The sequence below is a fragment of the Cygnus olor genome, chromosome 3 (assembly GCF_009769625.2).
Source record: "Cygnus olor isolate bCygOlo1 chromosome 3, bCygOlo1.pri.v2, whole genome shotgun sequence".
In the NCBI taxonomy this organism is placed as follows: Eukaryota; Metazoa; Chordata; class Aves; order Anseriformes; family Anatidae; genus Cygnus; species Cygnus olor.
The window spans coordinates 18463920-18536008 of NC_049171.1; the positions used below are offsets into that span (position 1 = coordinate 18463920).

At 37.3% G+C, this 72089-nt stretch overlaps 1 long non-coding RNA gene across 1 annotated transcript; it reads right to left on the reverse strand.

Moving 5' to 3' along the window:
- Nucleotides 1-15017: 15017 nt before the first annotated feature.
- LOC121067857 lies at nucleotides 15018-55828 on the reverse strand. The gene is made up of 3 exons (XR_005818488.1): nucleotides 55691-55828; nucleotides 52772-52852; nucleotides 15018-15156 (listed from the first exon to the last, which is right to left on the reverse strand). It is a non-coding gene; the product is annotated as an uncharacterized LOC121067857 (long non-coding RNA).
- Between the last annotated feature and the right edge of the window lie 16261 nt (nucleotides 55829-72089).

The following is a 72089-nucleotide window of genomic DNA, read 5'->3' on the forward strand; positions in this document are numbered from 1 at the left end:
AACCTGAATAGACACATTTGTCAATCAAATTAGGTGTCCAAGATGAAATGAGTGAATAAATGAAAGCCATTTTTCTAGTGAGCAGCTGCCCTCATTACTAAAGATCCTGCTAAGATTAAAGATGAGCTGCCAGCTTCTTTTTTTCAGTTACAGAAAATAGAAATAAATTAATACTAAGAACACTAAATTTTAAATAAGATAATTGAAAATATTTTATATGAATCAAATACTTTAAAAACATTCTTTTGCTTGACCTGAACTGAAATGTTTGCCTTGAATATGAGAATGAGGTATTGGATTTTTTTAAATAAAGTGAAAGAAAGTCTTAAATAAATAAATAAATAAATAATGTTTTCAAATACAAAAAAAAAATCTATGACTTTATCACACTTTTTCCTTTTTTTTCCTTCAGTTCACATTTAAGCAACTGAAGAAGATGAAGAAATCTTTCTGAAACAGCTTGACCTAGACGAGCCCAGAGAACTCACTGAAAATGGTGCCAATCCAGAACCCAGACCCAAAGTATTTGAACAGTGTTGTTTCTGTGAATGCGCTTGCTTCAAAGTGATGGCATCTGCTGAGCTTAAAGATTATATTTAAAGGTAAAATGGTAAAATGCTCTTGCAGTGTAAACATTTCTCATTTCAGTGAGGACTCAAATGAGAAAGAAATGCGTGAGGGCAGAACAGGACAGAGCAGATGAAATTTTCAAGGACAGCTATAAAGCCAACAACAGAAATACCAATGTAGCTAATGAGGAAACACACCTAAATGATGGATGACGTCTTTCCATGCTGGCTTGCTATGAACCTTACAGAAAGCTGACCTTGCTCTGAAGAGATGAGAGCAAAAAGAAAGTAATATATTTGTCCTCTTTTAAATGTAACAGCAAGCACAGAAAATTCCTATGTTAAACATTAATGAGGGCTGGATTTTTAGCATGAGTTAACTGGTGGTTTAATAATGTTATAAACAAAATTGTTCTAATGCATGTCTAGTACTGCGTTTTGGGTTGCTACAAATAATGACTGCACAGTGACAAAAGGCAATATATGTTTACTTACCTAGTTCATATAAAACACCTACATTTTTATTGCAGACAGTCCTCTGTATGCAGTATTTCTGCATCTTTTTCATGCATAGATACCTTCACTTATTTACATTTCAGAAAGAGATTACATGTTAATGAGGAGATTATTCTCTGCCCACAGAAAGTACCAAGAAGTACCACTGTGATTAAGGGCTGGATTCTTTCACAAAAATGAGCCAGAAGTTGTTACCTGCCTGGAAATCCTTGGCCATGGCATGGCACAGCATGGGGCCAGTACTCTTGCAGTGCTAATGACAGCCAGGGACCAGTTAGCTCCCCTCATTTATCTGGTAAATCAGTGCCTGCACTAGTCACTATGCTTTCATGCTCATTTTTCACCCTGAGAAATCTCACCTGGTCTTTCAGGGCCACCTTTAAGCTTCAGATCCCACATTCTGTGTGCAGGAAGATGGGAAGCCCATTTAAATTAAGTTCAATTGCTTATGAAGCTGTTCAGAAATACCTCTCTATGATACCCACTTGGCTTGCTTTCTGCCTGTGCGTGTGGTTCTCTTTCATCTTAACATTCATATTGCAAATTTGTTGAAGCAGAAGCCTTTCCTTTCATGTTCTCCCTCTTTAACATTTTCATTGATTTCATAAAGTATTTTTTTTTCAGTGTAGCTGCTGTTATACCAGCCTAGCCCTGAAAACCTCTGTGGGATTAATGGCTTTGACTAAGAAGCAGAGAAAACATTGTAATTTTCCTTAATCTTCCTTTGAATTTGGAGTCTGCTGAAACCTGAAGCTCAGGGCTTCAAGCTGAAAAAGAAATTCATAGTGTGTGGTATCAAAACTACTGGATCTCTCTAAGGTTCAGGACAATTTTCCAACATTTTGGGTGTAATTTACCTTTTAACACGGGCAATTTAAAACACAACATTGGTATGTGTCATCCCAAGGACAATATCACATAGATTTTGGAGCCAGTAAAATGCTAATTAAAGATCATTTAATCGAGTTATGTTTATATCTGGATAATTTATAGAAATTATGGAGACGTAGAAATATTAAACACCAAGGCATGGATTTTTTGGTTCTAAATGAAGTACAGATAGAATTTACCTTAAATAAAGTGGATTTGAAAATTATAGTTTCTTTCAACTTAATTATTTAATTTCCTTTTGATAAATTTCTATAATACGTTAAAATCATAGTATAATTTAGGTTTTGGGGGATCTCTGGAAGTTCAAACTCCTGCTCAAAACCAGCCAACTTCAAAGTTAGATGAAGAGAGCACTGACCTGTCAAGTTTTAAAAGTCTAAAAGGGCAGAGACTGGACTGCCTCTCTGATCATTCTGTTCCTTTTTCATACACATCCAGTTGGAATTTCACTAATTTCAATGTGCGATCAAAGACTATGGTCCTTTTGTTGTGCTCCTCAGAGAAGAATCTATCTTTGTCTACCTATGAAGAATTGCTGTGGGTAATGACTTCTCCAGCACTGGGGAAGCTGGAACTGCTCAACCTGTCCTAGCAATAGCTTTAAGAGACATCAAACTGGTCTGTGTCATGGATTTGGAGCTAACAGCCATTGCTAACTGCAGGCTTTTTGGCTGTCATTCCTTCCAAAACCACTAAGCACTCACTATGTCAAAAGCTGTTGAATGGCTTTGAAGATTTTCTACTGGAGCAGCTCTCTGAAAATCGTATGACTAGAACTGCAGCCATTTTAAATAGAAAAGGTCCTGACCAGAGATGTGCACACTGCCCCTTTTCACCCATCTCATAAGACATCAGCTTCATTTTTTTTTTTTTTTCTGGCAAAAAAAGAAATACAAGGTACTCAGTCCACCAGAATTACTGTAGATACAGACCAATTTGTCTCTTCTTATTTCTAAAAATAAATTAAACTGCCATATATTTTTTCTAGAGAAGACAGTCACAAATGTACTATATCCATTAGGTCATGGCTGCTTTTGCAGTCAAAAGCAAAACCATGTTCAAGTCAAACAAAATTCAGATGAAGCTGCAAACACAAAACGTTCTAGCCAATGAATACCGAGGAAGCTACATTTTCAGACAAATGTTTTGGCTGCTTGCCTCCTCCACTGTTTTGAATTGCTTTTCCATTTCACTCTTGTTCACATTTGTAGCTCAATGTTTTAAAATAAATCATCCGGCATAATCATCTCCTTTCTATTACCCTAGCGTCTCTATCTTTTCTTCTCAGGAGACTTTTTCTTGCTTCTTGCACAATGCCTTGTTCAGGAAATCACTGAGTATCTGATTCATACCATAAGATGCAAACATGTTGAACACTTAGCATGTGCTAAGCACTTTCCTGAATTGAAGACAATGGACACTGCCCTTGAAGCTGCCTTACTCTCTTGAATGGGATGTGCATTGCACCTCTCTCAGTGCCTGGCACCTTGCTCACCTCAATAGCGTGAGGAAAGAGGGCTTTGCCTCACCTTCATCCCTTGACAATTCAGTGTTCCATGACTCAGCCTTGCAAGATAATATGACTGCTGGTTATTACCAATGAGAAAGTTGCTTCTTTCTTTGAAGTGATGGGTGAGGGAGGAATGATTTGTGTCTTCCACAGGGTGCATCTGCACTGCACAGTTCACCACAGAGCAGAAACACCTTAGCTAGCTCTCAGCAAACTCATCTCAGCATGAGCTCCATGCAGTTTCATTTGCCTCTTTTATTGCTTCTCTTCTTGTTTAAGGTTTAAAGTGTAATGAAAGGTGAGCTGCATTTAGAAGCCCAACTTAAATTTCAGAGTCCTTTAAGAGTGCTTAGAATATTAAAATAAAGGTATTTCAAGTAAAGTTAGAGTTCTGTGGGTTTTAATTTCTGGTTGTTTTTAGCAATCTTTTGAAGGCAACTCATCTTTCAGCTTCAGGACATGAATTCTCTCCTTTCTTCAAAGAGATGCATTAAACCCAGGAAATATTTTATTTTGAATATCTGTGTTTGAACTCATCACTTTTTATTCTAAAATGGATTAAAAGTCTCGGTAGCAAGCTGGAATTTGAACAAATGCCATGAGCAGTTACCACAACTCTTGATCACCAACTGTGCTGCAAGATCAGTTTTCTGTAGAAATAAGTCCATGACCATAGTATTAAGCAACAGAGTCTGTGCAAGGACACAAAAGCATCCACACTTAGCACAGCTCTTGGCAGACTTCTCGATGTAAACTAATTAAGCGTCCCAAGAAGTCTGGAGATAATTTGGGGAGAGCATGCTCTAAGGATTGCTTCCAATAGGAAGTTTGGATGTGGCTACCTGGCTTGGAGAGTTAAGAGAGTTTAGCTGTATATACATGGGTTTGTGCTCAGGGACAGAGAATAGTCTCTGGCCCATTTTATTTACTAGCATAGACCTAACTTTTAGGAAAACACCAAACTTGGCAATAATCTTTTTATTTTTATTGTGGTTCCAATAAATCTCTTTTTCTCTCCACTGCATTGTTATTTTTAACCGCAAAGCCATTAAGCTGAACAGTATTTTAATAATGATTATCAAAACCAGGATCGCAAAGGGAATAATAACAATAAATAAATAAATAAATAAATAAATAAAACACACAACAAACATTGAATTTTCTCATAAATCGCCTCTATGACATGCTTAAAGAAATAAAAGTCACTAATCTCAGGAGAAGGAATGTATGGATTTTTTGTTAAATACTTTTTAAAGCAACATTTAATTAAAAAGTGATATAGTGCAATTATTAAAAATTTAAGTCACATGGGTATAATAAGTAATTAAGAAACTTCCTAACTTATACCTAAATACTCAACTCTCATATTTTCATGTTGAACAAATGGTCTTATTTGGAGAAAAAAAAATATCTTTATATATATATATACATATATATACACATAAAGAAAAAACACACACACAAAACAAACAAACACAAAAAAACAAAGACAGGTAGTTTTAACATGAGCTTCATGCACTCTCATCATCTTGTGCTTTATCGCAGGAGGAGGCCTCAAGGAAATTTCCTACACCTCTACACCTCTGCTCCAGAGAGGTCTGCTAGCCTGGGTAGCAAATTATTTCTCTTCCTGTTCATCCTAGCAGAAAATTGCTTCTTCTTCTGTTATCTCTATTGGACAGGGTAGGATGGAGGGGGTGCAGGAAAACTACACTTTTCAGGATTAAAACTACCTCTACCCTAGCACATAAAGGAGGAGCAAACCCTGAGGCAAAAGCGGTATGGGAAATTATCTTTTCCTACACCCACCAGAAAAGATTTACCTTGTCCATAGTGCCTCCTTGGAGTAGTATCCTTATTTCAGGTCTGTTTATGACCTAGGAAAATGTCATTTGCTATGAGTCAAAAGCCTGCCGGTGACCATGCTAATAAAAAAGCAGTGTTTAAAATTGTAGGCATCGGTGAGGTTCAGACCATGCTTTCCCTGGCCCTATGTAGTTTATTAATATGGATAGACCTTCAATAGCAATGTGAGGACTTGACTCTAAATCAGCTGTCTTTTCTGATGTCTTTCAGATGTGCACAGTCTGACCTCAAATGCAGCTGCTGAACTTTGGTGCCTGATTAGGACACACTGCAGGGGCAGTAACTTAATCTGTAGGCAGAGGTTATCACCTGTGAGAGAATTGCTTATGCAGCCAGGAAGAAGTCAGAACTGGTGAGACAGGATGCCAACCTGAAGACTGAAATGATAAATTAAAAGAAATGGGAAGGAGGCAGTGGATGGTGGATATATGATCTGACAAAGATCATAACACTATAAATTATGTCAGATAAAGATATTGCTTGTTAGTTCAGTTTAGGATAATATACAAGGAAGTCTGTTCTGAATAAGAAGACACCATTTAGTCCTAGCATGATTTATGTGGTTAATGCTGTCATTCTGTCCTTTGAGCAATTTATATTAGGTTTCCAAAACTCTTTGGATTATCAGTTTTAAAACTTATTGTTAAGTATTGAGGAAAGGATTACTAAGGGGGGATTTAAATGCATTTGAAATTTAGATTTGGAAAGGGCTTAAAGAAATCTTCTGAATCACAGTTAAAAAGATGAAACTCTACCAATTTTCTGGGACTAAATTATTATTTCTTTTTATTTCTTAACATTTATTTTTAATCCGTAAATACAAAATGTTTGTGAAAGATTTTTTTAATGTTCTGAGAAGTGTTGCAACAAAACATTTCAAATTTCACAGTAGCTCTTTAGCTAAAACGATAACATTTATTGAGATAGCAAATAGAATTGTATCCTTTCAATCTCTTTGGTCTACAACTGTAATGTTTAGGAAAAATACTGTATAACCAAAAGTGAGACCACTTTGGACAGTGACCAGACAGGAGAATTATCACCCTAGTGCTTAGGGGAGAAAGAGCATTAAGAAAGCCACTCTTGATCTGTGTAAAAATCAATCAGGTCACAGATTTCAGTTACACACTTAAAGGAGCATGGAGGGTGAGGAACAACATGGCATCCTGACAGCAAGACCATTAGCTTCTCCTTCATTTTTATCAGAGGTGTTCAAAATAAGAGCACACCCCACTTCAACAAGGATAGGAAAGAAGTCCTTGAGCTTTCACAGAGGTGAGAGCAAGTTCCTGTGCAGGCATAAATCAACATATTTTCCTGATGATCTCTGTAATTTGAACTCCTGGTCTTAGAAGTAGGAGAGGAATTTGTGCCCCGTAAAATTGAGGAGACAAGGATGTCACTTACCCCTGAGGCAAACACGACCCCCAACCTGCAGGATACAGAGAGCCTGGAGACATTGCTCTCTGCACAAGGGAGATGACTTAGCAGAAAAGTTGTAAATCTCTGCATTATGATAAAGTAGCTGATAAAGTTAAGTACAGAGCATACTTTATAACTTATCTGGTCTTGATGATATAACTAGTTTTCTGTGGCTCTGTGGAGTCAGTGGAGATCAGGTCCCTCCATCCTATTGAGGAAATTGGTCCAGTAAGGATTGCTATGAGAGGTGAGGACACTCTTTCCTTATGGAAGGCCAAAGAACAGGGTTTGCTATGGGAACTACCAAACATGAATACTTAAAATTAGACCTGCAAACCTACATTAAGAAAACAAATATCAGTTGCATGATTTTCAGAGATGATATGTACTGCAAGTCTTTCTGAGGGAAGAGCTCTGACAACAGATAATTAAACATAGAATCATAGAAAGGTTAGGATTGCAAAAGACCTATGAAGATCATCTAGTCCAACCCCCTGCCACGGGCAGGGATATCTTTCAGGTAGCCCAAAGCCTCATCCAACCTGACTTTGAACACTTCCAATGACGGGGCATTCACAACTTCTCTGGGCAGCCTGTTCTGGTGTTCTAATACCCTCATCATGAAAGATTCCTTCCTTGTATCCAATCTAAATCTACCCTTTTCAGTTTTAAATCCTTGCCCTGTAGGCCCTGGTAATCTTTCCCAGTGCTCCATGTTTTTCATAAAACTTCAAAGAGGGATGCAGAAATGACAACATGCACTTTCTGTAATTCTGTTTTCCTTACAGAGAGGTTTCTCATTGGGCACCTGAGTTTCTGGAGTCACACTGATAGGCTTTCTTTAAATGCCACCAGCTCAACCAGTGGTAGCTGGCAGCAGACATGTTATGGAAGGAATAGCTGCCAACACAGTTTAATTGGCCCAAGAGAATCTCCCCAGGGTGATCCTAGGTGTGAAAACCCCAGTGTTTTTCTCTATCAACCCCAAAGAGATAACAGAGTTTATTTTAGCTGCTGTGGTAGTAACATCACAGCTAGTTCTGTGCTTCATATTTTGCTTCAGTATAGGTAAAAAGCCACAAACCACTGTAAGCCAATACCATACACACTAATCTAGAAAATATTAATTTAATGTTATGTATGGGGAACTTCATCAGAAAAGAATGGATGCTTAATTTTATAAAACCATTCTGCATATGTCATTTTCAATAAAATATATGGCTTGACTTATTATGAACATAGATTTTCCTTCTCCCTGTCAAAAATCAGGAAAGGTATTAATCCCTTAGCATTAGCCTTGTGTCAGTACATTTCTATTCAATCTGAACTTTCAAAGTGCACATTTACGAAGCATTGCAATAACTCCTGAGATATAGATGTATGTCTGTATGCACACATAGATACAAAGAAACGCATGTGTTCATTTATGTGAATGTGTTTTGTCTGTGCAGAAGCATATCACATCTCCAATCCATACAACAGCACTGAGCAGAAGAATGAATTCAGTAAGCTCATTTGAATGTTACAGTTTTTCCCTTACATAGGGATGTTGCAGTTTTCTATGGTTAAACAAAAAGTGATTCTTTTTGGAAAATGGTCATCAAAATTAATATTTCTTGAGATGTTAGTTGTAGGTGCTGAATACTAGGACTAATTACATTAATTTAGATTTTTTTTTTGACAGTTCAGAAGGCCCAATTTAAATTATGATGATTTTCACAAACAATAGTTTGTTATCTATTTTTTTCTTTTTAAGATGGGAAAACTCTTTAATAACAATATTTGGTATGAATCTTCTGGCATCGGTTAAGCAACATCTAAAAAAAGAGTGGGAAAAAAAAATGTCTTGAAGACTTGTCTTTGAACAACTCCATACCCTCTGAGGTATGGTCTTGGAGCAGGCAGATTAGTCTGGTCAGAAGGGTCACCGCTGACATCCCACTTTCAATAGTATGAACCTAGACTGATTTTTCACTGTACTACACGGGCTTGCTATCCAGGTCAGCTCTACTACCCTGAATGATGTCAAGTCTTACTCCACAGACTATCCATTTGAAATCAGTGACATTGTGGAATATGATATAATCTACTGTCTGTAGAGATGCTACAATCTTAAGCCCGGGAAAAAAATCTCATTTTGAAAAACGCTACATGCATCCACAGACACCTAAATTCATGTCCTGTACCCACACAGAGATATGTTGAAGGGAACATAAATGGAAATGTGACTTTTTTTGCCTTTGGTCACACAGAATTACTCCCCAGGGATGGAATATATGGCAAAGAACAGTTCTTCCATGTCCACTGTATAATCCATTTGCATTTTGGGGGGGACATACAAATTCTTAAAATTAAAAAAAATTTCTTTGACAATCAGCCCCACAGACCTACTGTCCATGCTTTTAAAACAACTTCCTTCCTGTTTGTTTCAAGCCTGCTTCCCCTTAGCACCATATGATGGTCCATCGAGTGACTTGATGTTAAAAAGACTGAGCCTGTAATCCATCAATCACCACACGCATCAGAGTTAAGTTACTTTGTAGAAAAGAAAAATAGAATTTAAGCAGCGTCTGCTTGTGGTTTTGTTGTTGTTGTTTGTTTGTTTTTATGGGAGGCGGTCACACCCTGGTTCAAAAGTACTCTATCCCTGTGTTTGTACTAAGCCCCTAGAATAGTACCAGAAAGCAGTGTTTCTTCTGTCAACAGGGATCTAGCAGATTACCTAAAGAAAATGTGCAGCTTCTTCAAGGTTTGCCAGACTTTCAAGAAATAGCCCTATCATGGAAGAAAAGATGCTGAACAGAATGAAGCCCCTGTTCATTGGACAAAAAAAAAAAAAAAAAAAAAAAAAAAGGATTTAAGAGATTTAAGACAAGGATATACTACTTGCTCACCTCATGTCAGCCTACAAGGTAACAAGACAGGATTTCTTCCCTTACAGGAAAATAATTTGTTCAATTAAAGCGGATTTCTGATCCAGTGCTGTACCAGTTCCTCCATGGCATTCTCAGTGCCTCTGCAGTGACCTTTACAACCCTAAAGTAATATTCATACGACAGGATTGTGTTTAAAGATGTCATCCCAACAACTCTTAAGTTATAGCCTACCGATTACTATAAATGGTCTTGTCACCAAACAGGAATCATTTGCAAATCTGAACTCTGCAGCTACCACACTGTGTAACAACGAGCACTGTTGGCTGGCAGTGCTGTTCCCTGAGCCTATGGCCACTGTGTCAGTCTGTTGAGCAAATCATCGGAAAAGATTTGTTTCCATTACATTTATAGTTTATTAGTCAAATGCCTGGCCATTTCTTGAGTTGATAAGTGTATCCTAAAAAATAAAGATGCTTATCAGAAAGATATTTTCTTCCCTTTTTTCTTTTTTTTTCTTCTTTTCTTATTTTTTTTCTTTTTTCATATTTTTAAGTTAAATATATATTTTTCTATCAGAGATGAAGCCATATGGGTGTCTCAGTTCTTCTTGTTGGATGTCTCAGGCTCATTTCAAATGGCAGAGCATGATGCTATGCAGTCATTCTATCCCTGAGTGTGTGAGTGCTGCCTAAGTTCTGAGTAAGACCCCCAGGAACACGCAGCATGAAGTCACATGCTGGACTTACATGTAGCCATTGCTTGTGCACACCACGCACAGTTTTGATGATTTCTTAACCCACCCCTGAAAGAACACTGTGTTAGATAACAGATGATCACAAAACTAAAAAGCAGTGGTATCTGCAGTACAGTGTTTCTGCCACAATCACATGAAAGACTGAAGTCTTTATCAGTAATACTTACATTTGCCACTTTAAATGAAAGATATTATACAGTCTTAACATAGATATGAGCAACATCATAAGGAAAGTTAGAATGTAACCGAAAATGCATGACCGATAACTGGAACTACCTCTTATATGCATATATATATATATATATACTATTAATAACGCAGCAAAGGGCAAATAAATAAATAAATAAATAAATAATTTAGAGAGGATTGCCAATGGCTTTACAATTTAACAAAATAGAAGAGAAAGAAAACTACTTTTCTGCTATAAAACTACTGTATTATTTATAAATATAAATCAGAAAACTGGATTTATAAGAAATCAGTAAAGGAACCAAAATGCCCCTTGGAAAAATCTATAGTCAACAGAGATAAGAGCAAGAGAATGAAGGAGGCTTTTTAGAAACAAAAGAATCCAAACGGTGTCTTTGTTCATTGTTAAACCAGGTAGAGTTCTCATTAATAATGAATGGTAAGTCCTTAGAAAGACTTTTGAAAGTCTTGTGCCTCTTGGAAAAGCTTGTTATTTGAATGGTGATTTTTATTTCAGTCATCAGTAAAGAAATATGGAACAGCATTAAAAAATAATAATAATAATGTGTGGGATCAGCAGGTCTGGAAAACTTGTGTAAAATGACTCTTAAAAAATGTCACAGAAAGGAGCTACTTGGACAATTACCATTCATTTCCACTACATCTTAGGACACCAGGAAATCTCCAAAAGATCTGCAGAAGAAAAAGTTGGCCACTATTTAAACAGCATAATCTAAATAATTACAGGGTTATCAGACTGGCATAAGCAGGCAAAAATAATCTGAGTGATAGGGACTTGATTAATAAATAATTAAAGATATGGAAGGCAATTAATGCCAGGCAACAAGAGCCTCAAAAAGCAACTCTTGTCAAACTAATTTTCCATTTTTGTGTAAAAGATTATAAGTTTAGTTTAGAAATGCACCATTACTGATATTTCTGCCAGCATCAGGCTTGGTAATACAGGACATTCTAATTAAATTATTGGAATATAAACTGGACATGGCACACCAAAGAAAGGATTAAGTTTTTACTTAAGTGTTTTACTAAGTTTTTTTGTTTTTACTAAGCTTTTATTATTTTTTTTTACTTAGGTTCTGTTACATTTTGAGATTTACCAGCTGCTCAGTATATATATGGTTTTAGATACAAGTTTACACTTATGAAATTTTATAAATGATCCAAACTAAAACACAAAATTACTGTTGATAAAAGGTGACATAGCATGAAAATAAATAATGCTGAGGAGAGAACCTTGATTTTGTTTAAGCAGTAGTAAGCAGTTCAGGCGTTACATTGGACTGAAATAATGTAGGAGGTAACCCCAGGAAGAAATTACTTAGATTAGATCTAATTCCAGGAGTGTTTCTTGAATTCCCAGGTGCAGGTGCCACATCCTGCCATCCCATGAGCATGCTGTATAGATATGCACCAGCCGTATCCCACATTCCTGTCTCCATGTAGGTGAAATCTAAGCACATGATCTCGTTATCCAAGAAGCAGGATCCAGAATGTCTCCTGGTGTTCTCTTGCAGGTTAGCAGGAGATACAGCCTTTGAAAAGGAATTGCAGATGGTAGAGACAATTGCAATGATAGGGTCAAAAAGGTGAGTCTTGGGTGTATAATTGTGGAAGGTGAAGCAGCAGCAGGGAGGTCAGATTGCATCTGCATTTGGCAACAGTGCAGCCTCTGCAGGAATGTTAACTTCTTTCATATGAGCACATTTCAGGGATATTATGGATTGCAAAATTCTCACAGGAAGGCTTTGAGAACACACAAAAAATGGAAATGTTTTACTGTAAAAGCCAAAAGATGATCAATTTGACTCAAAGAACTGAAGGATTACACATTATTTGATCATATTCTATGTATCATATTACATTTCTTTTGCCGAGTAGAAGTTTAAAAAGAAGTCTTCCGAATTTATAAAACCAATTTATAATTAGATTAACAGGCAGATGTTGAAGTTAGACTTGTTCGGCTAGTTTTTGAAAGATAGTCCTCTGACAGAAGGGAAATTAATTCAGGGATTCTTTATTACAAATGATAGTGGCCATATAAATTAATCTGTACTGAAACAGATTTAAACCAGTTTTGAAACAAACGTTTGCTAAAAAAGCCCCTCCCTTCACCTGCATATAATTTTGCATATATTATAACCTAACAACACACCTATACAAAATAATTTGTATATGTAGACATCAGCACTAGATCTGTGCTTTCAGATAAGAATAAATCCTTTCAATGTCATTTTTTGAAAATTCTTGAAGATGCAGACAAAGCAATCTACATTCATATCTATATATCAGCTTCGTCGATATTACTATTTTTTTCTGTCTACTTAACAATAACTAAATTAAATAATATTTTCCCATAAAAATATTTAGAATATGGATAGCTCTCATACAATATGTATTGTATAATTAAATCATATTCTATGGAAAAGCAAATGTGCTAAGACTTTTAATGTGAGAATGATAGACAAGATGGTCATTTGCATGATACTTTCTCTACAGACTTTTAAGATTGTGTTATTCTTAGATCAATTTTATAGAAGAAAAAGATTATGGATAGAATGCTCACATAGTGAAATCACCAAATTATCTGGGGAATCAGGAAAAGCAAAAGGCTTTTTCAAAACCAGGGAAGAAAATATTGTTCTAAATGTCATGCCAAAAAAAATAGATTTAGCATTTTCTGTATATTCCCACAAAAATACTAACACCAGGAGCAAAATACATAAACTTAAATAAAATGTGGTGTCATGGGAATCAAAAAAAAAAAAAAGATTCAAACTCACTTTCACAGAGAAGATGAAACTATCCTGTACTCTACCTACTGGACAAGCAATTTCCAGTTACATATCCGTCTACAGTATGGCTGTGCTTTACAACTCCAGCTTTTAGGCACCTAGAAAGGCTGCTGCTATTTAATATATTCATATTAAATATATATATTAAATAAATAGTAATAATAACAACAACACATAATAATAATATATTATAATAATATATTAAATAAATAAATATATATATTAATATATTCATATTAAATAGCAGCAACAGGAGAGGCCATTTTTGAGTATATGTGTATTCCTACGTCCTTAATTATAAGATCCAAGGAAACAGCCATGTCTTCCTTCTTCTGCCAGACAAGGGTTAAAATACATCCTTAGCTAAAAAGTCCATAAAGAGAAGTCCATACTCCTGGCACTATCCCTGCACACACCTCATCCCCATTCACAAAAAAACACTGTTAGGTAAATCCTGCATTAACTATACAGCAATTTCCTTAAAATGAAAATGAAAAAGCACGTAAGGATGAAACCATTTGAACTAGCACCTTTAGGTCAGACAAGCTCTGTGCCTCAATTACCCATCAATATTGTGTGTCATAACAACCCTTCTAAAGCAGTCAAAAATTCAGTGCAAAAGAACACACTGAGACCATTTACGTTATTAGGAGGCAGATTTTTGGATACGGTAGTGATTCTCTCTGTACATCATTGAGCAATGCTTACAGTCAGATGAACTGCATTAATTTTCAACAAACAGCATATAAGGGTAATCAATTGTGCATAACACTGTGCAGTGACACTTTTGTGATCTGAATGTCCCTATCAATGAAAAAAAGTTGGATGCAGGAACAAAATAACCTGAAATGTACTTCTGAATCTTGCTAAATATCATATATTCTTGTATTCCATTAATTGTTTTTCAAATGAAGACTTACAATGGTGCTTATTTATTTACTTTAAAGCAAGTCTCTGAGACAGGAATATCCTACGGGAAGTCAGGGTAAGAGGAACAGGAAAGAACAAGAGCTTGGACTAAGACAATCTTTTGAGCAAAGCTGTTTTCATGGGTGAATTTTCTACTCTCATCTATCTGACAGCTTCCAAATTTTTGCCATAATCAGTGGAGAAAAAAAAAAATCCAACTCAATTAGAGCACATTTTCCTAAGGAAGCTGAACATGAGGAGGAAAAAACAGTCTAAACATGCTGCCACTGCTGTTGTTGTATATAAAATACTTAATCACAACAATAATATTTAAAATATCTAATTACAAATGGAAGAGATTGCCTAATTCTTTATGTTTATACAAGCATTTGGAAGTGAAGCAAAATAACTGATAGGGGAAAAGTATTCTTGTTTGTTTGTTTCAATGTGGACATTTTTTCCCATAATACCTATCTCCTCTGTACTTATCATGAAAGCTATAAATAAAAAATCATTCAGCTTTTCAAAGTTTTCCATATGTTTTCCCACATGTAGGGAAAAAGACCACGGTACCTGAGGTTCAATATTTTATTCTAAAATTGAAATATTTTCAGCAAATTAGTCAACACAGCCTTATTTACAGAGAGTCCAGGCAATGCCACATCCTGATCCAATTACTGAGAAACATTGCTGGTATCCATACCTGGGAGAAAATCTTGCTTCTGAGCTCTTATGCTAGAACTGCCTTGTGTCCATATTCACTGTGTCTTTTTGTTGACTTTACAAAAGATCTTCGGAACTGAGTAATTTGCAAGCTTGAAGCAATCAAGAAAACAGTGGCCTAGAGTGAAAAGAAAAACAAAACAAACTGACAGTAGAGTCCAAAGCAATGAATTGTATGATCAAAGCATATATAGGAATCATCGTTCACCACTAAAAATTCAGTCACTTTCCTGCTGTGCTGGGGAAAGTGTACAATAACATTACAAACCATTCTTGGAGGGAAAAAAAAAAAAAAAGCATCATCATGTACAGATGCACTTACGGAGTGTGAGGAAAGACAAGAACTTTAAAAACAACATAAAAGTAGTAATACCGTGGAACTATTGTCTAAAGGAATAAAAGTGTCATGGAATCTGCTGATAGCAAGATAGTAACTTTTATTTTTCTACCAGCTCTAGAGCACTGCTCAGATATATAATGCTCTGACAAGTTACTCTAAATATAAGAAACAGTCTTACTCTGAAGCATGGAAGTGTATAGAGAAGCTCTGGAACAGGAGAGGAAAGAACTAAATTGTATTTTATTCTCATCTTTCCCATGTACATTAGGCAACCACTAAATGTAATCAAATACACCATGTTATATCTTCAAGTTGCACAATGAAACCACATGCCTATCCAACAGTCATGGTCCCTTGAGCTCCAAAGGATCTATTTGAGCCCATATTCCTTCCCACATAATCCTGCCCTTTGTTTTGTCTACCTCAGTTTAAATACAGATCTGGATTTTTTGCTACTATAGCAAAACATCATCAGACATATGTTACAAGTCTACTTCCACGGAAAACAATATGCCAGCTCCTCTGACAGAAAATACTGTGACATTTGAAGGGACATACCTCGAGGCACATGACCTGAGGTTTGTCACAGAATCACTGTGCTGTCAACAAAGCAAACCACTTAGAAGTGTACCAGACTAGAGGTAGTAGAGAACAGACAGTGACGTTCCCAGTTAATGGGCCATTCGGATTTGCCACTGGCAGGCACAGAAAGGAGGTATGCTAATGATGGAAATACTTTTACAAAACAATGAAAGGAATAAGGAAAGGCAGGTCACTGCCTTTTATTAGATAATGCTTTATATTAGAAAAATGTATCACTGGGAATATAGGATAATCCCTGTTAAAATTCTTAATTTTGTAACTGTTGAGCTTTGTCCACTTACTCCATTTACTCAAGGATGAAAGGAGTATGACCAAGTTAAAACAGTAGCATTTTACACTCCCTTCATGTTGACGTAAATACCTTTGTAGTGGGAACTCACGTGTCTGGCATTCGATAGAATAACACATGCAAGAACAAACTAAACAGCAGGAGTTCATCCACCCACAGAAGAAAGGCTGGGAGCATGCCTGATATGAGTGGAAGGGAAAAAGTCATAAGTAGAACAAAAGGGTAGGCAGGTAGACCCAGACAAGTCTCTTTGATGGTGAAAAGCCCCTTCAAAGAGCTCTAAATGTCCTGCAGTCACTGCTGCTCTCCAAGACCTGCCTATACAAGAGAAAGTAGTTTTATGCTTCCTTTTTGTACAGTACTGACTAATACTTAATGTGCTTTGTAGAAGGCAGTTTTGCTTTTCTTTTTTTTTAAAAGATCTTTTCCTGTATTTTATGATGCTTTTCACATTAGTGGAATGAAGTGCTTTTGTCATTTATTACATCTTGTACAGCAATAGTCAATAATCTCTTTAATGAATAATTTTGAAAAATGTGCTGTTATAAAAGTAAGCCACTGGCCTTTAGTCACAGCTCAGCAACATCTGATCAGGCCAGATAGCAGCGCCTGAATGGCTGTCAGATTCCAGATATCTGAGATTTCCGATCTAAACTGTGATCAGCATGCAGCTCCATTAATCTACTCCTTTCCATTCTTTTCATATGTCACATAATAGTGGCAATGAACCAGGAAGTGCATATTTGTAGACTGCACAATAGACCTAAACAATTTATCATTTTCTGTTTAATTAAAGAACAACAATAAAAAGAAAATTATCCATAACAGTCCAGAGTCTGCTGAAGGATTCAAGATTAGCATACAGCTAGATACTGCGAGACCCACAGTGACCTGGACAGATGAGCACCAGGAGAATAAAGCAACCCTGGTACAAGACAATGAAGATTCTGTGAGTGATGCTGGTGCAAATCTGAGTTATGACAGTGATATTAAGCAAGTATAGGTTATGGTTTGAGTACTGATAGTCAAAGACAAAAAGGAAATAGCTAAAGGAAAAAAAAAAAAAAGAAAAGAAAAAAAAAGCATTTTTAGAGCAGTATTTCGTCTGTACAAACAAAGCACTCACACGTGCACACAGCATTCTGTGGAACAAATTAACCATTCAAAAGAAAAAAAGTCCTACCAGATAATTAGCAGCTAGTTTAATTGCGGGCACTAACCTGCTCTTTCTGGCAACACCCTCCAGTCATGTTTTTAATTGGGCTTGACTGTGTCTCATAAGCACAGCCAGGAGTGAGGTGTGGAGCACAGTGAGACACTCTCCAGGAGCATTGTGCCAGTGCCCACATGCCACACATTGGCATGGGATTGTCTCAAATGGCCAGCAAAGCTCTAAACTGCATTTCTTTCTGAACCCCACAAAAGGCTAAGAACTTTATTCATAGCTTGCACCAAGTAATAAGACTACAAACTCATGCTGCATGTGAATGCACAGCACGGCAGGCATGCTTGAAAGGAAAGAAGCCCCAGGAAATCTAACTTCTACTTGAATTATATTTACCTTTTAAAAAGCCTTCTTTCTATTAAGCTAGAAAATGCAGAGGAAGCGATGGAACAAGCTGAGGAAGCAAGGCAAGAGTGCATTACTTCCCCAGGCATCCCTCAGCTTGCAGCCTGCCCCTGGCACTCAGGGGCAGTGACGTGCTTCTTCACAGAGAGACAGGGAAGTCCAGGCAGGCAGCTTCTCAGAGGGAAGTTTGTTGTTTTTATTGTTGTTGTTTCATTTCACTCTGAATATTTGTTCCTAATTCTGCAAAGGAGTGTTTTTTTAACATTTAAGAGTTGTTTCCTACGAGTGCCAGAATTGCTTCATGTCACAGTGTCCTTATCTGTAAAATGGGAATGAAATGACAAAATGAGTTTCAAAGTCAAAATTATTCAGTGAATGTCTACAATAAACCAAACAGGGAGCCTACCATAGACATTCCTTGTCCTTGTCTCCATATAATGTAGAAATAACCATTTTTCAAGCATATAAACTTGCAGCTTGTCCTGCTGCAAGTAAGAATTACTAGTTTCTCCAACTTTAATTATTGATTTACTTTTTCATCATGTTTTGACTGAAATCTCATTAACTATATCTGTAGCCTATCATTCAGAACTGTTCCTAGTTTTCCCGTATTACTTTTCTGCAACCCTTCAATAATTTTGTAGACTGGATTCACCTCACCTAAGAACAGCTGTCGGGAAGTTATTTGTCTGTTGTAAGTTCATAGTCTAGACTTATCTATAGGCAATGAAGTGAGACAGCTACATCCAAATAAGTGACTTGTTTACATGTTTGGGATACCTACCTTTGAATGGAAGAATCGCCTTTCAAAGATGTTTTGCCCTCTCCAGTGACTATAGAAGTGTAAATATCAAATTTAGATGATGTGCCTTGCTTGAGGCAGTTGAAATTAGTCTGTGATCCAACTCTCCAGTGTGACCAATTTCTAAATTAAAGATCATTTGATTGCTGTTCTCCTTTGGGATTTGTATCTGTGGTCATCAGGTGATCATCTGAGTTTATACCTCAAGCACATTCACAGAATGAAAAGCTGTTCAGAAGATTTCCACCTGTGTGAAACACTATGGAAGCATGATTTTCTTTAGCACATAGACCTTTGCTTCCCAAACTTTTACACAGACAAGAGACTGGTAGTGAGAGTAGTAGGGGCAAATAAATGATCATCCTCAGAATCTTCCTCCTCTGGAAGTCTTTTCTGCAGAATGGTAAAATTGCAATGTGAAATAGTATTGTTTTGGTATTACCAGATTTCCCAAATATCTCTCCACTTAAAAATAAAATAAAATAAAAATCCAGTAAAAATATATCAGTACACTGTATTTTTAATATAAACTCCTGTTATTAGCATAACATTCCTTTATTATAATGATAATACTAATTTTATATTTTCAAAGAATGGAAACTTTAAGTTTTTCTTCTCTGTTCTGTGGATTACTGTCTTTAATTCTTATAAAGATAGGAAATGGAAAGCTGTGTGCTTTATATACATGAAAAAAAAAAGTTTTAGCAAAGCATAAATATGCAAATAAATTGGTATTCAATAGTATTCAATGGTATAGTCGATACAGTGCCTTCAGTGCCCTTTCCTAGTTTCTAAACTCCAGGAACATTCTGCAAGCTGAAGCAATATCTTTCTCCAGCATGCTGGTGTTTGTATTACGTAAACAGTACTTGGCTGCTTTCTTCCATAGGAGCATCTGCTCAGCTGACAGTCCCCAGCGTACCAGCTTTGTTTTGTCCAAGGTACCAGTGATGAGTAATGGATCTGGCTAATTCTGATAATGTATGATGTAATTGTCAGAGGGGTTTAATTATCAGAACATTACATGTGGGATTATTTTGCAGTACAATTTTTACTTCACTTACAGACAGTTCTAAATTTGCAAGGCCTATGATAAGTTTTAGCTACCCAATCAGCCACCATATTAACACATCTTCCCTACCATGTTTAGAAGTACAGAGTGCAGAAGCTCAGCTTGTTACATACAAAAGTAAATGATCTATATCTTTCTATAAAACTATCATCAGCGCACTTCTCGGACTAACATAAATCCAACTCTCCTACCAGAAGTTAATAAAAATGTTTGCAAGATGAAAATAAAAATGTTTGCCTTGAGATCAACTCCCCTTGTCCTTATGGGGGGTTTCAACTTGCCAGACGTCAACTGGGATCACCACACGGCTGACACGAGCAAGTCCAGGAGTTTCATAAAGCACCTAGATGATAACTTCTTAGTGCAGGTGCTAAGAGAGCCAACTAAGAAAGGTGCCCTCCTAGATCTGTTGCTGGAGAACAGAGAGGGTCTTGTGGGAGACGTGGCAATTGGCGGCCGTCTCGGTCATAGTGACCATGAAGTGGTTGAGTTTAGAATTTACGGTGACAGAAGGAAAACTGTCACCAAAACTTCAATCCTGGATATGCGGAAAGCAGACTTCAGGCTGCTCAGGGAACTAGTCAGCAAGGTCCCCTGGGAAACTGCTTTTGAAGGCATTGGCGCCCATCAGTGCTGGTCAATCTTTAAGCACTGCCTCCTAAAAGCACAAGATCAGGCTATTCCAAAAAATCGGAAGTCAGGCTAGCGGGGCAGAAGGCCGGCCTGGCTGACGAGGGATCTTCTACGGGAGCTTAGGCGAAAAAAGAAAGTGTACGGCTGCTGGAAGGAGGGTCAGGCGACGAGGAAGGAATACAGGGATGCTGTTCATGTTTGTAGGGAGAAAATTTGTGGGGCTAAAGCCCAACTAGAGTTGAAGCTGGCCATGTCTGTGGGAGACAATAAAAAAGTTTTTTTTTAGATATATGAACAGAAAAAGGAGAACCAAAGAAAACATAGGTCCGCTACTAGATGGGGAAGGTCTCCTCACAGACAATGACATAGGCAAAGCAGAGATGTTTAATGCCTTCTTTGCCTCTGTCTTCAACGCTAATGATGGGCTTCGGGACCCAGGGTACCCTGAGCTGGAGGACCATGACGGTGGGAATGACAAACTCCCAACCGACCCTGAACGTGTGCGGAATTTGCTGCTCCACCTGGATCCATACAAGTCCATGGGTTCAGATGGGATTCATCCCAGGGTGCTTAAAGAGCTGGCTGACGTCATTGCGGGACCTCTCTCAATTATTTTTCAACGACCTTGGGAATCTGGAGAGGTCCCATTGGACTGGAAGCTGGCAAATGTTGTGCCAATTTTCAAGAAGGGTAAGAAAGAAGACCCTAGCAATTACAGACCTGTCAGTCTCACGTCAGTGCCTGGTAAAATTATGGAGAGGATGATCCTTGAAGTTATTGAAGCGCACCTGGGGGACAATGCAGTCATTGGTCCCAGCCAACATGGGTTCATGAGGGATAGGTCCTGCCTAACAAATTTGATTTCCTTTTATGATAAGATCACCCATCTAGTCGATCAAGGGAAACCAGCTGATGTGATCTTTCTGGATTTCAGCAAAGCTTTTGACACGGTTTCCCATAGGATCCTACTGGACAAAATGTCCAGCATACAGCTAAACAAAAACATCATACGACGGGTGAGCAATTGGCTGACGGGCAGGGCTCAAAGGGTTGTGGTAAATGGGGCCACATCTGGCTGGCGGATGGTCACTAGTGGGGTCCCTCAAGGCTCCATTTTAGGGCCAGTCCTCTTCAACGTGTTTATAAATGATTTGGATGTAAGACTAGGAAGTGTTTTGAGCAAATTTGCCGACGACACCAAACTTGGAGGAGTTGTGGACTCGGATGAGGGTGGAAAGGCCTTGCAGAGAGATCTGGACAGATTGGAGAGCTGGGCGATCACCAACCACATGAAGTTTAACAAAAGCAAGTGCCGGGTCCTGCACCTGTGACGGGGCAACCCTGGCTATACGTACAGACTGGGCGACGAGACGCTGGAGAGCAGCCCTGCAGAGAGGGATCTGGGGGTTGTGGTTGACAGCAAGTTGAATATGAGCCAGCAGCGTGCCCTGGCAGCCAGGAGGGCCAACTGTATCCTGGGGTGCATCAAGGACAGCATTGTTAGTCGGTCGAGGGAGGTGATTGTCCTGCTCTACTCTGCGCTGGTGCAGCCTCACCTCGAGTACTCTGTGCAGTTCTGGGCACCACAGTACAAAAAGGACATTAAACTGTTGGAGAGTGTCCAGAGGAGGGCGACGAAGATGGTGAAGGGCCTAGAGGAGAAGACATATGAGGAGCGGCTGAGGTCACTGGGCCTGTTCAGCCTGGAGAAGAGGAGGCTGAGGGAGGACCTCATCGCAGTCTACAACTTCCTCGTGAGGGGGAGTGGAGAGGCAGGTGACCTATTCTCCGTAATCACCAGTGACAGGACCAACAGGAACGGTGTTAAGCTGAGGCAGGGGAAGTTTAGGCTAGACATCAGGAAGAGGTTCTTCATTGAGATTGGACTGTGCACTTAGTCACATGGTCTAAACTTTTGGGCAGACCTGTGCGGTGCCAGGAGTTGGACTTGATGATCCTTGTGGGTCCCTTCCAACTCGGGATATTCTATGATTCTATGATTTAAAAATCACTACGCAATCAGGCAGTAAAAGTTTCTTTTTTTTTTTTTTTTTCCCTTTTTTTTTCTTCTGTAAAGTGAAAGTGATGATTATCCAGTGCTAGTCTTGCACCAGTGCTTTTAAAGTCTGACTCTTGAACACCATTTCTCTTTGTCATATGAGAGCGTCAGACTGAAAAAGTGGGATTGTTCTCTGCCTGCACTAAAACAACACAGAAAAGCTGTTTTGCAAGCTATTGTGGGATGTGGTGATGACTGTCATCCACTAGAGACAGAGGCAAAAGAAACATCAAGTCTTCAGTGAATATGCTCACACACAGAGCAATGGGATGCTAGGTGGAAAGAGTTTTCAGGAGGGAAACTGGCATTACTGAGCACTCTGGGAACTGATGGATGGCTGGAACCACTAGAAAAGGGGAAAAAAAAAAAAAAAAGGTAATAAAGCAGTTAAAAGAAGTTTCTACGTATCCTTTTTAGTCATTTGTCTCCAGCCAGCCTGAAAAATAAAATAAAATAAAATGAAATAAAATAAATAAAATAAAATAAAATAAATAAAATAAAATAAAATAAATAAAATAAATCAGCTGTCTTAGAACTGCAAGGTGAATAGTCTCCAAGTTCTTGCTGTCAAGAAATGCAGCTTTTTGTCAGCTCCAGCTGTGACAGAGCAACTACACATTAGCCCTCAGCAACCCTCTCCACTTCAATAGGCCCGAGCACAGGAGGTAGAAGTATAGATGTGACTAACAGCTGGAGATGCAGACCTGGATATCTAGCTCCTTCAATACCAGCCCCAGCTTTGCCACTGACTCTTTGTATCAGAGCAAATGAAAAACTGTATTTCATATTCTAAAAAGGTATTTATATATAAAAATAAAAGCTCCCCTGGGATTTTTTTGGTCATCTGAGGAACCCAGAAATCATTGGTGCTGGACCCAGGACCGTGAATGTTCTTCAAGATTTGTATACCTATCTAAAACATACACAGTCTTTGGCCCTTTACACAAAAAAAAAAGATCAATTCCTATTGACAAAGTTCCTATCCTGACATGTCAACAACTATCAGATCTTGTATATATAGTCAGGTCACTTCTGATGACTGGTTAAACTTGTGCAACATAGGAGTAATTTTCCAGAGATTACCCTACACCCACACTCCTTTTGCTTGAAGAGAGATTGCCATCAATAAATTGATCTGCCAAAGAAAAGACAATAGTATTTTTATTTTTCTGACTATCTTATGCCAGTGAAACTTCAACCTTCTCACTGGCATGTATCTCAATATGTCACACCTGCAACAACTTTACATGAAGATGAGGCTTATCTTGCAAAGACAGGAGACAATAGAATAAGGATACCATGGTATTTCCTTTGTTGTTGTTGTTGTTGTTGTGATTTTGTTGTTTATCAGGATAAAGACCACAGGTGAAATGTTGTTACCGCTGTTGTTACTAAACGGGCTCCCTCTGACTTACAGTTGAAACTCCACTGCATGTAGTATATAGAGCTATATCTGAAGATTATATATATTCTCCTGAAGATCATCACACTGATGAGGAACATCCATTTCTCAATAATGGGCCACCATTTTATTTTCCTTGTTGTCTGAATATCCATTTAATTTTCCTCTAAAATAAGCTACACCAATTGAATATGAATATGAATTCACTCTTTTTGTGGTTTTACTCTGGCAGGCAGCTCAGCATAACACAGCCACTCTCCCAAGCTGGGGTGGGGGAGAGAATTCAAAAGGTGAAAGTGAAACTCATGGGTTGAGGTAGTCAGTTTATTAGGTAAAGCAAAAGTCATGCACGCAAGCAAAGCAAACCAAGGAATTCACTCTGCTCCCATTGGTGGGTAGGTGTCAGCCACTCCCAAGAAAGCAGGGCTCATCGCATGAAATGATTTCTTGGGAAGACAAAGGTCATCATCCTGAATGTCCCCCCATTTCCTTTCCCCCCAGCTGTTATTGCTGAGCGTGACACCACATGATGCCATGCTCATCCCTTTGGCCAGCCTGGGCCGGTTGTCCTGGTTGTGTCCCCTCCCAGCTCCTTGTGCACCCCCAGCCCCCTCACTGGCAGGGCAGCACGAGAAGCTCTGTGTGAACACTGCTCTGCAACAACTAAACCATCGGTGTGGTATCACCACTATCGTAATCAAAAATCCAAAATGCAGCATCATATGAGCCTCTACAAAGACAATTAAATCTATCCTAGCCAAAACCAGGACACCACCACAAGGAGTTTAAAAAAAAAAAAAAAAAAAGTTTTTAAAATAGAAAGTGATATTGGAGGTTTTGAGCAGAAATGTTTTTCCTAACATGAGTAAAAATACAATTAATTAGTGAGTTTTCTCTTGTTCATAGCAGCAAACAAAGCTGAATTTCTTCCAAATATCACGGCAATAGTCTGAGGCAACAGTTGCATTCGTCATGGTCTAAGGAAGAAATATAATTTGCTCACCTCCAATCTGTAATGATGAAGACCTCTGATGCAATGGTCTAGTTCACTCACCTTTGTGAAACAATGGTTTTAAACTCTCGCCAACAGTTCCTCCTTCAGTCATCCTCAGTTTTGTTTATGGAGCTCCTTGATTAAAACATTACACGACATAAGTTTTCCTGTCAGTATCCTGAGTGTACATATAAATCAGTTTCATCTTTTGGCATAGACTTATAGATCAAGTCACCCTAAGGCTATGGGTATGGTGTTTTTAATTGTTTTTTAAAGGTATAATTTCACCATTTTAATACTAATGTGAATTTCAACTCAGGTCTATAGCATGACCATGGAACTGGAAGTGACTTCTGATAGGACTGAATGCAGGCTGAATACATTTGTGGGCTCTCGTGTTATATAGTGCTTTCATAAACCAGTCAACTTAAGGTAATAGTTATGCTTTCCTTCTATGTAAGGAAACAAGGTGTTCCTGGACATTGCTATTGTATTAGTTAGGGAATTTCTTCTCACAATCAAGTATATTTAAGTTCTGATTAATTTATACCCCTTTTTCCTGTGCGAGCAGTATTCCTGACCTTTAATAATTTTTCTCCCTGGTTGGAGTTTAGCTTACCATTATCAGAGTTTGGGAGCATATCTTGTGGATATCTATACATAAATACAGGCAGGGGTGCATACAGAGACGTTGGTCAATCAGTCATACCAAACAACCTGCATGCCTCCCTCAGCATCCTCTTATGCCTAAGGGTCAAACCCAGAATGTGTCTAAGTCTTCTTTCACATTTGCTCAATATCACATTTAAACCACACCACAGCAGGTATTTTTAATCAGCTGTTCATAAAGTCAAAATCTCACTTACAAGAGATTAATTTATCCCATTGGAGTATTGCCCACACAAGGAGAGAGACTTTTTCATAGATTCATCCTGAGAGATAATGTGTGTCCTCGGTTTTCAATTAGCTTAGGAGGACACAATCATGCATATTCTTTGTAACATCTTTAGTAGCTTATACCAGCTCTTCTCTGCCCCTGTCTCCTCAGAAGTGTATGTCTAAGATTCCATCATTTTTATCTCTGCAAAAATTTTCCTCTACAAAATTGTATTACGAAATGGAAAATCAAGTCTTGAAAATAGAACTGTAGAAGAGAGTGCCAGGATTACAGATAATCAAATCCCACAGAACACCCCAGTCAAATACACTTTTCTTCTCTGCCTTAAATTCTCCTTACTCTCATCCTAGCAATAGAAGAAGACAGAAGAGAAATAAGTTTAAAGGCTTTTCCTCTTCCTAAGCTTTTACTGCAAGCTTTTAAAGAAACTTTATAACTTTCAATTGACAGCAGAGTTCTCTTTATTTGCTGTGCCCAATGGAATGTAAAAAAAGAACTATTGTATAAAATCCTGGTAGTTTCTTAAGTCAGATTATGTCCTGTAAATAAATAAATAAATAAATAAATAAAAATCTTAAGACGACAGAAAAGGCTGATGCTCCAAGACCACATAAAAATCAGACATCGTCATCAGGCATTTTCATCAATACTCTATATTTGCAGAGTTGTATTAAATAAGAGATGTGTATGCATCCCTAATTCAGAGGTACCTGTGTCTACACATTAGTTGTGCCTATGAAACATTGTCATGCAAAGTGGGTGACCATGACAAGTAAGGCTCTTTTCTGAGTGTACAGCATGCACTAGGAGACCTCTGGACATCTCACAGGACTCAGAGTACATAGCCATAATAATGTGAACACATAAGGGTGAGCAAATACCAGGGCAGCTTGCTGTCTGCTTTGTGTCTGTCACTCAAAAAAAAAGTTTGGACCAAATGATTCTTGAAGTTACTCTAACTACAACAATAAATCTAACGAAAATTTAATGGGGAGAGATGTGGGAAACACACTCATCCTAACTTTCACTTGATGTATAATGTTGCACCCTGCTATTCACTTTATATAATGCAATTTAAAATTATGTGATGCATTCAAACATGACATTTCATTTTGGGATCAGAAATTTATATGGTCAAAATCTCAAGCTAAAGCATACGTAAACACTAAAACCAATATCTACTATCATATTACTGGATTTCATCTCAAGCACCACAAACAAGGTGACAAACCTACTTCACTGTATTCAACTAACACAGGAATGTGAATCTTGTTTTAAAGAGTTGATGTATTCTCCAGAGCTCCTACAGCACAAAAGCTTTTAGTAAGGAGACACAAATTCATTCAGGCTACAATGATCAGAAAATGTATAACAACACTTACTACAGCTCTGACATCCGGTAAGGGGTAGGGTTTTCCCACTCAGGCACACACCCCTACTAGCAGAGCCATGATGTTGCTGCAGTTTGGTTCAGTAACTGTATGGGCTTCTCTGGTCTGCAGGAGAAGATGTAGTCATGCTGCTAAAGCTGCTTAGACATCACCCATCTATTCAGGTGATTACACAGCTCTACTTTGGCCTTACGCATAAAATTTCACCCATTTGCAGACACAAACATGCTAGTTGTCAAACAAATTTAATGGTGATGTCCTTGTGACAGAACTTACTGGAGCAGAGTCTCTAGTGGGAGACCCTTAGGAAGTAGTTCCCAATAAAGAATTACTTCAGCAGGTCCAGAAGCTCCAAATTCCTGGAGTAGATGATGTAATCATTTCGCTAGGACATCAAAACAAGATACCTTTTACCTTCTCTCTCTCTCTCTTTCTCTCTCTCTCTCTCTCTTTAAAAAAAAAAAAAAAAAAAAAAACACAAAACAAAACAAAAAAAACCTGTTCACTGAGTGATAGAGTGAGCATGTGTCTCAAAAGGTTTAATTATGGAAGAGAATTGGAAGCTGTGAAATTGTAATTGATTTTATTAATGCTTGGTAGCATTTAACAGCAGCATAAGTCTACATATATTCCTCTTTTTCAATCAATTATTGTTGTAGATTGTAAATCTATCAGTTATTGATCTTTATATTCTTATCCTAGAGACTTTTCTAGAAGTAATTGGAACGTCAAACAGACCAGTAGCAAGAAATAAACATAGTAAGTATACTGATGCTATTAGCCTGTCTAATTGTAAGTTTCTGAACTACACTGCTTTTTAATGGATTAAGTTTTAACCAAGCTGTCTGGAAAAACATTAAAGATTTAGCTGATTAGACACTAAGGAACAACGTACTTTCAGTTTAATTTTAACTCTGCTAGTATAGTAGTATTCTTTACTGCTGCTATGTGTTGCCTCTTCCTATTATAAAACTTTGAATTTATTATAAGAACCATAGAACTTAATTAACGTAATTCTAGCAATGCTGCAATATAACAATAAATAATGAATAAAAAAGCCTGTACAGATAAAAGTACCCTCAAGTCAAAGTAATGCACAAAAAGTAAAGAAATTTAAAAACACAATATACAGTTGAAGTAGAATTACAACCAAAATATTGCCATCTAAGTGTAAAAAATGGGAATGAGTGTCTCTATGTATCCCATCATGCTCAAAGAATTGCCAGATGATCAATAATTGCAAAGAAAGTGAGTAACTTTCTCCTTAATTGTGCTATGGGTTTAAATCACTGAGGCCAGAAGGTTTGCAAGCTTTGAATTGGGTTCAGTATTTATACAGATAATGAGAACATTCATGATTCTACCATAGAGAATCAAATGATTTTCAGGTGAGATACAAACCAGAGGGCTTCAGAGCAAAAATCAACCTAAAAGCAGATGGGCTAGAAAACCTCACTGAGCTAGGAAATGGGAGTATTTTACTATTCGGTAAAAAAACATTCTCCCTAGTACAGTTTGAACTAATGCAAGCACTAAGCACCATAATTCTAACCACAAATATGCTATTTGTGTAATATGTAATTTTAGAAGCACTGTGTACATGCAGATTCACACACATATAGAAAACTTTTTACACCACCTCTCTTTAGAAGTACGAATTTCATTATGCTCATTGCAACAATTTCAAAATGAATAAGATATTGTAAACACAGCGAAGTTCCTCTGAAGGAATGGAATAGTAATGCAGACTGAAGTAAGACTCTATTTTCATCTGTTTAGTCTCTACAGAACTAATGAAGACAGCAGTAGAAAAGCTATTCTGTTTCATCTACCATTAAAAGGGTAATATCTTACTATTTTATATCTTTGTTAGGCAACTCTGCATAATTAAAAAAAAAAAAAAAAACTAAAAAACTATTCTTACACCACTGAACCACACTTGTAGGGAAGCCAAGTATTTGTTTCTATCAGTGGAATTTCCATGTTTCAGTTATCAGTACATAAAAAATAGGAAGATAACTAACTGATTCTAGCAGCTAGTCTTATCATATGGAAGCCAAGTATTTCTTTCCATGGGATGCCTGGTATTTGTGGCACAGCCAGCCTCCATTAAGTAACATCAAGACTACATGAGCCTTGACAGGTAGGTCTCACTTAAATCCCACTCTGATTTCTGAAAACTCTGTGATGCAATCCCATGTTCTTTGATCTTAGAACCCCAGGATGTCCTCTCAGCCACTATCTAGAATTGTTATTTAGGAATAAGGCAATGGAGCTGAGTGACCTGAAGCGCTACACTTTCACTAACAACAGCATCCTTAGAAACACACATAAATTTATATAAGAGATTTTCTTTTTCTTGACTTATGCCCATTGTGTAACAATCTCTTTACTCACCACAGAAATACAGACACCTGTGATATGAAACAGTCATCCCTTTGGACTTTTAGTTTTCCCTCCATATTTTTAAATGCAAGTGCACAGGTTAATAATATGAAGAGCTTTACTTCGCTTTCTGCAAGTTTTTGACCCATAAGAGAAATGTCATTTTTGATAGTGGCAGTGATTTTGTCATTTTTTCTTGGGGGATGGAGAGAGAGGGAGGGTTGGTGTTTGATTGTTCTTGTTGTTTTGGAGCGGGGTTGGGTTATTTATTTGTGTGTGTGTTTGGTAGGGGGGTTGTAGATATGAATCTGAAAGACCCTGACAGTAGAATATCTGCTTTTCTGGTTCCTATTAGCTTGTAAAGTTGCAAAACAATATCCTATATAATTTCTTGTTATCTGCTAGCATTATTTATTTGAATTTAAATTACATTTAATTTTAAATTGCAATTTAAAGTATTTTATGTGTGTATTTACTACAATTGCTATAATTAACTCTTTTAAATTACAGTGATTACAATAACATAAATTCAGCACATGCACACGTAGCTCAAGGAACAATATTACGTTAATACGTACCACAAGTGTCCCAATGGCTGATATTTAAAAGTTTAAGGCAATTCACAAAATTTAAATAATAGGAAAGTGAGATACCTTTACAGATATTGCAAAATATCTTCTGAAGCAGAAAGAAAGCTATGAATAATTTTGAAATTCTGTTTTGCATCAAAAATCTATTGGTTTTTAGTACGTTTTTGATTCGAGACATAAGATGACAAGTATTATGACGAAAATCATAGTGGGCCCTGAAAATGAAGACATGAATCTTGTGTTCAGTTTTGCTAAATTTTTCTTCATTACAACTATGTATATGAAGTTTTTATAAGCTGATGAATCCGAAGACCTTTTTTACCAGTTATTTCTAGTAAACAATATTGCAGCCCATTGCAGCCATTTCATCTTATTCACACTTTCTTAAAGTCTTATTGTTGGCAATACTGATTCACTGTAATGTACTAAAGTAATTTTTTTTACATTGAAATAATTTTTGTTAAGGAAATGCCATATAAACATATTTGCTGGAGAAGGATTTTTTGTTGTTGTTCTTATAACTTTTTGTTGTTGTTTTGTTTTGTTTTGTTTTTAATTAAATGGCAACAAGTTCTGTTTCAGTTTTTTGGAACACAAACCTCCACATAGAACTTGAAATATCACTTTCAAAGTCACTTTAAATATTTTCACTGAAATACAGATTGCAGTTGCTATTCCATGCTAAATTTTAAAATAATATTTAGCCAAAAAAAATAGATTTCTTTATAGAATGAAAATAACTTTTGCCTGATCTATCCACATTTCCAACTCTGTTTTATTTCTGTATTTCCAGGCATGATATTCCATGAAGCATACAGTATTATTAACCACTTGGAGGAATTAATATGTATTTGAAATACACAATTTATGAAGGCTCATATATACATTTGGAATGGTCTATTGTTTATGTGTTAGAAATGCTAATAGTTTACCTTTAAAGTAAATACAGCAAATCTTTATTGGCCAATTCTCTTCATGCAACAATACACTATTAAATATATCCCTGCTGCATAAGTCTTTCATAAAGCGCTGAGCAGATCTCATGTTTGTATTCTCATCTGTTGCGTTTATTATTTAGAGTCTTCCAATTACTTGTTTTTTTCTGCTCTTTTTTTTTTTCAATCAGTGCTGAATGCCTCAGTTCCTTTTCTTTTGAACCTCATTTCCCACATGTCAATGAAAACAGGACATTAAAATAGTGGTGTTTTGATTAAGTAAGAATATAAGTTTGAGCCTAAAACTACATCATGAGATTACACACAACTGTAGTGCATAGCTGTCCTTAATTGGTTTCTTTTAAGTTGAAACAAAAGATGTTATGTTTATGTTATTTATTTTTTTCTTCCTAATTTATCAGAAGAGTTAAATTTGGTGATTTGGTGTCTCAGCTGCTGGATGCCTGTGGTTAAACGGTTTATGAATTCAGCACAGATGTAGTAATGATAAAGTGTCATTTAAATCCTTGACTACAAACAACAGCTGCAACAGTAAGCATAGACTGGACTGCTGCACTTAAGAACGAGTTAGGATTTGCCTAAAAGATTAGGTATGAAATTACAGTATTTGAGCTACTCTATACTGTTACCCTTCTTTTTCTCTGTTTCTTGTGAGTGCCCTTAATGAGCTCTAAAGGTACGCTTATGAGGACTGGTGGAGATGAAGATTTATTTTTCTGTCCATAATGTGAACTGGCCACAAACAAGCCAATTCCAGTCTAAAAGTTAAACACAGGTTTTAGGGCAGGCAACAGCCAAGCTAAATAGCTTCATTAGTAAACTATGCACTTTATCTCTAAAACAATTGTCTGGTTTCCAGACTAGAGCTCACTCCCTCTGGCTAATTTGGTGCACCTTGACATTATTATCTTCTAAACTAGTATGTTACAATGGATTTTCTTTGAATTAACTTACCCTTCTTTGAAGGCAGAAATACCTTACATTTTGCACACTTCAAGAGTGTCCAGGCACAGACACAGAGACTAGCTCAGTGTAGGTAGTTTCCAGCAAATTCTCACCTTGATTTCCTGAGAACTAATTTCCCATGTAGACAAGTCCTGACAGGCTGACAAGATATCAGCAATTTGTAGAAGTTGTTCTCAACTACCCTCACTGCAGAAATTAAAAGTAGCAATGACTCAGTAATTCACAGGCTTATTATACTATGAAGTAACTCATTAAAGGTTTTAAGACTGTAACAATGGTGTCATGTTACTGTTAAATCTGCTCAAAATCTTATGAATAATCAAATTTGCATGTTCAGTGTTTTGCATGGAGTATAACACACATAAGAAGGGTAGGAATCCAAAAATGCAGAGAGTCTTTTCCTTTCTGGAAATTTCAGAATCTTGTCTAACTTTTCTTTCTTACACACTGTGAATATTAAGGATATATATATATACATATATATATTTTTTTCCAGATAATGCTATATGAAACGGCCCTTGCACTTGCATTTGTCAATGGCATGTGCATGGAAAGTCATTGTTCTACTTTCTGCAAGAAATCACTTACCTTTTATGATTTTATTGTTGCATCCATTCACTGCCATCTCCTGAATTGAATTCAGGCTCTTAATTCTCACTTCTTAAGACAGCGTAATGTGACAGTCATGTTAAATTGCATGCACACTCTTGTTTCCTGTTGAGCTTTTTGTTTTGCTTTTTTTTTTTTTTTCTCTCCTCTTTTTCTCCTCTTTTTATCCTCTACTCTACAGTTAGACCTTGCTCAGCTGATACTGGAGCAGTAGCACAAAAGCGCTGGATAGGGCTGTTTCTACACATGTGGAACATATTCACAAAGCAGTGTTGCTATCATTTGTATTACAGTAGTTACTGGAAATCCCAGAGGAAATTGGTATCCTACCAAGCACTGGAAAGAACAACAGCTGGTTACCATCATGGCACTGGAAAGAGAAAAAGCACAAAGGGTTGAAAGGTTTATAGAGACACAAAAAGCTGGAATGTCACACAACAGATCAATGGCCTAATCAGGAGCTGATCCTTGACTGATTGTGTACTAAAGCTGGGTAATATTGCCTTTCTGTATTTAGCAGCAATAACTTAAGACAGGACTGGATTTTGCGAGTCCTGAAGCTAAGAACTCCAGAGATTTTAAGACATTTGAGGAGTTTGGCAGACATAATATTTTTATGACTTCTGTACTCTCCATTCTTATCTTTGAAAACCTTTTTTTTTTTTTTCTGCTTGAAACATGCTTCTGGATGTTTTCCCATTCCCTTTTTTACTCCCCAGAAACTACTGCTAAAAATCCTGAGTGCATATAAAAGTACCTTTCTAGACTCCATTGCAACACAGCTACTCACTGTAACACAACTACTAAAGGTTGGAAAAGATAATCTTAGAGGTCTTTTCCAACCTGAATGATTCCATGATTCTGTACTCTGAGAATGAGGATTTCTAATATTGAGTAAATGGTGAAAAACATTGAGGGAAAAAAGAAACCAATGAGCTGAAAAAGTTATGACTGGATTACTGCCATAAAAAACAAGTTCACTTTATAGTGAGCTAAACTGGTTATATGTTGAGATCCTGTTTATTTAGTACGTCTTACTAAATTAAGCCTTACAAGCCTTAGCAAAAAAAAAAAAAAAAAAAGGCAAACAACAACTAACCAACCCCCCCCCTCCCCCCCCATCATCTACATTTACAGAAACAGATCTTCATTTCTGGTGAGCTCAGAAACATATACAACAAGACCAACAGGTGAGTTTGTGCTGAAATTATCCCTGAATGACTCCTTTAGGGAGTCATTACTTAATTGTTTGGAAGTCGAATGGCTGTCTCTTCCAGTTTAGCTAAAGCCAGGACCTCAATGTTATGTCCCAAGAGAAAAGCCATTAGAATACACAGGAGAATATCATGCCATATGGGCCCAGAAATAATTTTTAGAGAATGGCAAATTTGCTCATTCTGTCTATGCAGGAGCAGCCGACCAATATTTTTAACTCCCAGAATGCGATTTCCAGTTCATGCAACATTGTGCTCTATATTCTTTTTGAAATAACCTTTATTTCCCTTGTGCTCCATGGAGTCAGGGCATGGATGCATTTGAAAGAAGAGGAGAGGTGATTTATGATCACCTTTTGGGGAGAGACTCTTTATCAGAGTGTAGTGATAGGACAAGGAGTAGTGGCTTTAAACTAAAGAGGGTAGATTTAGTTTAAGGAAGAAATTCTTTACTCAGAGGGTAGTGAGGTGCAGGTTGCCCAGAGATGGGCTGCCCCATCCCTGGAGGTGTTTAAGGCCAGGTTGGATGGGGCTTTGAGCAACCTGGTCTAGTGGAATGGCAGAGGAGGTTGGAATTGGATGATCTTCCCTTCCAACCCAAACCATTCTATGATGTCACTGTAAAATGAAGAGCAACTGGATGAGCAATTTCTTGTCAGAGTTTTAAGGATATAGAATCCACAGATAATATTCATAAGCAAGAAATGTCTGCAAGACATTTTTTCCAACATATTTTCCAACATCTTTTTTTGTCTGCAAGACATTTCTGCAGACTTTTATGTAAATGTGTAGCTTATAGAATCATGGAATAATTTATGTTGGAAGGGACAAGGGACCTTTTATAGAACTGCAGAAACATGGAATATCCTGATTTGGAAGGACCCACAAGGATCATCAAGTCCAGCTCCAAGGTCCACACAAAACCACCCAAAAATCAAACCATATTTCTGAGAGTGTTGTCCAAACACCTCTTGAACTCCATCAGGCTCGGTGCCACTTCCCTGGGGAGCCTGTTTCAGTGCCTCACCACCCTCTTAGTGAAGAACCTTTTCCTAACATCCAATCTGTACCTCCCCTGTTGCCACGTCATGCTATTCCCTCGGATCCTATTGCTTGTTACCAGAGATGAGTGAAAGAGAGGTCGCTTGCCCCTCCAATCCCCCTTGTGAAGAAGCTGTAGCAAGATGTAGGCCACCATGAGGTCTCACCTCAGTTTCCTCTTCTCAAGGCTGAACAATCCAAGTGACTTCAACTGCCCCTTATACTTCTTCCCCTCTAAGCCCTTCACCATCTTGCAGCCTTCCTTTGGGCACTAATAGTTTTGTCTTCTTCTTAGATTGTGGTGCCGAAAACTGTACTAGAGGTGAGGCCGCACCAGCATAGAGTATAGTGGGACAATAACTTCCCTCAGCTTCCTAGGAATGATGTGCTTGATGCACCTCAGGACACAGTTGACCCTTTTGGCTTCAGGGCACACTGTTGACTCCTATTCAACTTTCTGTCAACCAGAACCCCCAGATCCCTTTCTGCTGGGCTGCTCTCCAGCCTGTCATCCCCTAGTCTGCTACGTATGTATATCCAGGGCTGTCCAGGTGCAGAATCCGTCACTTGCTTTTGTTAAACTTCATGCACTTGGTGACTACCCAGCCCTCTAACATGTCAAGGTCTCTCTGCAAGGCCTTTCTAGTCCCATTCACCTTTGAATGTCTTCTAGCACAAACCAGTGCTCATAGCAGGCTCAGCTTTGATATCAGAACAGGTTGCTTATGGCTTTGCTCAGTAGAGTTTACCATTTCATTGTCTGAGACCACAATGCTTACCATTTTGTATTTTGTAGAAAGTATTCCTTCTCTGTACTGATTTCAAGAACACAGAGAACATCTGCTATCTTAAAATATTCTGAGGGTGGCGATCTTAAAGCTTTTGAATTTTGAATGGCTGTGGTCATAAAGAAAGACAAACATGGCTGTAAACAAAATTTATGATAGTATGTGTTGGGGTCAACAGGTCAGGCTACCATCAGTTTAGGTCACCTGAAGATTTCTCATATTTATCTTGGCACTCTAAGGCATCAAGGAGCCTTTCTGCTTGCCGAGAAAATATTTCCCAGGAGGTCCTTTCCTTATGGTTTCTTAACAGTGCAGGAATTAGAGGATAGTAATAAATCATGAGTTTGTTTGTTTTTCATTTTGCTCTTCCTTTTCACTTCCTTCCTTCCTTCCTTCCTTCCTTCCTTCCTTCCTTCCTTCCTTCCTTCCTTCCTTCCTTCCTTCCTTCCTTCCTTCCTCATTATTTTCTGTATTCAAGAAGCATTATGGACTTTCTAAAGCATAGATGACCAGTCTTGAGTCCCTATTTTCATGCGTGAAGACTAACACACACAAAATACAAGGAAACTTATCCAATTGTCATGAATTCCACAGAGGTGAGGCAGAGCATATCTCTGCAAGGGAGAGGACTTACTGGAATACTCTGTTGACATTGCCTCTTTCTGGGTACAGGGAGAGGCAGAAATGACTATATCTACAGAAATGCTGAGAGAGAATGAGTGCTAAATTCATCTTGACTGGTTTGATCAATGAAAGTGGGACTGGAGTTTGAATGTAGAATCTAAAACTAGAATTTTGAGAGTGGGAAATTAATAGCTAGTAATTTAATAGTCTTTTGATACTTTTAATAAATACATTTTTATAAATAAATTTGCAATGACAAATTAATATTTGTAATAGTTGTTATTAATATATATATTGATTAGATTTTTCATTATGGAAGACTAACATTTATGAGGTTCTAGTATGATTACTTTGAAAAAAAAATTCTCAAAATGAGATGCTGTCTATTAAGAGAACAAATCCTTATCAGCAAAATGACGTTTAAATACACGATGAACTTAGCTTTAAACATAAAAACACTTCATAACTAGTGACTATTACAAGAAACTAGTAACTAATTCTTGGCTGTGCGCAAAACTATTTAAAAGAATAAGGTTTAAGAAGAAAATGTAATGGATAATATGATCCACTTGAGATGGTAGGTAAGGAGTAGTTTTAATAGTTTTACTGCCAAATGCTCAAGCACCAGCAAGACACAAATTTGCAGAAAGTTGGGAGTAAATATTAGAGGTTGGCTTTACAGTATAAAATCGATTTTCCTAAAGGTGGGGTGACCATTTTACAATGTTTATTCATCTACAGCTGCCTTCTAAATTGATACAGCAGTAGAGAAAAGATAGAGTTCAAAAGGTTGTCTGGGTCTTCTTTTATTCTCTCTATTTTAAGGGATTTATGGAAACTGTCACTGACAATGCAAAGAAGCTTTTTCTCTGGGTATGTCTGTGGCTTGTTTTGGCTATTTCTAGACTGTGTGGAGAGAAAAGCAATTCATCAGTACTTTTTAGCAGAATAATAATTGAAGGCTAGTCAAAGAAAAAAGAAAGGCTTTGAATAAAGTGAGACATTCCTCAAAGGTAGAGGATTTGGTCAAGTATGAAAGGAAGCAATCTTCGGCTCAAAAGGTTATTAGAAGATCTAAGAAGCCCTGCTGCCAAAGTCTCTGTAGCACTATTAATAAACATACTTCAGTGGGTAAAATATGAAAAAAGATTATACGGATCAATGTAAGAGAACACAGATCCTTTGCAATACCTTGTTTAATTAAAAGTGGCATTACTCATGATTCTAATGCATTGAAGTTGAACATGGAGAAGGTTTCACTTAATGATATTAAAAGCACAATGATACGAAGTAGATTTTGTTAGTGTCAGGAATGCTTTTTTAAAGAGATGTTTCATGTTGGCCTTTAAGACAGGAGTGAGGAAGCTCTGCAATTCTCTAGCTGGTTAGTGAATTTGAAGAGGAGGTATTATTTTGTTTTGAGATCTCTTGCCTTAACTGGTTTAATAGGACTTACAGAATGTGTTTAATAATGCGAGTGGCAACAGCATTTGTTAATATTTTAAAGCTTATTTGAAGCAAGAGGCAGATTTCATCCGTTTCAAAGTCTTATGTAGCTACAACAGCTATATGAAAGATCCATAATACAGCAGACATGAGGAATATTTCATTAGATTTTATCTTTGTTACCAGTAGAAAACTTCACCCAAATCTATGATATTGTGAGATGACTCTTGGACAAATGCTGGTTATATGTGAAGAAACTAGAAGGAGTGGGGAACATGGGAGTTTCCTAAATAGAATCCAATTATGTGATTGTTTACTATGCTTGTTTTGGCAGTGATTTGACTAAGCCTGAATCTATGCTTAAAACTGGAAATGCCAGGTAAAACTTCAAGGATATTAAATCCACGTAAAATGAAATGAGAAGTATCTGAGAAAATGGAAAAGTCAAAATACAAGAAAAATTAGAGGAAAATAGTTCTGACTTATGAAACTGAGGTTTATATATATTCAGTTGTGCTGACAGGAGGCTTGCTGTAAACAGAAGCTCTTATAGATAAAAATGGAAAGGAAGGCTTCCTCTATTAAGTGTGCGTATATTGTGTATATATATATATACACACTGAGATCTGTGTGTGCTTGAATCAAACAGGGTCTACACCCACTCTTACAGTAGGAGGAGCAGATTTTCTTTCTATCTAGCCAACCAGTTGCTCAAAACAGAAAGCTTCAGCCTCCTCTTCCATGAACCTAACACTGTAAAGTGCAATGGGTTTTGATGGACGGTCATTGTATATAAGAGAAAGGTGAGGCTTAATGGAACCATTAACAATAAGGGAACTTTAGATATGTGTGGGATTAATTTGATGAATTATGGATAACCTCATCGAAACCAGTTGTCTCTATTCCCCTTATAGTCAGTCAATGGACAGCAATGAACAGCTGTAGAACATGATTCATCTCATGCTAAAGTAGATTGCTAAAGTAGAATCACATCACCAGTGCCATAATTATTTCCCCACACTACCTAAAAGGAAGTCTAGGAGGAGGATGTTAAGGATGAATGTTTGCATTAAAAATGCCTTAATTTAGGTAAGATTAAGCTTCTGCCTCCCTGAGGGTGAGGTTCAAAGAGATTATGTTGTTATTGGTAATTTTTGCATATACTCAGAAGTACAAATCAGGCAGACAGCACAAAGTGAGCTATAACTGTGTAGATTTGCATATGCTGATCTGTCCTTCTGCCTGGGTTTTTATGTTCTTGTGTATATGATCACTTTTTCTTCTTACTCTTTCAAATGTGTATTTCTGTATTCATTTGTACAAATGACTCCTTCCGTATGGATTTACTTGGCTTTGTACATCCCTGTGTGTACCACGTGTGCCATTGTCCTCATCCCCCCATCTCTTTTGTAGCCATTTCCCTTACCCTGAAAGCAGTTACACTGAACAATGTTCACATTGGTAAAAAACAAAAACAACAACACCAAAAAACACCCTAGGCAGATTTAAAATTGGCAGCATCTAGCCTTGAGAAACCTGTTCTTTCACTCTTATCCACAGTATGCCCCTAATGCATTGTGTGAAACTAAAGTAGGGTGACCATTCAGGATAAAATAAGAAAAGAACAAATTCAAATCTCAGGTAAACTAAATCATTTCAAAATGGGATCATCTGAGGATTTACATTCCAGTATACTTAGGAGACTGGCTGAAGTAATCTTAGAGCCATTAGACATAGATGGATGGATGGATGGATAGATGGATGGATGGATAGATAGATAGATAGATAGATAGATAGATAGATTTTTTTTTTTTCCTGAGAAATTGTTGAAGTCAGAAGAATTTCCAAAGACTGGTAGGCCAGGCAACTGTAGTCCAGTTATCCTAACTTCAGTTCCTGGAAAAAATCAGGAATGTTTCATCAGAGGAAAAAAATAAGTTACTAAAAGACCACAAGTAGGTGAACAGCATCCAAGATGTTATTGTCAAAAGCATGTTGCTTCAGAAGATGATTTACTTTAATGAGAGGACAGTAATTCTTGTGCTTACATTACTGTCTCAGGCTTTACACTGTCTCAGATGGTACAGCCGTAAGAAATAGACAAAATGTAGTTTAAAAAAGAATCTACTGTAAACTGGATGCATAAAGATATAGAGAAAAATACTCCAAAAGTAATTATCAGTAGCCCACATTTCTAACTAGACAGATGATGGGGCCTAAGATATGTTTGGTATTATTTGTTATTTTCAGTAGATGATGGAGTAGAGAGTACAAATATTACATTACATGAAACATGGTAAGTCAAATTGGGAAAGGCTACCAGGTTAGAATTTCATCTATCTCGAAATAGAGGAAAATGGGTCCACAAAACAGGAAGTTTCACATGTACAAGTGAAAACCTTGTACTTTCTCGAGAATAACTGCACAAGTAAGACAGGGAGTAGAAGAGTGAGCAGCAGTTCTCTAGAAGTAGATCAGAGAGAGGCAGATGACAACAGTAACTCAGAGGTTGTGAACCAGAGTGCAAGTCCTTTTCGCTTTCCTGTGACATTTCACTGTTGACAAAATGATAGTAAAAAAAAAAAAAGAAGCTATATAGAACTCTAATTTGTGCAGTGTCTTCATATGTGTATGGAAAAAAAAATGGACAAGAACCTTTGAAATAAAGTACTGCTATATTTATGTATCTTTTAAATCAATATAACAGTGTTTTGGCTAGGTATTGGCTAGGTATTTAATTTAGCTTTCTTTCCTTTCCTTTTGTGTGCTGTTTGGTTTTGAGTCTTAAAATAGAACACTCTAATTATAATTTACTATAAGCTCTCTTACTATAGAGCAAATGCAATTTTCTTCCACTTCAATTTGTTAATTCAGCCAAAACAAAATGCATAGAAGATCCCCTGGTAGTTTTCTGTTGTACAAGGTGATGGGTTATGAAAATATGGAGAGCAGGCTTATTCAGCCAGGTAGGATGCCCAGTGTAGCAACTAAGTTTAAGAAAACAATAAATAATGTAATTCCTAGGCTTGCCAACGAGATGTTAGGTAACTGCTGTCCTAAGATTGTTATAGCAATAATTGTAGGTACATGGGGAGTAATACATAAGACCCCAAACCATTCTTTTCATAAGAAGGACCAATTTGTTGCTTCATTAAATCAAACCAAGCAACAAAACAATATACATTACATATGGGAAGAGTAGCTTCTTTCTTCACAGCCTCGTTGGCCAGGTTCCCAATTGCAAGGTAAGGGGGATGACTTGCATGATGGTTCTTCATCATTCATCCCCCACCCTGCTTCTACTTAAACTCTCTTCTTATAAAGCATTTGCTTCCATTAATTCCAACATTATTTAGAGAAGAGGATGCTGAGACTTCAAGGGGAGCAGAGGGGGAAGCACTGCTCTCCTCTCTGGTGACCAGGACCCAAGGGAATGGCGTGATGCTGTGACAGGAAAAGTTCTGGTTGGATATCAGGAAAAGATTTGTCACTGAGAGGGTGGCTGGGCACTGGAACAGGATCACCAGGGCAGTGGTCACGGCACCAAGCCTGCCAGAGTTCAAGAGTGTTTGGACAATGCTTTCAGAAATATGGTTTGATTTTTGAGTGGTCCTGTGTGGAGCCAGGAGCTGGATTCAATGACCCTTGTGGGTCCCTTCCAACTCAGGATATTCTAAGATTCTATGATTTTTAAATTGCAATTGACTGCATTTCAATATCCTTGACAAGAAAAAATACAATTAAAATTATAATCTATTTACCTTTTAATTTCTTTCTTAATAAAATTATGTCTCTATAACATATTGTTTGCAATAGTATCATTCATGTCTTTGTTTCATACTGTCTCATCCACCGTGATGAGGGATCTGACAGAAAACATCTATTAGTATGTGAGTGGAACATTCTTTATATTTTTTTTCCTTTTTCCCCACATTTTGAAGCATCTGAAATGCTTTGAAAGCTGTGGACAGCCCACTGAAATGCTGTTTTTATAGCTATTTCAAAAGGAAAGTCATGAGGGTTTGGGGGTAGAAGGTCTGCTGGCGGTGGAGATCTATGTCAGATGAAAGGTGCCAGATCATCTTGACTTTGTCCAGACTGCCTACCATGAATCATCTCTTGCATTACCTGCAAGAGTGTTTGCTAGGTGGCACAAGATAAAGCCATGCCAGGGAAGATGCTAAAAATGAAATAGTAAGGACTATCAAACCAAATTCTAAAAAACACATCTTAGCCATGTTTTTATTTAGCAGTAACCCAGGAAACAGCAGACATCTAATTCTGAATTTGAAATTGAAGGTATTGTCCCACCTTGCGAACAGACAACAATGTACATGCATTTATGATGTTACTGAACATATGTGATGTGGAATGTTGAAGAGAGGAGAGTGGATGCATCTCAACAGAAATAATTAAAATCCTTTATTGTGGGTTTTGTTTGTTTGTTTTAATAAACCAGAAGTTTAGTCTACCAGTACTCAGAGCTGGGACATAGTCCAATTAGGACAAAGATAACTTAAAATCGCATGCTACAAAACTATATCCATCTATCCATGGCAAACATTTCAGAGCAAATATGTTGATTTTATACACACATGCTTTGCTACCTACCAGTATTTAAATTATTAAATTTAATTTGATACAGAGTGAAACAGAGAGTGAATGCAGAACTGCTATTAAGCATGTAGCAGAAAGAAGGGAAAATTAAAAATCTTATCTTAACATAAATCCCACTGTCTTAAATAGTGTCTAGACCTGTAATACAAAGGCAGAAGAAAGCTTCCTTTTTTTATTCCATACTGGGATCTCTGCTGACTGTCAGACTTCATGCCTTATGCCAGAGTTTTGTTCTGGGTATTTTCTCCCTGCCACAGTAGAAGAGCTGCACTTTAACTAAACTCTTGCACAATTATTTCAAAGAATGAAACAGAATTTCAATTACTTACACACTGTATTTTCAGAGTGGCTAACTGTGTATTCAGTTGGAGACATTAAATAGATACAACCACATCTAAAAAGAATGCTTTTTCCTGTGACCTCAGCCGTCAGAAGAAGAAAAACACAGCTGGGAGCAGTATCACAAAGCAGACGACCTAGAGGAAGAGAAGGCTGCAAGCTGTGCCTCGGTAGGGCATGGACAGCTGCAGAAATGGAGCTGCGAAGCAGCCGGTTGGAGAAAGCCAAGCCAAGCAGTAGCGTTGCTATGATAAAGCTGTGGGAAGCTTTTTGAAGCCCTGACGTGACTCCCCAAGCAGTGTGGTCAATTGAAAGAGAAGCACTGCCCAGGGCACGGTGGCCTGTGGAAGCTCTGGGGAGGAGAGGTAAAGCATGTGCATGCCAAAGGGCAGGAAGCAGCTGAGCTACGACAGGCATTGAGAGAAATCACTAACTGCTTGCTGACCCAAATGGCAAAGAAGTGAAGCCAGGGCTGTGCTCAAACTTAGGGTAAGGAAAGGTTAGTAAGCCATTTATCCAGCTGGTATGAATGGCATGTGGATGCTATGGGATTACAAGAAAGGAAGGAAACTGCGATATATATACATATGTGTATATATATATATATATATTTTTTTTTTTTTTTTTGGTTGGGGAGTATATTTCCACAGGATATTGTTAGAGACAGGATAGGGAGACCGAATACATGTCTGGGAGGAAACATGTCAAGACTGAGCAGGGCAGTATGCTAAAATGAAACTGTGTCCCTCTTAATATCATCAGAAAATGAGACCTAGTGCTGAGCTGACAGCTAAAATCCAATCACAAAACATAGCAAACCTGCCAGGCTGGCTTTCTCCTGTTATTTGATGCAACGATCTTTCCTATACCTGTGAAAAAAAAAAAAAAAAGGAGAAATGCAGAATGCCTTGGGGATCTGAATGGACATAATCAAAAAGACCCTCCATATGGCAAATATGTATTTGGGCTAGCCAAGCTTTCATAGTTGAAATTGTACAGAGATCCATGGCTGACCTTAGACTCTAACCAATCTAACCACAGACATATAACCATAGTCAGTCTGACCATGAAAAGGGTCAAATCTAATCTAGTGGAGAAAGTCACTGGTATTACAACAATTCAAACAAGAAGTTGTAGCTATTCATTCTCCTGTAGTCTCATCCCTGCTGATTTCTCAGCCTCATTTACTGTATAATCCATTCAAAGCATACCACTTTATTTTTTTTCCTGTACAGTACTGCATTGATATGACAATCTGAGAGAAACAATAAAAATAATATATAAAGGAAAATGTTTTAAAAGCCTTTAAAAGTGTAAAGAATATTATTATCTTTCTAACATAGGTGAAAAACTAGAGGAGTTGAAGTGATTGGCAATATGCTACAGCCATAGATTTGAATAAAAGTCATATTGAATGTTGCTGCAGTAAATACTTCAAAAGCTTCCACAAACTCATGGAATGGTCTTATTTCAGACTGGTTAAGTAGATGTGCACGTTACAAGAGCTACTGCTAAAAATTGGCACTAATTGACAGCTCTGGGTTATGTTCTTGATTATCCAACAGAAGAGTGGGCAGAAAAAATACCGTCCCATACTAGTTGCTATGTCACTCATGGGCCACACAGGACACTGTAGATGGATGACATTTGAATGACTTCTGTCTACTTACATATCATTTGGAAATCTTTCAGCTGAAGTTTTGAAAGGTCACTCTTCAGCATAGAAAAACTAAAGGCTGGGTAGACTAGACAGTAGCTTTCCCCAGATCTCTATTTTTTCTTTATTTTTTGTTAAAAGGTATAAGAAAATGAAACATTCCTTGTTGTCTCTGCCTCAGATTTATTTATTTTTATTGCACTTTTTCCACTAAATAGAATCATAGAATGGTTTGAGTTGGAAGGGACCATAAAGATCATTTAATTCCAACCCCCCTGCCATGGGCAGGGACAATTCCTGCTAGATCAGGTTGCTCAAAGCCCCATTCAACCTGGCCTTGAATATTTCCAGGGATGGGGCATCCACAGCTTTTCTGGACAGCCTGTGCCAGTGCCTCACCACCCTAAGATTAAAGAATTTCTTCCTAATATCTAATCTAAACGTACCCTCTTTTAGTTTAAAGCCATTACCCCTTGTCCTATCACTACGCTCCCTGACAGAGCCCCTCCCCAGCTTTCCTGTAGGGCCTGTTTTAGGTACTGGAAGTCTGCTATAAAGGCTCCCTGGAGAAACAAGTAGTCACAAAGTCTGACTTGACCTTTTAGAGTGGGCTGTTTGAATATGGTCTGGTTTCTTAGTATCAAATATAGAACTTTTGCATCCCAACTGAAGCATTATTTGTTAAGCTGTCTGCAGTTCTTTTTCTGACATGAAGGTTGAGGGTGACATTAACATGGACATCCTCCTTCAGTGTTTCTTACTGGTTAGCTTACATGATCTCTGGCTTAACATGCTGGTTTCTGAATCACATTCATATGCAGTTCACTTTATGTACAGATTTTGCAGTGAGCCAATAGGATTAACTCAGATCCATGGATTTTTCTTTGTTGATTATGCACTTATGTCAGTTAATGGGTCTTGGTTGTGATGTCTCCTGGTGCACTGGATTTCACTGAAAAGCAAACAATTATTCTCCTCCTCTTCAGATCATATATGGCTTCTTTAATTGTCTAAACAGCTATGAATTAAAATCAGATTCTCATGTTTAGTAGCTTGTTTTGCAGCACTGAAGCTAGCAGTGGTCACAGCTTCTGCCATTGGCTTTTTTAAATTTCTATTTTCATTCTTCCAGGTACCATATTATCAGTCAAACTTCAAATATTAAATATATGTATTTGGGTTTTTATCCAATAGATAAGTATGCAATACATTTAACTGCACCTCATATTCCAATATGTTATCAAGTAAGGAATTGAACTTACCCCTTACCCTAGGGAATTCTTGCAAAGCGAGGTTGTAGCATATTTGGGGGTTCTCAACTGATGGCTGTGTTTCAACAAAAGGTTGAAAAAAAAACTTTTTAGAAGCAGCCTTCACACTTAAGTGGTGCAGTGAGTCAATCTGCTCTTGTACAACTTTGGAAATGGAAAAGTCCCTTTCATTCCCATACTGAAAAATAAATGGCAAAACTGATATGTGTTGTAGTTCAAGTCATGTTTAGGGAAAAAATCCACTCTGGATGATGTAATCTAGTGTTACATCTAATGAATAATGACAGGGGAAGCCATGCCAAGACCATACTGAAGCAGCTGAGCAAGGCAGCCAATGTTTCAGCAGTCTGTCTTTATTAGCATGTATCCTACTGAAAAGTATTCTTCTGTAGTAATACATATTGTCTCTTTTGCTATGTATATATATATATGAGTGCTTATTTATTTATTTTTGTAACACAAAATGGCTAAATGTAAGCAAGGCTGAACTCTGATTTTACTGGGAATGGGACGAAACATCCAGAGTGCTTACTACTTAATTATGATTGCTGATTACGAATTTAAAAAAAAAAAAAAAAGCCAACAAAACACCAATTTAAGTAATTTTTTTCAGAGGAAAATCTTTTATAGATCATATATTCTGGGTCCAAAAACTATTGCAAACTTCTGAAAAGTTCTGCATAGATCTGAAAGATCAAAAAAGATCAAAAGATCAAAAGATCTGAAGAACATTTAATCATGTCCGTAATCCATATGCAGAAGAATCAGCCTTTTCACAGGTTACGCATTAGGCTTTCCACAGCTTTATTATTGTTTATTATTATTATTATTATTATTATTATTATTATTATTATTATTACTATTTTGCCTTAAAGTCAAAAGAACAACTGACTACACTGTTTTATACTTGTGGGTGTGCTTGGAGAAGGTGCCAATGCTGTTGGCAGTGTGGAGCTGCAGGGGCAGCCTCTGTGAGGAGAGGTCAGGGCTGACCCATGCCGGACACAGCCACTTCCAGCCAGCTCCAATGGCCCCACCACAAGGCATGGCTGGGCCCAGCATCCAAAATGGTTGTGCCTCTGGGAAACATATTTAAGCAAGGGCAAAATGCAGCACTAGTAGAGAGGAGTGAGGAAAAAAACATGTCATAAACAGCCTTTCAGACACCAAGGTCAGAGAAGAAAGAAGGGGAAGATATGTTCCAGGCACCTGAGCCCTACAACCCTTCAAGAGCCCCCTCAGGAACAGGGGAAAAGTGTGATGGTCAAGGGGCAGATGAGAGGAGTTGTTATGGACTGACCACAACCTCCCATTTGCCATCCCACTTGCACTGCTTGAGGTGGGGGATAAGGAGTTGGAAACGAAGACTGGAGTTGAGCATTAAGGACAAAAAGAGGAGGAGATGGTAGGAAGGTGTTGTCTTAACTTATGTATTTATTTATTTTTCATTAGCTGTATCTATTTTAATTGGCAATAAATTCTTCCCAAGTTGAGTCTGTTTTGCCTGTGAAGGTAATTGTTAAGTGATCTCCTTTTCTTTCACAGAATCATGGAATGGTTTGGGTTAAAAGTGACCTGAAAGATCATCTAGTTCCAACCCACCTGCTATGGGCAGGGACACCTTCCACAAGATCAAGTTGCCCAAAGCTTTTTCATCTTATTTTCTCTAGCTGTCCAGTTGAGGAGGCAGTGGGACAGTGGCTGGGTGGGCATCTGGAGCTATGCCAAGGTCAACCCACCATAGCAGGTATTTCTTTAACTGAATAGTTCAAATCTGTGTATTTTTAAAAATACCAGCTTGCACAGAAGAATCTCTGAAGAGAGATCATTCCCCAGACTATATGCCAGGGTACAGAAGTAGAAAGGCATACACAGAAATATATATAAAGCACCTCTTGTTCTGTGTGATTTTCACTGATAGTATGTAAGACCTGAAAACGGATGAAGAATGTGTCATCGTGCTCAGCTCAGCCAGAGGATAAGGGCTTAAAGCAATCTGGAGGTTAGGACAGAAGCAAAATACATGAATAGATATAGAATCGTTTAGGTTAGAAAAGACCTCTAAGACATATGCATTATGCACCCAAATAGCTTTTTCTGTATTTCTTATTCAGAAATCTACTTAAAATCATACCCCTTTTGACTGGAACTGGAAATCCTTTCTGTACTGAACTGACATTAAAACACTATGTTCATGAATACTGACTGTGGAAGTTAATGTCAGGTTACTGCTCATCCCAAGCAGGAGTGGGAAGACTAACCAACATGGCCAACAGGCAAAAACAGGTGTACTTTAAAACTGTTCTGACATAATCTGGCACATTTGAAGCAGTGTTTTAGCCAAAGCTTTGCACTGCACTGGTTATCATGTCAGATATGCTAGCCTGAATCTTGACAAGCTTTCCCACATATATTCATCTAACAGTATTAGGAAAAAAAAAAAAAAAAAAAAGAGTTCTACCATCAAAATACCATACAAAGGACTTGTGTTTTTACACTTGCCTCTTAAGGTCACAGAATCACAGTGTACTGTGTACTTCAAGGAGATGAAATAACATAAATGTCTATCTGGAATCCAAACAGAAAGCAAAAAGGTAGCTTTTAAACTGAAATAATAAAAAAAAAATCTTGGTAAAATGTTAGTGTATTGATGACTGAGGGATATCACTCACTAATAAGCAAAGGGAAAGGTTCCAAAAGCAAGGCTGTGTTGAGAAGATGATGTTCTCATTTACAAGCATTCTGGCCTCTGTTCGTTTTTAATAGATGCAGCAGTTACAAAAACAAGATTACAGAGGCCCTGCAGAGACCCTGTGGCATCTGGTTAAGTGGTCCACAATCTGTCTTTTTTTTTTTTTTTTTCTTTTTAAGGGTTACATCAAAGATGTACCTTATTTATCTTTGTGTATTTGACATGCAAGTGACCAGACTTACCATTTAAAAACTTGAATGGATATGTGTCAAATTCCACCTGGAGGAATCCTTTCACCTCTTGTAGGGACATGCTACATGGATCTCTATCATGAAATCTTTCTCCCTGTTCTTTTTTTTTTTTTTTTTTTTTCAGAACAACTTTCATTTCAAAGGGCTGTAAATGTACTGTACCAGTCATATGGCCATTGCATTTTTTAGTTCTCTGCCTGTCACTCAGTGCTGCAATGTAGTTATACTACAAAACCAAAAATTCACAAAAAAAAAAAACTCTTATAAGATGAAAATAATGCCATCTTAAAGAACTGGGAATTCTCATTTTTCTTTTTAGGATAATTGAGCCATCTACAGGAGAAGGTCTGCTATCTATTACTCTTATTTGAGATAAAAGAACCAACCCATTTGATGGGAAATGATGTGTTTTGCAACCAACTGGGTAAAAATCAGAACATTTAGAGATTTACTTGGGAAAAATGAAAACAAATTAATCTGAAAATACAGTGCAGGACTGAGTTAAAAAGCATGGTATTAATGTAGCTATCAAGGAATATATTTAGATTCATTACGTGTGTTCTCTTGGAAAATGATAGTGTAGGTGGTTAAACGACAGGACTTAGCTGTAACATTTCAGCATGGCTGCAACAAGTAAGTAGTCTACAGTCTCTATTAAAATAAAATAGATATTGACACAGGAGTACCTGAAGATAATGAGACTGATTTCAGTGGGAGCTGGAGCAGACCATTTCTATGGTTCAGATGAAACCTTTAATTTACCGCATAAGATGGAAGTTACTCAAGAGAAAAGTAAGGAATGCATTTGAGTTTCACATACCTGCTAATGACATTGGAAGCCATTATTCTTTTGTGGCTCAGTTTAAAAGAGAACAAACAGAAAAGTAAAAATGTCATAAAAATATTCAAAGAAACTTAGTCAACCCATAAAACAGATTTAAGGCTTGCTTCTTCTTTGCACAACATTAACTTTTCCTTTCATCAGTAGACATAGAGAATAAGTGCTCAATAAGGGCATCTTAAAAGAGAGGTAATCCAGGGGAAAGACAGAGACAGCGTTGTGGTGGTTTCACTCATCTCTTTATTATTACTACTGACAGGTAACTGAATTTCTCCTTTGCCTGAAGCCATACCACCTGAGGTTCTAATCTTGTCAGATTTTATGTGCTAAGCATGGTTGAGAGAGCTCTAAGGAATAACAGGTACCGCAGGAAATGATTATTCTTCTTCTTAACTCGTGACACTTGCCAGTGCAACACTGCAACTGTTCTCCAATGTGTCTTTTCTTCCCAGTGACTTACACTTTTAAGAGTTTTGCAGTAGAGTATAAAATAGCTTATGTGATATGATCCAGAAGATAGGCGACCAGACTCAAAAAGTATCAGCTGATCTCACATTTCTGCTCATTCTGTCTGATTGGAGATGCATCAGGAAAGGACAAGTACGCAGGGAGATCAAGGATGGCCACCCATGGGTCCTGTCATGAACTGAGCGTCATGCACTTGCTCAGCTCCACTCTGGCATACTGCGTAAAACACCCACCACGAAAAGGGAAGATTCTTATCTGTTCTTTTTTTGGTAAAACTTTTAATGATTTTACATACAGGTACAGACTTTCCACACTATGATCAAATTGATCAAAGTATTGACAAGTGAGAGTTCATAATGTGAACTCCAGCTTTGGGAAAAGGGAAAGAAGATTGAATACCTGCAATATGATTTGACTTGTTTTGCTGCATTACTATGATGAATATTAGAAAAGTGACTTTTAATGATATTGATGTTTTTCCAGTGTGGCAAAGAGAGATGATGTCTGTTTATGTTTTAATGGGATGACTATGTATGACAAGTAGGCAAGTACTAAGAAACCTTAGACTGAAGCAGGGAGAAAGAATATGAGGTGTTTTGTTTCTTGGACTGGAATTCTTCATGGAATCATTAATTACGGTTTTCCTTTTCCTTTTTTTGTTTTGATGTTCTCCTCAGCTTTCTCTCCTCCATTGTCTTTGTCTGCCATACATTTTATCAGGTCCTACATTTTTGGATGAGATTCAGCATTTCCTGAAAATGATTAACAACTTAGCTGTTAACAATTGAATCCTACTCCAAATTGAATCCTACTCCCTTGAATCCTACTTTAAATTTCCGTTTAACCTGAACACCATGTTTAATTTTACTGGTGGATTGTAAAGCATCTGAGAAACATTCACATGGTTATTTCTATTATTTTTTTAGAGCTTTGTCTTCAGATCAATAAACAGTCAGAGACGCTGTTAGGTAGAAGGTATTTTAAATATCATTCTTCTTGCAGTGATACTCAGGCATGCCTTACTACCCCAACTTTCAGGCTTTAATAGGATGGTTTTAAATCATAGAATCATAGAAATCTAGAGTCAAGTGGAGCCAAACCTCAGTTCTACTGATGGAAATAAAAAGCAATCGTGACCTGTATTATCTGACAGGAATTTCTCTGGCTTGACTGGCCCTCATAGTTTAGATTATTTCCTTAAAGCTGATGAATCTTATGTAATCCAGGAATGGGGACAAATTTTACCAAGGCAGTTTTATGTATTCTCTCTATTCCCACGTTACTTACTCATCATCTTTCTGTATCTACTAGTGTCTCAGAGATAACTTGGTAGTTAATTAAGATACCTTCACCTTCATGTTCACCTTCACCTTTTCTGAGCTGTCATTTTGGTTAAGTGGTTGACTCAAGTGATATTTGCATCATGTCATTTTGCTAAATGTCATACATTATTTGAGAAGAATTCTTGTCATAGCGTACCCAAAGACATAGTTTTGGCACTCCAAAGTCATTACCAAATCAAAACAATAAATACTGAAACATCAAATCTCAAATAGGAACCAGTAGTGAGTATATAAAATTCATAGCTGCATAAATTGTGTCAGGTTGTAGGAGTTGAATGAAAAATGAAGTTCCGCACATGAGGAGACTCAACACAGAATTTGAACTGTTCTACCTAAGAAGAAAGAGTATTCAACCTTGATGACTTGCTTAAACTAACTTTTATTAAGTCAAAATACAACTATCACTGCCTGGAGAGAAAAAAAAAAAAAAAGATTAAAAAAAAAAAGGAACAGGATATAAAGATAAGCTTCTTTCCCAGGCTGGGGTACTCTCTAACAGGGAAAATTCCCACAAGAACTGAATTCCTAGTTAGGAAAGCACCTGAAGGATGTACAAAACAGATAATGGAAAGGTAGAACATCTTTTCATGCTGTCATTGTGAGGTAAGTATTAGTTGATATCTATTATTTTTTCCCTGTTTTTTTGTTTGTTTGTTTTGTTTTGTAACATTAATAATGTTTTTAATTGTAGTGATTTTTTTAAAAAGAACTTTCACTTATTTTTTTACGAAAGATTGTACTGAAATTGATGTAACTGCAAGTGGTAAAATCAAAGCTGTGACAATCCTCAGAACTGGGAAACTGAAAGCTCTCAGTGTTAGTATTCAGTACCACAAAACATTTCTAATGGGTTCTCAGAAGATACACATCACTTTCCGGAGTGGGCTATGTGCTGTTAATGTAGGAGTCTTTGGAAGGGACTCCCAGCAAGGTCAGTAGCTCTTTAGCATATAAGAGAGTGGGAAGACATTTTAAATCTCGAAGAAGCGTAAGTAACAGCTGCTCAGATAACAGTTCAACTATTTAGAGAATTTTATAGTCCTATTAGGTCTGCAAATACATGTGCACACCACTGCTCTATTAGGTTTTGTATTCTTTACCTACAGTAGTAATCACAGCTGGGTTGCAGCATCACAAAATGACTCAACCCTGCAGTCAGACCAACCCTGCCACACCAGTGCATGTGTGCCATGACCCAAGACCTCAGAGGGGCTCCTCACTAACAGTAATGTGTGTTCACATAACTCCAAGTGATGGAATTAATCTCATAATCCCATTGTGGTGGTGTTCCATTTTTCATCTTTCTGTCAATATCAAATATTTGGGGCTTTGGAAAAACTGGTTATTAATGTAGAATACTTTGATATAGCAACTGGGTAAACATTAGTAAGTCTTGTTTTATTTAGACATTCACAAGTCCTTGAACAGGGTTACTTACAAACAGTGTGCTGGAAATGCTGTTTTCTGAAAATTTTAGGTTTCCTGTTATTGCCTGGGGGTAAATCTGCACAATTTATTAGTGAATATAAAAATTATAATGAAAGGAATGTGTATGTACAAAGCAAAACTCTCTGCTGCTTACCTCAGCTTCTTCTTCCATAAAACCTAGCACCCACCCCCTGGTTGAAGCATGTCTTCCCAATACTGAGACCTTGTTCTCCTGCTAAAAAAAATGTAGATGATTATGTAACAGTGCCACCTGGTGCTACCTGCCAACACAAAAGCTTTAACATGGAATTAAAACACAAACAAAAGGCATCAACACGTTTTATGACATTAAGCATATGATAATATGTTGTTTTAGCCCTTGTACTCTGCTATAGCCTTGTTTTCCACTTTTATCATTATGATTTACAATGAGACCAAGTTTAATGGCAATTTACTCTGAGAGAGAATTGCTATTAGTTTGCACTGCAAACATACCGGAAAATATGAAACCGTGTAAATTATAAAATTATAGACAGTGCTATTGTACTAGTAATTATGTTTTCTTTTATTGCTGATACCTGAAATACTTCTAGTACAGGCTCTAATATCTAGTCACCAATTTAAGAGTAAATAGGTGTATGGATGCTGCTGAAACAAAGGTAGTGGAAATGTGTTTGGGAGGTAAAGCACAGTGTGAATAAATTCAGCAAAAGTTTAGCATCAGCTGAAAACTGGGACTTTATTTTATTTACTCTATTACAGTACCTTAATGAAGAAGGCATCCCAAACAAAAGAATAGCAAAATAATGTGATACAGTGGAAAAAAAAAAAAAAGTCTCTGTTTCTTACCAAATTTCCTCCTCTTAAAAGGGTAACAGCCACCTTGGATTTATTCTTCAATTATATATTTATATATATATGTGCATACATACATGCACACACAAATTTATATGCAAGAAATGCCCATCAGCCATTAAAATATTATTATAACTCCTATTAGCTTGACAACCGTTGTGACCTCCCGTGGAAGCATCGTCAGAACCACAGGAGGTTTTCTTGCTTTCAGCCTTGGCTGTAATAACATGAAGCACAGAAATGCTTCATTCCAGGCACCAGATGGGCTGGTAAGTTTGTTCTAGTGTCTTGCCACCAGCTTGCAGACACAACAGACTACAGATAACTGTCACTAAAACAAAAATACTTACTGGCTTTCAAATGATTGTACCAAATCTGTTGCTGCAGTATGTTTCTATTTGTCCATAATTGCTTTGAACCTTTAGTTCTTGTAATGCAGAAACTTAAAAGGATAACAAAATAAGGTCTTCCCAGGCCATGAGCTTGTGCTCTTCTCTCTGTGTTTTTATGATTGTTTGTTCATGGCATCAGTCTGAAATGAGCACTGCTCATTAGAAACAGCAGACAAGACATACTGACTAAAATAAAACTTCTGCACAGAGGTATCCCAGCAGCTACCATGTCCCGGAGGATTTTTTTTTTTTTTTAAACTTTTGTGACAGTTTTCTCTTCCACTCAATCGATTGTTTTGCTCTTTTTGAAGACTGGCACCTTTTCCCCACGTATGATTCTCACTTTTGTCCTCATATGGAAGAAGAATCAAGTGAAAGTCTGCTGTGCAAGATACATGCTCTAGCAGCAGATGGACCTGGGTATGTCCAGAAGCTGATCTAAGTGCTTAAGAGCCAAATCATCCAGACTCGATCATCCCATGTCTGCTCTTTCCCACTCCTGAATTAAAAGCTGACGAAACGTATGTGAAAGTCACTATTTTTCAAAGAAATCAGTAACCTATGTGCCTAAACTCCCTTTTCTTGGATTCAGGTAGGATAATGATTATATCTTCCCTGGAACTAAAGAATTGGTTTCTCCATTTTCCTTAACTGGGATTCAAAGCCAGGAGAGCCTGACAGTGATTGCGTATTCTTAGCTCCCTCTGGATTTATACCAGATGGGGAGGCCCAACATACAAGCCTTTTTTCTTCTTCTACTTAGTGACTGAATTCCTATTTTCTATTTTTTCAGTGGGTCCCAAATTTTCATTATTCCTATAAGCAGTTGTTTGTTGGAGGATTTTTTTCCCCATTTTGAATAAATACTGGAAAATCACATTTAATTTTAAAACAGTATCAAGAATTACAAGTCACATTTGGTTTATGTGATTACTAAAATATACTAGTCCTAAAGCTGAAAATTTAGGGGAAGGGAGAAAAATAACAGGCAAGGTTGAAAAATGGGTTATTATTCAGGGATCACAGACCTCTAAGGGCTAATCACTGACTGCTTTTATTATGCAAAACGGCATCTGGAGTTCAGCTTCCACATTTGGAATAAGTGTTGTCTAATGAACCTGCTATTCTACACTTGCTTTCTACTTTTAATATCCTGTTAAACACACTGATGGCTTATCTGCAGTAAGAATCAGAGTTTTAAAAGGAATTAAATGAATCTATCCAAAGGTACAGAAATGTAAATCTAGTTATTAGTTAGGTCACTAACAGACTACCTATTAGTTTGCCTCTTTTTAGGAAGAGCAAGAGATGCACAGATGTGAAAGGGGAAAAGTGTCACAGTTTTGATTTACTTTCCTTTCAATCTTTGCAGAATGGCCTGTGGCTTGTTCATAGAAAGGCCAGGAAATCCAATCCAATGGGGAGAGCCTAATTAAAGATTATAATGCAAGTTTTATTTATTTATTTATTTATTTATTTATTGAGACATCATACCTAGTAGAGCTGTTGCAGGGGAGACAGACAGGTAGTGACATTGGTGGTTGATTGGGTGATGTGATAACTGTAATCTAACATACTTATCCTGGTTCAGGTCCCCTCCTCCCCTTCTCCTGCTGTACAAGGCATTGGAGAGCAGGTGTGAGAGCCAGGTAGTACTCTTGTGTAGGACAGTAAGACAGAGCATGTGAACTGTGTATGAGATAGATGAGCCAGGGCCAAGAGCTGGAAGGGATATGCTGTGAGAGCTCATGGCTTGCATGTTAAGTGTTCAGTCCAAGAGCATCTAGAGCATGGGTTATATGGGTGTGACTCCAGCCTGTACTTACCGGTCTGCAGATGGGATGGTTCTCAGGAACTGTCTTGTGGAACAGTAGTGACGGACCAGGAAAATGCTGTTAGCCTTCAATATTATCCCATGAAGACAAGTGGGATCTTGTCCTCGGCTCACTTGGGGACCATTCTACAGAGCATGTACCTGAGTTCCTACCAGCATGGTATGGGTTTCAGGCAAAGGAAAAAAATTTAAAAAAAAATCCAAAAGATACAGTACAGTGCTTGAGTTTGCAAGTTACAGGATGCAGAGGAGCAAAACATTCCTTTATCTCCCCACTGACCAATTTACAAAAGCACCTAGATATAGGTCTTGAACTCTCTGTGGGATTCATCTGACCAAGTGTAGACACCTAAATGTACTCATCTAATCGTGAACTGGTTGTTTTAATGGGTGCCCTGTTACCAAGTGACTCAAGTAGGTCAGCTGAATCCCCCTTTAAAAGAGTTTATCTCTCTCTGTTGACTACAAAGTAAGTCTCCAGTGTCTAGTTCAGATGTAGATGTCTACATTGTAGATGTCTAAAGTTAATGAGGTGAATCTCAACCACAAGTGTCCTACCCACTCGGGAACACAAAAAGAGTTTGGAGGCAGCTTACTAAAATATACAAATGAAAACATAGTTCACTTAAAACACTCCAATTCCAAGTGAGAAAATAAAGATCTGGCAGAGGGCTAGTTTAACCCTTCCTAAAAAGCACTGACAAGTTGATAGTACTGTTGGTACCGGGTATTAGATTTTATGTTTTTGCTACATGCAGAGCACTGCTCATAGAGACAGGATTAGGCTCAGAGGAAACTGCATGCCATCCTGACAGTCTTGGTAATGTCACCTGATGGGTTGAGATCTACATTGTAAAAGAGGTTCACAAATTAGGTAAAATGATCAGCATCATGATATGAGCTAGCAGAGGTCATTTTTCTACTGATTTCTTGCTGGTTCTCATTTGTTCAAAACAGAAGAGCTAAGAACAGCTGCAGTAGTGTCTCGGAACTTAGTTTCATTTTAGATCAATTGTTGTTGGTTCAAAATTATCTACACACTTGTGTTTTATTTAGTGGCAAACAGCTATTTTATTTCTTAATTAGGGTTTTTGTTTCATTTCATCCATATTTCATTTTCCTAGTAAATTGAGAAGATGGGAGATTTGTTATAAATCATGTTGTGCTTTGGGGAAAGCAGGCTAAAGTTACATACCTTTTCTTGAAATATATCATAAAAGACAATTCAGTTACTGATGAGGCGTGAATGTACCTAATGACATATTCTGTAGGGTGATTTGTTTTAATTGTCACAGTGGGACCTGTTATTACACAGTGGTAGAATGGGTCACTGCATTATAAAATTAAAGCTGATGCAAGGCATTCATTTTTAGCTTATTTGTAAATTTGAGTATTTGGGATAAAAATATGCTGAATATGGAGACAGAGTATGGCAACATGCACAGCAGTGGCAAATGTCTCTTAATAATAAACAGCTGCATGAGGTCAGATGTTAAGGAAATTCAAGGGAGTGGCACACTGGTATTCTGTCATACGTGCATTAGCCCAAATGAAGTCAGGGGAAAAGTATCTGAGGTTAGGAATAATATCTATTACCAGAGGTTACTTTTCAAGGGCAATTAAATGTGCTGGCTCATATTAGCATTTCTGTGCGAAAGGATGTGAAAAATAAGCCAAAACACTGCTGTTGATGGAAAGAAATGTGATTAATTCACTGAATTTTCAAGCTGTTGTGCTGTCATCCCATCAGATGACACCCAGCCATTCCTGCACAGGCATCCCAGTGGAGCTTGCAGTTGTATTGAACTATCAGGGCTATACTGAGATGAATAAGCTTATTCAAAGTTTAAAAAATTAATAGATAATTGCTGTAACAGTGGCAAAAGGATGGCTTTTCTGGTTTTGTGTGTCTGGTGTTTGCGACTTCCATTTCTGCTCAGTGATGGGTTATAACACTGCACCCAAAGGCACTTCAGAAGGATAGTTTGTTCATGTGTCCATTTGCTGGTCCTTACCTTGACTGTCAGTATTGAATTCTTTTGAATAAGGACCTCACATCTCAGTATCTTAAATAGTAGCACCAGTTCCTGTAAATATCACACAGGAGGATTGTTTTAGGCAATGTTCAAAATTAGTGAAGACACTGACTTAATTTAAATCTCTCAGCTGACCTCAGAGAGACAGATCCTTTGTCTATTTATCCAAATTCAGTCATTCCTTAAAATGAATCATGACACAAGACACTTCAAAAAGCTACCCCTGGAGTTCATTTTAACTTTCCAGAAAGTGAATCTTGAATTTAAGTGGCCTCATTACCCACATACTAAAAGACAGAGATTATCCTTTGTCTTTTGTGAGAGCTTATCACTGTTCAATCCTACCCTGGAACTGCTAACATACCAGGCATCTTTCAACTTCCAATATTGAGTGCTGTGAAGGAGTAACAAAAACGAAAGAAGTTTCCAGAAATATTTTTTCCTGCCTTTTTACAGCTCTGGGGAAGAAATAAGTCAAACTGTCCTGAGAAATGTAGATGTAACTGTAGTCTGTCTTATATCATAAATACTAGTCCATCAATATCATTCTGAGACTGGAAGTAATAAAGTGAAGGTAAGACCTGTGGTGTACTGGTGGCCGTGGTGAAATGGTGGCTTTCCAGAAGTCACCATGAATTTTCTCCAAGCCAGGCATAGATATCACATCTGGTATCACGTTTAAACTACAAATATTATATTTTTTTAAATTTTACAGGGGTGCTGGGACAGCATTTGAAGTCAGCATTTAAAATATGTTGAAAACATAGTAAACAAAGGCATAGCTTTAGACTCTTCTTGAGGCAATATTAACACTGCTCTATTCCACAAGACATACTATCACCTTATTCTTCAGGAGAGTGCAAGAATAAGGCTGCAGTTCTGTAGCCAAAAGTGAGATGTCATGAAAGAAGAATATTAACAATTTGCCTATTTTTAGAACTACTGGCTCAATATGTACTGTGAAAGTACTATTGAGAATATAGGTGCTTATTACATGGGCATTTGCTAATTTACAGATTACCCTAATTATGTTCAGATCATTTAGCTATACATCAATTTGTACACCATTTCCTTACGGCAAAAAATGCAAAGTGTTTATTCACCTGCAAAAACTGCCAAACCCATGCGTATGTTTACACAGACACACCCATAAATATATGTGTGTTTATATGTCAACATACATACCCAGAGAACTGCAATGAAACATTGTTCAGATGTAGGGCAGTGTCTTTCTGTTCGTGGTTCATGTTTTCTTCGTTCTCTGTGTCCTGTAGCCACCGGGGCTGTATTACCGTGGTGTGGCTTTGTGTCCAACAGAGCTGACCCCCCATGAGGAACAGCCTCCCTGAGGAACAGTGCTGTGGCTCAGCAGCAGCATCACGGTGCAATTCAATGCCCACATGCACTCCTGTTTCCTAGGGTAAGGAAGTGATAGTTTTATGTCAGATTCTTAGAACTGAATCTTTCATTACTGTCAAACACCAACAAAGTTTTGTCCTCTTATGATACTTATCAATTAGTAATGCTGTATTGGTGGCAGCAGCTTAAATTCTCTTGAACATAGTTTTATCATTAGCATACTGTGCTACTGGGCTCACTCCATGCAGCTGATGCTTAACTACTATATTTCCTACTTTTTCTTCTCATTTATCATTACTTCATTATGACAAATCATCAAGTCATACAACTAGACATGGGAAAGATCTATGTGATCATTAGTAAAGCATTTTTTCTTCCTTTCTTCCACCTAGCCTTAAATAGGTTTGAAGATAAGCTTCTATCCACACATTTTAAGAGCTCCCAAACACTACCAACTTCAGTTTAATTCTTTTAATATTGACAGGGGTTACAGTTCTTAGTACTACAAAAAACTTTTAAAAATCTCTTTTCCCTCCGCCATGACACTTAATGTGTGATAAGTGAGGTCCATCCTGCTTCTCATCTTTTAATCAGCAAGAACCTGTAGAATAACTGTAATTTCATGGATCTGAAAATACATGCAACACTTTTTTCCTTCTCTGCAATCCTTCACTTCAGTCTTGTCACAGGATTTTCTTAAGAAAAACTTTGGATTTCTTAAATTGCTGTTGAGCTCACTTGTTATTGCCTTGTTGATTTCTGCTAATCTTTTTTTCTATGGAAGTTTCTCTGCCTTACTCAATCTTTGAAGGTGTTATTGCCTCTTCTAACTTTAAGCATCTCACTTTGCTTTTTCAGTTCTCTCCAACAGACTTCAGAAAATTAAAGGAGGGAAGTTACCAGTGATGACAACTATCTAGGAGCTTCAGATAGAAACAGTTTCCCATTTTGAATGAACTACTTATTGCTGCCTATTTTATAGCTAGCTGACAGCCTGTCTGTGTTTTTCTGAAGCCAGGTCATCAAATAGGTCAATCTATTACTGCCCTGAATTGAGTCTGCTTTGTGGAATTGTTCAGTGCACTGACATGTACATTTGCAGTCACTTTCTGCTGCTACTCCTCAGCTTCTCTCACATTTTCAGGGGGAGACATGATTAGGTTTAGACACTCACCTTATTATTTTCATGCCCAGGACTATATGCTTTAAGTATTGCTTTATCTGGAGGGTCCCAAATAAAACTTTAACTTTTATTTCAGACTGTTGTGAAGGCCAAAATGGATTCAGGCTTTTTATAGCACACTGGTGACAATTAAATATCAAACTCATCAAACACTGGACAATTTTTATAAAACTTTTTACAAGCTCAGTTTAGTTACATATGTTAAAATGTTAGCATAAATATTCAAGTATGTTTAATGTGCTTTTCACTGCTATTACAGCAGACAGTGTATGAGGTACCTTTTTCTCAATATGCTCCTACACTCTGCAGTAGCTGACATCATCTGTCCAGACTGACTACAATTTACATATCTGTACCCGAACTGATTATGTACTGTGTAGATAGCAAAAAATAGAGACATGAAAAGCATGATTCAGGTGCACTGCACTCTAGAAGAGCATGTAGGTCTCTGCTGACAATATGGGAAGTTGAGTGACTAGATGATAGGTAGAATTTTACGTAGCTATCTTAAGTCAAATTAGATACGTCTTTTTGTGAAAAGACATGTGCTTCCATGCTTTTCATGTTACTGTTGGATTCTCTGCCATTGACTCATCCTAAGAATTTCTGTAGCAATCTGCTCTTCAAAGCCGTGGAGCAGGATTTTCTCCAGCCTGCTGCATTCTGAAGTAGGTATTATCTTTTGCTTCAGTCTGATATGCAGTTACAAAAGCTTCAGAGCAGAAGTATGCAAGGCTTCTCCTCCATCCCCCTGATTTAAAGCTCAGCTTGTTTTGATAAAGACTTACCATTTTAACAAAATAGAGAACAAAGTGACATGTTTAGTACAGAAGCACCAAGGCAGGCATCTGTAAGGTAAATCAACATAGCTTGTAAAAATCCTCTCAGAAATATCCTCTGGAAGGCTTGATGGGGAATCACTTTTCTGTCTTAGTAGTGCTCACCTCATTTCCACAAAGCTCAGTAGCACTCTCCCTCCTATTAAAAAAAAAATAAAAAATCGATTAACTCCATTCACAAAATCATGAACCATAAATTTTGCTGTCAACAGCAAGGCAGGTAATTGTTAGTTTTATACTTCCTTCATCGAACCAGATAATCAACATCTGGCTGCAAAAGATTCATACAAACTAAATGTAGATGAGATATAAGTAATTTTGGACTGACAAAGTTTTCTGAGGAGTTAGTCTAAACCACTACTTCATATTGAATGTCTGACTTACACAAATGAATAACACAGTGATCCTTCTCCTTCACAAGACTGAGTGAGTTATCATTTGCTCTTCCTATTTCACAAGTTCCTTCATCCTTAACCCTTTCTCTCCAGAATTTAAGTAATTTTAAAAAATTCCTTCTTTAAGACTTTTTTGATATAAAATCTTTAAAAGAAGATTGATCACATGGAGAGTTCTTCAGTGCTGCAATGGACGGATCTTTTATTTTTGCCTTATATCTTTGGAGGTTTTCCCTTCTTTTAAAGGCCCAAAACAGAATCATAGAATATCCAAGTTGGAAGGGACCCACAAGGATCATCGACCATGCCATCTCCACTGGCTTGGTCCCATGTTGCTTCCTAGGTAGCCTTGGAGTCCTTTCGTTCCTTCCTCAGAGGTTCTCTGCATGGAGTCACTTGTGCACAAAAGAAACCTGCCAAGAATGGTGCTAAATAGCTAGGGGTGTGCAACTCTGCAGCATTGCATAACTAACATATATGCTGTTTAGTAAAACCTAATTTGGGGTAAAATTTAACTTGTTCAGGGGTGGGGGAAAGCAGGTAATAGCTGCTCTTAGTTAATCACCTGAATATATGGATCAATCCGAAATAGTTAATCATCTGAAATATATATTGAATGTCCATAGAATGAACATGCATTGCGATAATGTTGTAGAACAAAAATGATGATTCTTTGCTTCAGGGCCTTTCTGGCATTTAAAATAATTGCAATAATGGATATGCTAAGTTTATTACCAGATATTGCTCCAGAAAAGACAAATGATAATTAAAAAAAATAATAAAAAAATAGCCAGTGAACTTAACATTGGTAAAATGAGCAGAAATTGAGCAACCCTTAAATTCACAGAGACAGATAGACAAATGCTGAGTACAGCACTAGCTGAAAGCTCAGCTTTTAGCTATTAAGGTGGAATTTCTGATCCTTATTGAGCTGTTTAAGTGAGAATTGGACATTTTCCATCTTTATAGACTGAACCACTGCATAGCTTGGACAGCAATAGGAAGAGAAACTACAAGTAGGCTGCAGTTGCAGCAGTATTCTTCCCATGCAGAAACATAGCCCTAGGTTCTTGTCTCTGTTCCTGCTGCTTATGCACCATTTTTTTTTTTAACTGAAAAATGCATAAATAGTCTCTGAAACAAATATTCCTCATGCCTCCCTTCTTCTATCATACTCAAGTCATTTCTTTGATGTGGTGGAGAATCAAGTTCCCTCTTGTGTGTTCACTCCCAGGCTTCCTGGAATGATAAATCTCTCATTCCTTGAGAGACTTGGGCCAGCTTCAACTGCGGTGGTGGAGGCTGATTGTGCTACATTCACAGCTATGTAACATCTGTGTCTGGATCTCCAACATGAAGTGGACTGCTGATTATAGAGATCACTATGGCTAGGGCTCCTTTCTAAGGATCATGTAGTGATCATGTAGATCCTTACAATTTAACTGTAAGCATCCTGTATGATAGTTGGCAGATTGCTTCAGGTTAGCTATTCAAAGACATCTAGATTCTTACTGAAATCAGAAGTTATATGAGATTTAGACACCAAATACTGAGGACTTTTGTCTTTCTGTGCTTCCCTTTTCCATGCACAGACATAGAGATGGGACATGGCATTCCTTTCCCTTGGGCAAAGACGTAAAGATAAATACATTACAAACTATGGATCAATAAGATATTATAATGATAGAGGCTGTTAAAGAAATCAGCCTGAAGAGCTTTCTACCGAACAAGTCCTGTTTTCATTACTGACTTGGAAGGCAATATTTAGATTGAGTTGTTGTATTTGAGCTATCAAACATAAATTGGGAAGCATAAGTCAGTGCTTTCCCCCATCCCCTCTCATGTTTCTCTCTATAGACTCATTTTAACAAGTTTTGAATGTTCTCCTTAAAGGTCATCAGTATTCAGTATGTCTTCAGAGAAATCTGGTATTTTGCAAGGTTGCTGTCTCATTGGTTTTCTGACAGTGATGAAAACATGTCAGCCTGGAAGAAAAGACCAAAAATATATATCTAAGACTATTTTTTGTTGTTCAGTGCTTGTCTGTTCTTTGCTTGTCACATTGGAAGAAATGTCAGTTCTGCATGTTTACTATTAGCAGCTCCCCATCTTTTATCTACCTTCTCTTTCATGGCTATCATTTTCACTTGCCAGCTGTTGGAGATACACTAAGTCTGCTTGGACTCTTCTTCATCAGTCGTGGTATTTCAGACTCTACACATTATAGCTTATGTATTTTCTTTTGTTCTGTGATTTAATGTTTCTGATTTCAAAGCAAACACTTGCATTAAAAAGTCCTTTCCTCCCTTCCTGCTTACTATTCCCTCCTCTTAAATCTATGACAACGGTAATAAAATGAAAAGAAATATAACTCATTTTTTGCTGAAAACATCTCAACAATGTCAGAACAGTTTTTTTTTTCTTTTTCTTTTTTTTTTCTCTTTTCTTTTTCTTCTATATAAAACTTTATGGCCCTTCATTGTCATTGATTCAAATTGAATGCTGAATTAATAATAACTCCATATATATCCATTCTTTTCCCCGGAACAGAGCTAAGACATAATCTCTCATATTGCACTTGGAGCTTAAACCTAACTGATACTGAACTCTTTCTACTACCACTGCCATGGGAAAGAAAGACCATGGAAGCACCTTGCATGAGCAAGAACTTAAAGCTCGATAATAAGGGTGACTTTGTAAACCAGCCAAGCTGTTATTTTAGTAGATGCTACCAACTTCTAACAAGTTGTCTGTCAATGTTATTAAGACTGCACTTCTGCTCAGGTAAGGATCTCATTTGACTATTTCTTAATTTAAGAAATAGAGTGTTAGTCATCTCATTTCAATAGGCTTCATATACAAAACAGGACTTTGCTACCAGTTAACAACATTCTGGATTGTAAAGAAGGTCAAACTTTTGGGGGAGTGACTTCATAAAAGACAGGAGATTATTAAGAAAAATGTCATCTAACATATCTTTTGGTCATGGGGGTGCAATTGATTTATTTTGACTGCATGCCTTAAAAAAATTAAAATAAAAATAATTAAAAAAAAAACCACAGTGTTTGTAATTTAATGATAATATTGTAAAAGAGTAATTAAATATATAATCCAGTGATTTTTTTAAACCTTTTTGATTAATTTGACTACTGTTATTATTAAAGTATATATGGATGCATACGCAAACAGTAAGACAAAATAAATAAAATATGCTCCCACTAAAACCAGAAATGATCGAAAATAGCAAATTGTGGGCCTGCCTCTCCCTGCCTAAATGCCTGAAAATCTAGATTACAGAGTCAGATCCACCTTGGCCAGCTGAATCTCAGACAAAGAGAGAATTCTGTTGAAATCATAGTTTGATGGTGTGGTAAATCTGGAGCTATTCCTTGTATACAGCACCAGGTGAAAAATTCTGTAATCATATGACACCTGTTATGTGCTCAGTCTGTTATTCCAGTCTGCATTATAAAATGTTTGACTAAGTTAATACTACCAAACTTCATGTCGTCAGATATTTTTCATCTGTAACACTAACTTCCTGTTAGATTGTTTATCATATGTTTTCTCATAGCTTATAAAACCAGCATATAGATATCAATTTAAAATAAATTACATACCGTGCTTTCTAGATAATGCACCACTTAACAGTCATGTCCCCATGCCTGATTCATATCAAACTCTTACATTTGAATGATCCAGTAACCCACCATTTCGATAGCAATGTTTGTGGGACTGTAACCTTAGCTAGCTGCCTCTTCCGAGGCTTATGGATTGTGGATGGAGATGGCAATACAAATCCACATCAAAACTGCAAGGCAGTGAAAAGTCAGAGGGACTCTGGGATCTAATCCTCCCTAGTTTATGCTCTTGAGAAGCCTATATTCACCATGCTGACATCCTCAATCATCCTGGGCAGCCAGAACTCTGAGTTACTTAAGTACCTGCTATCCATCATGCTGACTCATCTTGCTGAGACAGGTGCCTAATTTTTAAGTTATCTCAGTGCCTAAATTGGAGCCTGAGCTGGCAGGCAGGTTGACTCTTACTTAACTATTCCAGTGCTTATCCCATCATCTCAAAGTCCATTTGGTTTTCAGCTTTCCTCTACCATGGTGATTTAACTCTCTCACCTCCCAGTTTTCCCTCAGGCCACATCCCCCTGGTTAAATATTTACTAGTGTTAGTATGTAAGTATTTGATTGTCACCAAGTAGGGAACTTGGAAAAGACACAGGTGTCATGTACAAGGTACAAAAGACCCCATGAAACGATTGCATCTGAAGAGGGAAGGCCTGCAGACAACTAGCAAAGGTACTTGTTTGGAGAAGACAAATCTTACCTGCTTCAAACCAGCTTGTTCATCTTCTAGAAAACTCATCTCATATATAGAACCTGCCTATGTGAATATTCCTCCAGTTGTGAAAGGTCAACATTCTTCATAGGAGCGAAGGAAGAAGTTAGACAGAAATGATCAATAAGGTTTGCAAATAAGGCAGAAAGAAAGAACATTGTAGAAAAAGATAGAATTTTTGTTGTCTGCCCATGAACACAAAAGAAAAATGGAAGAATTTGAACTGTCACCTCCCATGTCTGAAGCTAGGAACCTAAAATTAGTACCTACATTTCATTATTCTTTTTAGCTTTATTTCCTAATTCACAATTACATGTTTTATTTATTTATTTACTTAAAATAATGAAAAGCTCTCATATATCTTGGTTGCTAAAGAACTCACTTAGTTTAGTCCCACCAATTGTAAAAATAATTCTTTTTTTTTTTTTTTCTTCTTAGTGGTACTTCTGAAGGGAAACAGTTACAGCATTTGAGCCCTTCCCTATTTATTTATCAATACACCACATAAAAAATCCAGAGCAGAAGGGCAAAGAGAGAGAGGCACAGATTTATATATATATATATATCAATTTTTAATATATTTTCTGTAAGATAATGGAAGAATTTAAAATAATCACTGCAGCAGACCATTTGACAATGGTCAGTTGGTCAATTTCCTCGACTAGTTCCCTCTTCCCTTCCTATAACTCCAAAATGACTTCTCTTTTTAAAATGTCTCAAATACTATTTTCCAAAGGAGTATAAAAATGAGAAATGGGCTGGGGAGATTACCTGTTCATGAAGGAACCAGACTTAGAAAAGTATACCGCAGGAATGGATTAGAAAACAAACTGGGCCGTGGTGATGGTTCCCATCCTGTCTCAGCCTTAAGCAAGTGCAAGGGAGTTCACCAAGCCCTGCCTACTGCACAAAGTGAGACCACATGGGCCAGGGCATGGACTCAGCTGAGGAACAGCCATTCACAAGCATGTTATTTAACTATGTGCTTGAGATTGCAAGCTGAAATTAAAAATAATAATAATAATAATAATAATAATAATAATCAGCTGACACTGTCTCATTGTGAATAAAACACTTTATTTAACCTATCCCTTTATAACTCTTCAGCAAAATATCTCCTGGATAGGTACGAGGGAGATATTACCAAGGTGTTAAAATAAAATAAAATAAACCAAGAACCTAACCAGTAAAAACAATAATAAAAAATAACCCAGGTATGCATGGCCTGTTTTTTTTTTTTTTTTTTTTTTTTTTAATTTCCCACAAGGCTGAAATAACATGGCATAGATAACATTTGCCTACTTCCATCTCTGTGCCTTCATTCTGAAATTGTGCAACTAAGTATTAATTAGCAAAATCCACATATTCACACCTGTAAACCAGATGTTGCTAGGCATACAAATGGAGCCACAGTAATTCACACATTGCTACCACATTATAGGCTAGTAAATCATTACACTTTAATGCTTAAAAAAATGGTAAGATAATAATGGAAAACCTCTCAGCAGCTGTCATTGTGGCAGGAAAAACACACCACTGCTAGACAGCATTAACAATCTACTAAGTCTTAGTGCCTTGGACCTCAGCCAAAAAGCTTACATCACCACTTTTAGCTGTTCTTATCCTACAGTTTTATTACTGTAATAACGTAGTTTACAACTCATCAATATAGGGTCTTCTTTTTTTCCTTTTTTTTCTTGTTTTTTTTTTTTCTTAAATAAAAGCTGAGACAGCAGTCTTTGAAGTCCTCTACACACTATGGCATGGAGTCAGTTAATAATGTGACATGCAAATAGACAGAGCTAATCTAAAGAGACTGTTATTAAATTATACCACATCCCCTGGTAGGGGAAAAAGGTAGATCTGAAGTCCCTATTGTGGTGAATTAAGTTTCATTTAATAAAACCTTCATTATTTTCTAACTTTATATGAAAAGAAAACTAAATAGATTGCTTCTGGGCACATCACTGGAAATGATCTCTGTTCTCTGAAAGTGACAATGCCCTGAACATGATTAATATTTTTAGATTTGTTAAACAGCTCCCATAGCAAAGACTGAAGTTATACCCATGTTATTCCAATATCATGGATCACATTAGTAGTGCAGGACTATTTCTGAAAATACTGCGTTTAAGCAGCAGGAATGAGTAATAAACATTCTGATTATCACTTAAAAAGGAATGACTACATGTTATGCCTGAAGATAGGTGGAAATCTCATCAATCTAAGTAGTTTATATCAGAAAATTAGGTCAATTTGCAATGAAAGTGTTATAAAGCTCTTTTGTGATCTGTACAATCAGAACTCACCGTGAATAATCCTGCTGTTTCAGTAAGCTTCTGCCTTTTCCTCTTGTTGATCTTCTTTTGGGTTCCATCAGTTTTATTCATTTCCTTGCTCAAAATAATCATGACAATAATATTTTTCACTATATTAAAAATAGATAAACAAATGCGAAGACAACATGGATAGATACAAAGGCAAATAAACACAAACAGATTCAATGGGGGATATGTAGACATATGCACATTCTGCAATTCAGTACTGGGATTTAAGTCATTGGAGGTGAAATATAGGGATGATTACAGTACAGCAGTATGATACTAACTTTAGAAACAATTCAGGGATTGCCGAAATATTAAAATACAGATCAGGATTCAAGAAAGATGGTACATATTTATCTAGCTTCACATTTAGACTTGTCCAGAGGAGGGCCTCGAAGATGATCAGAGGGCTGGAACACCTCTATGAAGAAAGGCTGAGAGAGCTGGGGATGTTCAGCCTTCCAACCCAAGCCATTCTGTGATTCTATGATTCTATGATTTAATAAAAGCATCACAGCTAAAACTTTTTTTTTTTTTTTTTTTTTTTTTTTTTTTTTTTCCTGCAGGAACTGAGTAACTTGGCATGGGGTGAAGGTTTATACCATAACGATTTAGACTATTATTAATCAAGCTCTCAAGTGGCCTGATACCTCCCACCCAGCTTGTGAAGCAAACCTAACTCTTGTTAGTTACACTGTAGAGGACGACATGCACATATAGTGAGTTAAAGCAGCTAAAGTACACATTCTGGACATTTTTGGAGTTGCTTAACACCAATAATTAAATCAGCTGTTGGCAACTCTTTCTAAGAAACACTGAACTTCCTTAGCCATTATAAGGAGCATTAGTGCAGATGAACTTATGTACCAGAAGCTGGCAGTTAGGGAAAAGAACAGTTTTCAACATCTATATGAAAGAAGTTTCTCCAAGAATACTACAACTGCCACAAATGTTGTGACAGAAATGATAAAACCACTTAAATAAAACTGGTGCCCATTACACTGAAACACAAGGCAAACAAAAACTATTGAACTGCATTTATTTTAGGACCCACTCATATCTGAATTGCATTCCATTATGTTTTTTTCAGTGCTGAAATTTATGCTGATATCTGTGAATACATCAGGATTTCAGAAACACAGCAATAGCACATAGCATGTAGACAATACGGGACTTTATTTCTCAAAATAAGCAGTATCTTACTCAGAATTTTCCCCTTATGACTGAAACAGGGCATGTCTAAATAAGGTGTTAATCAACCTAAACAATGGTACCTGAGGGGGAGGCATGAATTTCTATTATCTATAAAGTCTGAATTTAAGACAGTTGTAGTTCTGATTCTTGTATTTTAGAAAACTGTGCAGAACCATCTTTTTTTTTTTTCTTTTCTTTTCTTTTTTTCTTTTTCTTTTCCTTTCTATGAGCTGACCACCTGGCCTGGTGTGACTTCGTGCCTACCCTGCTTTGAACAGAGAAGGCTAAACTTGCGATCTCCTGAGAAGGTTCCCTTCTAACCTAATTTTTCCTATGATCTTTTATATAAAGCTCCCTTTTTAAGGCAAATCATATGACTTCGAGTACCAGAAATTAAACACAGAAGTGCATTTTTAGGACCAGGATGATAAAAATCTTATTGTTCTAAGATTATATTATGACTGCCAGTGATTGAAAGGCTAAAATGCTCAGTGCTTCACTAGGTCAGTCCTAAGGTGTTATGAAAACTATAAAAGCATTTTCAATCCATATATATGTGTAAGCATGTTAAATGTGGTTCATTCCATTGTAAAACGTAATTATTTTAGATTTTTCCATATGCTTCATTGGTTATATTTAAATTGACATATTCAGAAAAACAAAATAAAACAAAAACAGATATGACTTCATTAACTGTGTCCTAAAGAGTGGATAAATATCCATTATGTAATGGATAAATTTGCAATTTACTGCTGTACTTTTTGCTTGTGGAGGTAGTAACATGTAACTTAGTGGCTGCTTTGCAAAATGGCTCCAGATGTACATTAGGTGGGCACAGCTTAATCATGAGACATTATTGCTCAAACTAAAATGAAGTATTTTGTTATTTTGTATAGCAGAAGATAGCATTAGACCTTGCTTGGCTTGTTAAATTGAAATCAATTTATTATATTATCAACCATTAGCCTTATGCCAACATCTTAAGAGAGTCATGAAGCATTTGTTTGAGTGAGAAAGTGTTTGCAGATCTCATCTCCTGCTGAGACACTTTCTGGAGATGTTGTCACCCTTTATGTATTGCAGTTTTCTCCAATATGATTGTAGTTTTCATACGTAATAAAATTTAACATTTATTTCTCAGAACACATATGCAGAGCATTGCGAAGACTTACTCAGTTTTGGAGTTAGAAGGTTTGAAGCATTTTTGGTAGCCATAGTCAAACTGTATAGAGAGTTACCATAAACACTTTTCATTTTATTTGGAAAGATTATTGACATCAACTATTGGGAAATACAGGGCAGAAAAGGCAGAAAGAAAGGTCACAGCAGAGCAGGGAACACTATGAGGAGCAATCAAAAAGCATTAACCAAACACAGACAAAACTAAACTACTCTCACATAAATATGAATATGACTAAAAGAATCAATTCCTTTTCATCTTCTTGCTTTTCACATTTCCAGTTACTAAAAGTGCAATTGAAAGACACAAGACTAGGCTAGGAAGTGGATTGAAACTGGCTGTTCCATTTTTTATTTTCAAATGTACATGACTAAATTAAAAAGAAACAAACAAAAATCCACAACATGTTTAATATGAATTGTTCAAGCAGGAACCGATGGTAGCATACCACATATTTAGCTGTGCAAATAGAAATTTGGGGAAAGATATACATCAAACACATTGCTTTCCTATTACATTTTGGTTATGTAAATTAAGAATTTAATAGATTCCTTTTCCAGCTGCATACCTCCCACCCAATTTCTATTAAGTAGTCAAGCAGAAGCATCTCTGTCAAAGGTGTGTCATCGTTAGGTTTTTGATGATGTTACTTCAGTTTAAAACATTCATTTGCATCACCGCCTGATAGTTTTTCATAGGATGTTTGTAACAAGATGGATGGGGGACAAGAATTCCTGGCATTCGCCATATGTGCGCTTGCAGCCCAGAAAGCCAACCATACCCTGGGCTTCATAAAAAGCAGTGTGGCCAGCAGGACAAGGGAGGTGATTCTCCCCCTCTACTATGCTCATGTGGAGCGCTGCATTCAGCCCTGTGTCCCCCAGCACAAGAAGGGCATGGATATATTAGAATGAGTACAGAGGGGGGCCACGAGGATGATCAAAGGGCTGGAGCACCTCTCCTACAAAGGAGTTGAGAGAGTTGGGGTTGTTCATTCTGGAGAATAGAAGGCTCCAGGGAGACCTTATAGCAGCCTTCCAGTACCTAGAGGGGGCCTACAGGAAAGCTGGGGAGGGACTCTTTGTCAGGGAGTGTAGTGATAGGACAAGGGGTAATGGCTTTAAACTAAAAGAGGGTAGGTTTAGATTAGATAATCAGAAGAAATTCTTTACTCTGAGGGTGGTGAGGCACTGACACAGGCTGCCCAGAGAAGCTGTGGATGCCCCATCCCTGGAAGCATTCAAGGCCAGGTAGGATGAGGCCCTGAGCAACCTGATCTAGTGGAAGGTGTCCCTGCCCATGGCAGGGGGGTTGGAACTGGATGATCTTTAAGGTCCCTTCCAACCCAAACCATTCTATGATTCTATGATTCTGTATTCTGAGAAAATGTCTATGGAACTGGAATCAACGTTTGTTCTCATTGTTTCCAGTTTTCTCATGTTAAAGTAGTAGGAATTGGTGTTGAATTAATGATGCCTTTTATTACAGACTGCTGTAAATAACCTGTTCTTTAGAGCAAAAAAGGAAA